The 72,089-nt window shown below is 41.0% G+C and overlaps 1 protein-coding gene across 1 annotated transcript; it reads right to left on the reverse strand.

Moving 5' to 3' along the window:
• Positions 1–37,509: 37,509 nt before the first annotated feature.
• On the reverse strand, positions 37,510–39,746 carry LOC148012213 (cytochrome P450 71AU50-like). Its single transcript, XM_087669628.1, has 2 exons — positions 38,615–39,746; positions 37,510–38,504 (listed from the first exon to the last, which is right to left on the reverse strand). The coding sequence occupies exons 1-2, from the start codon at positions 39,548–39,550 to the stop codon at positions 37,884–37,886; spliced, it is 1,557 nt and encodes a 518-aa protein (XP_087525754.1). The 5' UTR covers positions 39,551–39,746; the 3' UTR covers positions 37,510–37,883.
• Between the last annotated feature and the right edge of the window lie 32,343 nt (positions 39,747–72,089).

Raw genomic sequence — 72,089 nt, forward strand, 5'->3', positions numbered from 1 at the left:
ACAAAGAAGAACCACAAGCTGAAGATTTGATTCGACGTACCATCGACGCCACTCTTGAAGCACAAACCATTCGCAAGGAATCCAAGATAAGTAAACGAAGTTTCAAGTTTCGCACTTTCAATGGCATACGAGAAGGAAAGACTGTTTTATCATTCATTAGCCAGTTTGATGACTATTTCCATGAGGAAACTTATCCAGAAAAAGATAAAATCAAGTGTGTTACTAATCATCTGATAGACAGAGCATCACTTTGGTGGACTGTAGTCCGCAAGAGCATAGAATGTCCTGCTACTTGGGAAGATTTCAAGAAGAAGTTCATGCAGAATTTCCTTCCACCGCAATTTCATGAGAAGGCTATCAAGCAATGGGATTTACTTCAACAACGGGATCGTGAGCCTATTCCACAGTATACAGAGCATTTTTGGAATGCACTCCTACAGCTACGCATGCTTGAAGACGTACCAGAGACGACGCATAAGCGGAAGTATATGTCTAGACGTCTTGGACATTACTACGCTGAAGTGAACATGTTCAAGCCTGCTACCCTTGAAGACCCTATCTCCTTAGCTCACGACACTGAAGATAAGTTACGCGGAAGAGATAGACGACCACAGCAATTCCAAGCCAACGGTAATTATGGATCTAAACAATTCAATTCCAATTTTAGAAGGTTTAATCCAGGTCGTTTCTCTTCACCATCTTTCCGCAAGAATTGGGCTAAACCACCTGCAGTACCATCCACTGTCAATCCAAATCCAAAGCCTATTCCACAAGCAAATCCAAATGTACCCAGACTTCCAGCCATTGCAAATAATGTAACCAAAGCCAAGCCAATAGTATGCTATAAGTGTCACCAGCTAGGGCATCTCGCAGCAAATTGTCATTCAAAGAAGCCACCAGCACATATCAACTATCTTGGAGCCATGGATGAAGACGAGCATGAGGATATGCCAGATTTCACTGAAGATGAGGATGATCCTACTACTACTTCCGACACTTTACCAGGTATACCTACTCCACATTCATTGTTAACTATGAAATGTATGGTGCATGGAAAGGAAAGAACTATTTTGCATGATGACGGTAGTACTCATGACTTTATTTCAGCAAAATTGGTAAAGGAATTGAAATTACATACAGTACCTACGCATTATCTCATAAAAGCTGCATTTTTAGGCACTAGGTACAATGGCACACAAGAAGTTCAAGATTTAGAAATTCAAATTGGTCCATACATTGAAAGAAGAAATTTCTTAGTTGTTCCATTACAGTCAAGCGACATTATTTTAGGAATGCCTTGGAGACACCAGCATAATCCAAATATAGATTATTCCACACACACAATGAATATTAATTTTCAAGGAAAATCTATTACATTATATGGTATGCATGCATCTCATATTTTTCCACTGCTTTCGCATACTCAAGCAAAACGTGCACTACGCAAGAATACTAAATCATATCTCATTTGGGTGAATGAATTGCACGCAAAGGAAAATCATATGCATCCTAGGCATAAGGAATTTCTTGCATATTTTAAGGACTGCTTTGCAGAAGACCTACCACCAGGTTTACCACCTTCACGTCCAGAAGACCATAAGACTGATTTAATCCCTGGTACACAACCACCTTGCAAAGCACCATATAGGCACAATCAAATAGAGCAAAAAGAAATCCAGAGTCAAGTTGAAGAATTACTAAATAGAGGCTTAATTCGACCTAGCAGTTCCCCATTCGGTGCACCTGTACTCTTAGTCAAGAAAAAGAATAATACCTATCGTATGTGTATTGACTACCGAGCATTAAATAAGATCACTGTAAAGAATAGGTATCCTATACCTAGAGTTGATGACCTTATGGACAAACTGCAAGGATCTTCTATATTTAGTAAAATTGACCTTAAGTCTGGATATCATCAGGTGAGGCTAGATAGAACTGACATATTTAAGACCGCATTCAGAACACAGTTTGGCCATTACGAATTCTTAGTCATGCCATTCGGATTGACTAATGCACCTGCTACTTTCAGTAGAATGATGAACCGTATCTTTTTGAAATATCAGTATTGTGTGATTGTTTTCTTTGATGATATTTTGGTGTTCAGTCAAAGTGAAAAAGAGCATTATGAGCATTTATCATTAGTTTTTCAATTACTGAAAGAAAATCAATTGTTTGCAAATCCTGAAAAGAGTGAATTCTTTAAGACAGAAATAGAATATTTAGGACATATTGTATCAAAAGAAGGAATTAAAGTTGATCCTAAGAAAATTGATGCAATATTGCATTGGCCTGTTCCTAAAAATGTGCATGAATTACGCTCATTCCTTGGTCTTGCTAGTTTCTATAGGAAGTTTGTACGTAATTTTTCATTACTTGCTTTACCATTAACCAAACTTCTTAAGAAAGGAATTGTTTATCAATGGACTGAAACTCAGCAGAAATCCTTTGATTTACTGAAACGTGCATTAACCAATGCCCCTGTTCTACAATTGCCTGACTTTAATAGACCATTCTTTCTAGTTGTGACCGATGCTAGCGGATCAGGAATAGGAGCCGTACTAATGCAAGACAATCATCCAATAGCATATTCTAGTACTAAGCTGAAACCCTCTGAGCTCAAATATTCCACTTATGACAAAGAACTATTAGCAGTTGTACAAGCATTAAAACAGTGGAAGCATTATTTAATGGGTTCAGAATTCATGATAAAGACTGACCAGCAAAGCATTAGACATCTACTTAGCCAACCCCAAATTTTTGACCGTCATATCAAATGGGCTTCCTTCATTCAAAGTTTTCATCCTATCATTCAATACCAACCTGGAAAAGAAAATGTAGTTGCTGATGCATTGAGTAGAAGACCTGCAATTCATAATATTTCTATCATATCTTTTGATTTTTTGATTGCTATGAAAGACACATATCACCAGGATATTACTTTTCATTCTGATTGGCAAAAATTAGTTCAAAATAATTTCATTCCTGTTGATTCATTGTCATATAATGATGGATTTATGTTTTTTTCAAAAGAGACTGTGTGTTACTATTCCATTCCGATCTTTTGTTTTGAATGAAATTCATTGTCCCCCATATCAAGGTCATAGAGGTATCATATCTACATTACGCATGTTAACTGAAGATTTTTATTGGCCGCATATGGATGCAGATGTATCTAATTTCGTTTCTGAATGTTTGATTTGTCAAAGAATAAAGAGACATCATGGTAAACAGTATGGATTACTAATGCCTTTGTCTATTCCATCTAAACCTTGGGAACATATTTCTATGGATTTCATTACTGGTTTACCAAATACTAAATCTAACCATGACATGATTTGGACAATTGTAGATAGATTTAGTAAGCAAGCATATTTCATTGCATGTAAGAAAACTTTAACAGCATCACAAGCAGCACAGTTATTTTTGAAAACTGTTTTTACTAACCATGGATTGCCAAAAGTGATTATTTCAGATCGTGATTCTAGATTTTGTAATAATTTTTGGATTACACTGTTTGCAAATCTAGGCACAAAGATTGATTTCTCATCTGCATTTCATCCAGAAACAAATGGACAAACAGAAGCCACAAATAGCACCATTTTAGATCTTTTACGTGCATATACTATCTCTAAACCTCAGACATGGGATACTCATTTACATTTATTACAGTTTGCATATAACAATACACCGCACACATCTACAAAGAAAGAACCTTTTGAAGTCATTTATGGATATAGATTATCTACACCTGTTGCATCTTTGTCTAATAGAATTCAAAGTGCTGATGATATTGCTACTATGCATAATAGTATTTTTGATGAGGTTAAGGATATGATTGCTAAAGCCCAACAATCATATACCAAACAAGCCAACAAGAAAAGACAAGCCATGAATTTCAAAGTTGATGATTATGTTTGGCTTAGAATAGAAAACCGTAGACTGCAAAGTGTAGATAGACATCCAGTTGTCAAATTAGCTCCTAGATTCTATGGACCATTTAGAATCATTCATAAGATTAATGATAATGCATTCAAGTTAGAATTGCCATCTCATTGGAAAATTCATAATACATTTCACTTTAGTTTATTGAGACCATTTAGAGGCCAATTACCTATCCACCCTGTTTATGAAAACCCACCTTTATTAGAGGAAGAGACTGAAATACTTGAACCAGAAGCCATCATAGACACTGACTATATGACCACTAGAACTGGCCGAAGGTATTCTAGATATCTAGTAAAATTTAAGAACCATCCTGTAGAGGAAGCACAATGGATGCATGCTAGAGACTTAAATGCTTTCCCCACTCTGTTAGCTCCACATTGAGCTAATAGCAATTGAGGTCAATTGCTATCCCACCCCGGGGGTATGATGCCAGGAGACATATTCCACGGTGGATTCCGTGAGGTTTTACGGTGGATTCCGTAAACTTAGATGACCGGGGCTCATACACAAAGAGGATTCTTTGTGCGAGAAGTTGATGGGGACGCCAGTCCTTTTCGGGCGTTTCATTAATTTAGTGTGTACATGGGTGATTCCATAGTGGGTGATTCCGCAAAATGCATATTAAATTAATAAACATTTATGAGTTTAGAGTACGCACTCGTAATAAATTAAGGTTAGTATTTATTTCTAACCAGTTGATTTATTTATGTAGCTGAAGACTGCTAGGTATTCACTTTTGTCGGTTTAATTGTATTATTTTACTAACGATTGTGAATGCTTCAGTTGATGTGTAGAGATAGCAGCAGTGGCGGAGGAAAGCATTGGAGTCTAGCGAGTATTCGACCTTTGGACTATATTTTGATAGGCGCCACGCCTATATTTTGTTATGTCTATTGAGACATTGATTATTGATTATTATTTTGTATGCGTCTATGCACCCGGATATGTTATTTCTATTTGGACATTGAGATTGGGCGTGCCAGACTCTATGGGCACCGTCCATTAGCTTTATTTTCCTATTTTTGTAGAAAGCAAACTCAAAAGCTAAAAGCTTGTCATATTTTTGTAAATTGGGCTATTATTGAGCATGAAGATTGAAATATACATAAAATACATGCTTTGTGAAGCGCTCACACAAGGCATGGGGGAGATTAAACCCAATTTGTCTCTTGCCTCTTGTCGTGCATGCTTTTACATGGTTTTTTGTGCAAAAAGGTAGAGTTCATTGTTCTTGGGGACCTTTTGGGATTCACTACGTGAGCATTCTGCGTCCGATCTGCGCACCAAAAACTGACTTTTTGGAATCATTGTCTCCTTCCCAATCTGATCATAGTTCCTCACAAGAGAAGTTCCGCAACTGTATGTGATACCATAGTCAAGAGTTCTCTTCAAGTATGTGAGCACCCACATCCCAGCTTTCCAATGACTCTCATGAGGTTTGTCTGAGAACTTGCTCAAAACATCAACAACAAAGCTGATATCTAGTCTGGTGTTACACAAGTAGATTATATTGCCGACCAACCTCCTATACCTCCCAATATCTGCTAGTGTTGATGTATTCTCAATGGATAACTTTGCATTCACCTCCATAGGTGTAGCTATCTCCTTACACTCGGTCGTTCCAAATGCCTTCAAGATCTCCCATGCATACTTCTTCTAAGAGATGAAGATCTTTCCTGGCTCTTGCCAGACTTCAATCCCCAAACAATAGTGTAGCAAGCCCAAGTTTTTCATCTCAAACTTAGAACTCAAAGCCTTTCGAGTTTGGTATATCATATCTTCATAGTCACCTGTAATAAGAAGGTCTTTCACATATAGGACAATCACTACAGACTTTTCACCATCCCTATAAACATAGAAGTAAGCATTTGAGGCACATATTTTGAAGTTTAAGCTTAAAAGGAACTTATCTATCCGCTGGTACCATGCTCTAGGGGCTTGTTTTAGCCCATACAATGCCTTCTTCAGCTTACACACTTTGTTCTGATAATGGGGGGACCTCAAACCCTGGTGACTGAGCTACATACACCTCCTCCTTGAGGTCACCATTTAAGAATGCTGACTTAACATCTATTTGGTAAACATACCGCTACTTGTGGGTGGCCACTACAAGTACTATCTAAATAGTGGTCATTTTGGCACTTGGGGAAAATGACTCTTGAAAATCAAACCCTTCAACCTATGAAAATCCCTGGGCAACCAGTTTGGCTTTGTACTTTTCTAAGGTACCATGAGCCTTGTACTTTACCTTTCAGATCCACTTGGTGCTAATAACCTTCCACTTTGCTGGCTAATCCACTAGCTCCCAAGTGTCATTATTCATTATAATGTTATATTCGGCTTGCATAACTCCCTTGCATGGTGGATCTGCAAGTGCTTCTTCTAAGTCAGTTGGCTCCTTTACTTCTCTCATAATCTCAACCATCAAGGTCATATTGACTATGTGAGCAGAAGCCCTCCTTTGCTCCTCTATTCTCTAAGACCCCCATGGTTTGTCTGCCTTCTCCTCAATAGATGTAGGCATAGAGCTACTTCACTCAGCGCGGCAATGGATTTTTCCGTGGGGTGATGTCAGGATGGTGACATTTTTCCTCATCATTTGAAGATGATGCTTCCTCCTCCTTATGGATAGGGACACCTCTTAGGAGAGGTTCATAGTGGACTACTTCTTTGCTTGATGATAAAGTGGAAAAACTTGCCTTCTTCTCCTCCACTATATGCGGCTCCTCCTTGAACACCACATCACGACTTGCGATGATATTATTTGTCTCTTGGTCATATAATTTGTAAGCCTTGTGCTCATCACTATAACCCAAGAAGATACATGTTCTACTTTTTGGTTTTAACTTATTCCTCTTCTCATGTGGAACATGCGCATAACATTCATATCCAAAAATTCTGAAATGTGAGATAGATGGTTTCTTACTAGTGTAAGCCTCATGAGGTGTTTTTCCCCTTGAGAGCCTTTGTGTAGCTCCAATTTAGAATGTAGAATGTAGTATTAACATCTTCAGCCCAAAAATGGTTAGGCAATCCCTTTCCCTTTAGCATGCATCTTGCCATCTCCACAATGGTGCGATTCTTGCGTTCCACAACACTATTCTACTAAGGTGTGTGAGGCGTTGTTAATTGATGCTTGATCCATTTGCTCTTGCAAAAGTCTTCAAACTCCTTTGAGTTGAACTCACCATTGCGATCTGTTCTAAATTTCTTCACACTTTTTCTTGTTTCATTCTCAGTAACTTTTAGCCATTCTTTAAACTTACCAAAATCTTGAGCCTTATCACGAAGGAAGTACACCCACATCTTCCTACTATAGTTGTCAACAATCAACATAAAATAAGAAGATCCCCCCAAGGCCTGTGTAGGCATCTTGCCACACAAGTCAGCATGCACAAACTCTAGAGGAGCCTGTGCTGTATTCTTGCTTTCCTGTGGGAATGTCTTTCTCTGTTGCTTTCCCATCATACAAGCCTCACATGGTTCCATCAATTCAATCACTATAGGTAGGTGAGCAACCATACCTCGCTTGTGCATCTCCTTCAACATTGCAAATCCGATGTTCCAAAACCTTTCATACCAAAGCTTACTTGTGCCCAATCCAACAGTGGCTATAAGAGCACTGAGCTCATACAGGTTGTTCCTTCTTTCTCCTTTGCTAACAACTTTGCTAGCGGTGTCGAGAATTTCTGCACTTGTCTTCTTGAACCTCACTTCATGACCAAGATCAGTTATGGCAGCAGATAACAGATTTTTCCTACTTTCAGGAACATACAACACATTTGAAAGCTTTTTGACTTCACCATTTGCAACAACAAATGAAATAGTACTTGTGCATGCGACATGGAATTTTGCATCATTTCCAACCATCACAGTGATGGATTCTTGTAGAGGCTGCATAAAACTATATAGACCTTTCTTGTTGGTCATGTGACGTGAGGCCCCACTATCCTACACCCATGAGTGAATGGTAGATTCTTCTTGCACAGAGGAGCACACTTCCTCAATGGTCTCCATGAATAACTCCAACTTTTCTTTAGCCATATTGGATGTCTCTTTCCCTTTACTTTTAAGGGTACCATTATTTTCATCGGAATGTAACATCTCCATTGTTTCAAAATCCGAGAAAGAGATAGAGAGTACACAACAAATAAGAGGAGAATAGGTAAATTCTTTAGCTTCAAACAACTAATACAAAGATGGCTCTGTCCACTCTTGTGCTTCCACTATGAAGCTTAGATGGCGATCTAGATAGAAGATAGTAAAGAGCTTAAGGCTAGCCAAAATAACTCTGACTGGGTGAAAGATAGATAAGTGACTGTGAAGGGGTTTAGCTTTTATAGCCTGTGAAGGGGATCATGATGGATGACCTTCCATATGCACCTGTGTATGTTGACCTTCCATGTGCCCATGTATGTGTTGACCTTTCATGTGCCCATGTGTGTGTTGACCTTTCATGTGCCCATGTGTCTATTGACCTTCCATATGCACCTCCATTAGTGGGCTAGGAAATATTCTATGGAATATTCCCTTTACCATTGGCTACGGCCCTTGATAACGCCCTTACCCCGCAACTTGATGCAATGTGCCTCTAGTTGCTACGAGCTTAACTACTCCATCTAACCCAAAGACTAGACCCACAACGGTCACCTTTTTGCCATCCAGTCATATAGACCTCATCTGACATACAAGTTAGGACTCAACCAATATCCGGGCTCACATATGACTTCTTCTCATAATGGGGGCCATGGAAAACAATGAAGGTCTTGTTGTTCAAGATCATGAGGCGTATCTTAATCAGCATGTCCCATGTCCTTGCTCTCAATGCAAGCTGGAAATTAGACGAAAATGTCGATTGTCTATAGAACACATACGACGCTTCGGCGAGTTTTAATCTGAGATCATTGATCAGGCAATCTTGTATTTTCAGCAAACAGTAAGAAAAGTTAATATCAATCATGCATTGTACTCACAAGCTAATTGAATACCATATACAAGAAGATTGGGTGTGGCTAGAAAATTTTCTATCCAGGGAGGTGACGTCTCATCCCAAGGAGGAGTGCACCCTTTGCGGCCAATTAGAAGATTTCCTGGGCATGCAATGGATGGAGTGCCTGAGCCAATCCACCACTTGGAAGGTACTACCCAATCTATACGGTCAATACCAGAGGAGATAGGCAGCCTTCCAGACCTACCTACAATCTTCGAGCCTGAGATGGAGGCAATGATCGATGCATTGATTCCCATGGATGTCGAGACTTCTGATCCGCTTAGAGAGGAAAAATCCATACGATTATATGATGAGTGCCGAGTATCTTGCCTGAAGACACTGCTTGCACTCCTAAGTGTGCAAGCAAAATACAAGTGGAGCGATATGAGTGTGACCGAGTTGTTCAGGTATCTTGTACATACGCTTCGTTGATTTCTTTCTGGCACTATCATTAAAAAAATTTATGTATTTTCAAGGTGTTTTATGATTTTTTTCAGGTTACTGAATATCATATATTACCACCTACAAATACCATGCCTGAGTCTCGTGATGATGCACAACATGTTTTACGAAAGCTTGGCATGGATGACAACAACATCCATGAATGTATCAATGATTCCATACTGTTTTGAGGAGAATACGAGACTATGGAGACATGTCCAAATTGTGGTGCTCATAGGTATCGACATGACTTGCAAGGGCAAACCATCCCTCTAAAAGTTCTTAGACACTTTCCGCTTATCCCCCACATAAACCACATGTTTCGTACTTCCAACATGGCAAGCTTGAAAACGTGGCATGCATAGAATAGGTCCACAGATGGAGTTCAATGAATTTCAGCGGATTCATGCGCATGGAGCCACATTGACTTTACCTTCCCAGGCTTTGCCCGAGAGCCAAGGAATCTTCGGCTCGGTCTTGCAATGGATGGCATGAACCCATTTGGTCTGCGCTCAACTTATTATAGTGTGTGGCCTATAGTCCTTGTCAATTACAATATCCCTCCATGGCTTTCTACGAAGAAAGGACATCTCATCCTTAGCTTACTTGTCCCCGGCCGCTACAAAGTCAAAAATATGGATGTGTGTCTTCATCCATTAGTTGATGACCTTAAAATTTTGTGGGAGGAGGGGGTCATGGTGAAAGATATGAGCAAGCACGATGGTCAACGGTCAACGGTCCGCCAATATTTGAGCCATTCTCATGTGGATGACGGATGACTTTCCTGGATTCGAAGAGTGCTCAGGTAAATTGGCTTCAATTCTCATTGGTAATATCTATATTTTATCTCGTTCAAGTTTGTATTCACTGGATAGAGGTGTTGGAACAGGTCTGGTTACCTCAGGTTATCTTGCATGTCCACTGTGCGGGCCACAGTTAGACTCCTGAAGGTCACAAACCATGAAGAAGATGGTATATCAAGGACACGCCGCTTTCTTGCAAGAGGGTCATGAACTCAACAAAGGTTTTCTTGGACGACCTCCAACACGTATGAATGCCGCAAGCTGATACGAGCTGAAAATGGTCCACGCGGAGTCATATCCAAACGAAATGCGACGGTTCTCAGTTTTCTACGAGTTGCCATATTGAACCCACTTATAGATCAACCACTTGTTGGATCCCATGTATATTTTCAAGAATGTGGGCAGCTTGCTATGGGATCACATCACAGGAAAGAGAGACACTACAGGGGCACGAATGGATTTGAAGGAGGTAGGCAAGATGGAGGCGCTTTGGCTGTAGTCGAGTGCTGATGGTTGTGTGCAGCTACCTCGCACTCCTTGGGTTTTGTCCACTAAAGAAGAGCGCATTTTGAAGCAAATAGTCAAGTCTATCTGCACTCCGATGGGTATGAAGTATTTTCTTAGGTCTGTATTTTCTAAAGATGACCAATTAGGACTAAAATCCCATGACTAGTATAAGATAAGTCAAGTTTGTACTACGAATGGATTGTAATTGGCATGTGCATTTTGCTATTTAGAGTGTAGCCATTGTCCATAATGCTTTTTCATTTGTGGCAGTTTATACTACCGATTGCGATCGAAGGATGCCTTACTCCAGAAATATGTGGGGCCATTTATAGATTGTCGACTTTAGTACAATGGATCTCATAGAAGGAGATTAAGACATCCTCTATTGAGTCAGTGAGGCGGGGAGCAGTGGAGATGGTCTGTGTCTTTGAGAAATACCTGCCTATCAACATGCTCACGATACAAATCCACCTTCTTGTGCATCTTGTAGATGAATCAGAGATTGCTAGACCTGTCCATAACGCGATGGATGTTCTTCTTAGAGCGCTTCATGAAAACCTTGAAAGGCTTTGTGCGACAACGAGCTCATCCAGAAGGTAGCATGGTTGAAGGTTGGTTGGTGTCTGAGGTGCTAGTGCATATTTTATAATGGCTACCAACGGTGGATCCAGACAAGAAAATGCTATAGTCGCTGAAGGAAAATGACAGACTGACCGGAGATGTGGTGGTTGGAAATGGGGTAGAAAAAAGAATGGATGTTGTATAGGAGGAGAAGGTGAATCACTTTTGTATATTGCACCATGTCTCTACTATCGAGACGTGGCTCGCTACATACCAACAAGCTTTGCAAGATCGAGAGGAAGCGCGATCTGAATTTCAACATAGTATGCACCATCGACCGATTCGATATCCCGAGGGCATGGAGGAGATGTCGCGGTTCATGTCAACACGATGGTTGCATGGAGCTTTGACTGCAGCATCTAGCGAAGGGGTGGAGGTCTCAATTGATGAGTGGGAATTCTGGAGCGGATGTAGTCCAAAGGTGATGACGTGTTTAGGATTTGTCGTATCTATATTTTATATGCGACAACTAAATTGAGTGTTTTAATGTATAGTACAAAATATATAGTGCAGCTTGGTTGCACGGACGACATTTCTGCGTGGAGCGTATTGACAAAATGCATTTCACAATGGACTGTAGTATCATGGCAATGTTTGAGCAAGAGACCCGACGACGAGCAATGGATCCAAACATGGTTATAGATGAGATGGAGTATTTTGGAAACTTGCAAAGTATTGTTACGGTGGATTACCGTAGCTTCTCCATGATACTATTCGATGTGCAACGGTTCAAAGTGGTACTTGAAGAAGCTGGAGAAATAGTTCGACGAGGTGCATTTGGATTTCTCAAAATAGATTTCAAAAAAAAATGAACGGATTTGCGCGACACCTTTGTGTTGCCGGCCCATTGTGAATAGGTGCATGATTTCATTGGTTTGTTAATTTTATTACGACATGATACATGCCACAATAGTTTAATCTCTCTTATACATGTTTGTGAACATGTAATCTTCTATCCAAAACCTCGACAACCTCGATGGTGGTATGTTATACCTTCAACTCCCCGAAGTGCGAGAGTATATGATCAAAGCGATGTTCCGAGCATAGATGAGGATAATATGCAAATAAAGGGGTTGATATTGCAAGGGGTGGAGGCCACCAAAAGCTTGGAGCATGTAGAGAAGCCATCATCGGGTAACAATGATGGAAATACAGGAGTCCAAGAATTCTTTGAGAACTAGGTGGACTCATCCTTTTGTGGTGACATGCCTATCAACCTTCCAGTATATGCGGAGTTGTGTCAGGAGATTGACATGGAACCATAGGATACTTCATACTTGGAGCATCCACTTACTCAATTTGTTGACTAATTGCTTATAAGGGTTACATAAGATATGCATTTTAAGTGAGATTATTTTTTTAGGATTTATATTACCGTTCTTTGTATGATTTAAATTGATTATGCTAACATAATTTTTTGTCTGTGTAGGTGACCTTTTTAGATACTTAGATCATCAAGATGAGTCGAGGGATGAGTGATGAGGAGTTACAGGATCTCTTCACGCTCATGTCTCTAGACCAGATGGTGAGATTTAGAGACATGGCGGACCAGGAGCTGTCTCGGACATTGTCACGCAACTCTACTAGATCTACTTCAGCGTGATTAGATGCTTCAGCTTCGAGCAGATGAGGTTGATGCTCTAGACTTGGGCCAGAGGGAGGGAGTGCTTCAGGGTCAGGGGGATGCTGTAGAGATATGGAGGCAGTGAGCCCACGGGCGACACGGGATATAGGTGCTACTCCTCGCTCTTGTGGAAGTTCCAAGGAGTGTGGCTTAGGTGGTTGTTGTGGAGGCACGGACGTGGTGTTTGCGTCTTGTCATTTTGATGGAGTTGCGTCACCTCTAGGATTTGTCACACCTGTGGGGACATCTACTCCAATTACTCCTCAGCCATCTGCAGGGTGGCACCCCTATGGGTGCTACACCGATAGATACTACCTTGGTCGGTACATCAGATGTATATGGGTCTCCTGGATATGCCCAGGAGCATGGTTGCAGATAGGAGAGGACCCATCTTAGGCATATCCCAGAGGGATATGCCTATCTTGTCGATGATAGGTCAGGAGCCATCATCATGAATGATGAGGGGAGGAGGGTGATGGCTTGCATGAGACAGTTGTGCCAACAAGTTTTTCGGCACAACGTCTTAGATCATTGGAAAAACATACCAGAGGGGAGCAAGGACTACATAATAGCATCCTTGCATGAGAAGTTTTCGGTTCCAGCCACAGTAGATAGATTTTCCACGGGCTGGATGATGGACTACATGCGTGCATATATGTCACGTAGACGATCGGACGCATGCAAGGCACTCGAGAGTGGGGCTGCAAAGCCCGAGTGGCTAGATGCAGACGACTGGCGCTGAATGAGGGAGGAGGCTATAGATTCTCCAGGATGTTGGAGTCAGCAGCGCAAGGCGGCGAGGGAATGACTAGAGGCCGAAGTGGTCCATCATCTTGGGAGTGGCGGCCACAGGACATATCTGGAGGACTTTGTAAGTTTTTCTTTTGTTTTGCTTACTTAATTTTTTGCAATATCCTTTGTACTGACAATCATATTTCTAACAGTTAGTATTTTCTTTTCTTTGCAGCACTCCATTACAAATCGCGATCCGATCGAACCTTGAGACTTAATATGCAGAGAGGCAGCATGGTGTCGTGATGTTATGAGGACATAGTGTGAAAAAGTATGGAATGCATCATCATCTGACTTCTTATTAATCAAGAGAGTCAATGTGATTTGAGCCATTAGTACTAGTGTGAGTTGCATGGATTATCCAAAAATACTAGATTTTTGGATAATTTTAGTCTATTTTTTATATTATTTATTGTAAAAATTCGAAAAAGTTAGAAAAAGCTTCTAGATTAGGATGGCATGCAAAAAGCTAGTTGCTTTTTCAACCAATTAGGAGACTTTTCATAAAAAATATAGACTGACGAAATCGCGTGTGTCGCAATCATTGTAAACAGATTTAAAACTGCAAATTAAACTAAAAGAAGAAGAAGGATTGATCTGGGAGATCCATGAGCAGGTGTTCTGTGGTTTTACCCCCTTTTCGAGCCAATAGAGCCATCAGATTCGGGTTCCGGGAAACAGAGAAAGAGTTGATTTTATTGATCCATGTTTTTGGTCTACGAAGGAGCTCCAGGAGAACTAATGCCTACAAATTGCTTCTGAGTAGTGCAAAGATTCCAGGTTCTTTTAATACATATTGATTCAATTCATTGTGATTTTTTTTTGTCATGTTTACCACTTGGTATTCTCTATCTTCTCTTCTATCTCCTATCTCTACTTCCTTCTACTTATGATCCCTGGTGGATTCGACCTTTCGATAAAAACCCCTCTGACATTGGTGAACCCAACGTGAAAGGTCATCAGAAGAAGGAAAGACAAGATGGGAGAATCTTTGAATACATTCGCTAGTGATGTTTTGCAACAGTTGGTGCAAAATATGAATATTCTTATGCAGATACAACAACAACAACAGGTGATGCAAGCTTTAGCTCAAACAGAAAGTGTTGTGATGGATGCTTTGCAAGTAGTTGAGCGTGAGGTGAAGTTATTCAATGGTAGGAATGTATCTGCATATGTACATACCTATGCTCAAAAGATGGAATTCTTTGGAGTGGCTCAATCTGCATGGAGCCGGTATTTTGTACGTGTTATTGTTCATGAACTGAAAGCATGGATTACTGAATTATACTTGCAGGATGCAGACTGGGTAGCCTTCAAGAAGACACTCAAGGAAGAATTTTACATTAAGGACACCAATTTGATTACATACAAGACTTTTCAGGAGTGGGTTATACAACCCAATAAGGGTCTTTTGGCTACAGAATTGTTAAGAGAATTTGAAAGTAGATTTGAGCAGTTGGATCTTGCAAAACAGCAAGCTCTTGTAAGTAAAAAAATTGAATTGTTTCTATAGGCTGATGCTGAGCTTCAAGAGAAGCTTAATGATTTGCTGAAGGATCAGACTACAGATACAGGTTTGAAAACAGAGTGGAGACATGTCAAGGAAGCTGTTACTGTGCTTGTGAAGAAGCATAGAAGAAGAGAAAGATTTCATGTCTCTAGCTTGCCCACTGTTACGGGTAAGACAATTGAAGTATCCAGTAAGCCACCCGCTTTTGTGGCTAACCCTATGGTAGTACCTGCTATTGTTCCCTCTATTAGGGAAGATTTCTTAGATGAATTGGTCAAAAGGATGCGAGATCTTCAATTGAAGGTTGCAAAAATTGGATGAAAAAGGACAAGAGGAAAGGGGATGGGCAGCAGGCCCTAAGCTTGGAAAAATATGTATGAGGTGTGACAGTTTGCAGCACGAGAGAAAGGATTGTGCTGCCTATTAGGACGCCTTGGCACGACAGCTTATCTTTTGGAAAGATGGCAAGATCCATGCACAAGAAGCGGTATTGCCTCTTGCTTTGAATTTTGGAAACGGAGGTATGCAGAAGTTGTTGGAAGACTTGGCTGTTTGAAATGCATATGTAGCGGTACATGCTTCTACTTTTGGTCTACAGTTGGATAGAATGCATGGCCAAGTGATGGTTGGTCCAAAGGCTGAAATATGGACACGTGCTTTACATGCAACTGAAAAGAGAAAGGTCACTAATAGTGAAATTGGTGCATTTATGGCTTTGGCATCTAGGTTGCTTTCTAGGCTTTGCATGAGAGTTCCTAGGTCTGCGGGGTCGCGTTTTCTTATTGTGGGAAGGCTTGCCTTGATGTTTAGGTACCCATTGAAATGTAGGTTGCTTAACCTTAGAAGTGGGTTTGGTGGGGCTGTGTTTTGTGGGCTAAGTGGGGTGTGATACATCACGATCCCCCTCCTTAGCCTTAGGCATGGTCTTCTCTATTGGTGGAGTGGCCGTCTTGGAGGGACTCACACTGCCCTTGCTGAAAGTTGTCACAATGCGCACATTTCCTACGGCAAGGTGGATATGATGCAGGTCGTAATTGACGTGAAAATGGGTTTGTTTTTTGAAAGTGCGCCCTAACAGTGACGCGTTTCCTGCCTCCTTCGTGTTGGGCAACACATAGAAGATGATTGGAAAACTTTTGGACTCAATAGAGACAACGACTTGGTACTTCCCAAGGAGTGCATAGGATTTGCCCCCAAATGGGCTAAGTTTAGCATTAATTGGCTGCAATTGGAGTTGACCAATGAGGGTCCAATGAGCATGGGCTAGGATATTGATGTCAGCTCCCCCATCGATCAAAGCATCAAAAGAATGTGTCTTTTGGGATGTGGCTGTGATTCGTAAATAAGCTGGAGCAACAGCTTCCTCATCACCCTCTATCTCGGTGATGGTTGCAATGCAGACATTGACAGGGGCCTCTATCATAGGGGGACTTATGTAAAGGATCTCTGGGAGGGTAGTACTTCTTCATGTGACTACCATTGAAAAATCCTATGTCCTTGCCTTCCAGTGTTTCAAGTTCGACATTGCCTATCCTACTAAATGGCACACACTCTAAAAGGTCCTAACCCTCGAAACTTCATTTTCTACTTATGACCCTTCACAAAGTACAACAACACAAGGTCTCCCTTGTCAAAATCACGTTTTTTGACATGCTTTTCAAACCACATCTTTCTTCGTGCCTTTTCACAAATTAGAGTGTGGGTGGCGATGAGTCTAGTTTTCAGTGAGGCGTTCTTTCCAACTCGACAAGATGGTTAGTCCAAGACTCTTTCCTTTCCCAATGCTCCTACACCGCTATCCTCAAGCTAGGGATAAAAAATTCGAAAGGTAGAATAGCCTCGGTTTCCGTATGTTAGCCTAAAGGGCATTTGTCCCACAACCGTTTTATAGGTTGTTCGATAGGCCCATAAAGTTACCATGAGCTTGTTATCCCAGTCACTTCAAGAAGTGGAAACCACCTTTGTGAGCACGTTGATGAGGATCTTATTCGTTGATTCTGCCTGGCCATTGGCTTAGGGATAGTACGATGAAGGCTTCCTATGGATGATCAAGAAGGTTGAGAGCAGGTGGGCAATCACCTCATTAATGAAGTGGGTGCCCTAGTCGCTCACTATCTCAATAGGGAAACCAAATCTTGAGATGACCTGCTCCCATAAGAAATTTGATGTGGTCCTTGCATCGTTCTTCCTTGTGGCTCTTGCTTCAGCCCATTTCATCAAATAGTCAGTTGCTACGATGATATATCGAGCCTTGAGTACTGGGCCATAGGACTAGTGGGTCCGATGAAGTCAATGCCCCATTTCTCGAAAGGTTATCGTGCTATTACATGGGCCAATTGCATTTTGTCCTTCCGCGCGGGGACCTTGGTCCTTTGGCACTCATCATAGTGCTTGAAAAATCTAGTTGAGTCACGGAATAGAGTGGGACACCACAATTGAGACTGCACCACCTTGTAGGTTGTCGTATCTCCATTGAAATGCCCCCCAGCGATTCCGGCGTGTGCCTCTCTCAATGTGTCATGCATCTCATATTTGCACTCACACCTACGTAGCAACCCATCTTGCCCTAACCTGTAGAGTTGGCCGGCAATCACTTGATTGGGTTGGATCTTCACAATAAGCCTCCTAAGCTTGGCCTTCTCAATAGATCTCTCAGATAGACCATGTTCGAGCACATGGACAACATCGTCAGCCCAGTATGGCATTAAATCAGCCTTGAATAATTCCTTGTCACTAGAGAAGCCAAAGAGATGCGCATCTAGAAGGTCGTCCATTATGCCTTGTCGAGCGGGCTTCACCTGTGGGTATGCGGGACATGTGATCTGCCATGTAATGTTGTTTCCCTTTGCGTACAACCATAGAGAAGTAAAACTCTAGAAAAAGCAATAACTATCGTGCAATCCATCCTATAGCGCAAGGCTTTTTCAATAGATAGAGCAATGCTTGATGATCAACAAGAAAGGTGAAGGGTGTGGCCAAAAGAGAATGTCTAAATTTCTTAATGGCAAACACCATGGCCAGCCCCTCCCTTTCCGTAGTGGAATAGTTCATCTCTGTGTCAGTGAGCTACCTACTAGCAAAGCTTACTGGGTAATCAAGGTTTTGTTCGCCAGGCTGGCACACAAAACAACTCCAATGGAAAACTTAGATGCATCTATATGTACATGGAACGTTCTGGTCCCATCTGGGGCTCGTAAGATGGGTGCGGTGGTAAGAGCCTTTTTCAATTCTTCATAAGCACGTTGGCATTCTTCGGTCCACTTGAATACAATTATTAGCTTGTACAATGGTCTCGTGATTAGTGCATGATTTAATACAAAGTGTCGATAGTACCCTGTGTGACCTAAGAAGCACTGAAAGCCCTTATAACTGTTGGGTGGTGGAAAGTCGACAATAGCCTTGATCTTCGAGAAATCAGTGGCGATGCCATTCTTGGATACCACGTGCCCTAGGATGCATCTGTATTTCACCTAGAATTGGCACTTAAGGGGGCTCAAGGAGAGGTTATAAAGTCGACGTGGCTCAAAAACTGCCCGTAGTTTCTCTAAGTGTTCCACCTAGCTAGAGTGTATGCATAGATCGTCCACAAACACCTCTCTAGCTCATGTCTGAGCATGTCTTTGAAGATCATGCACATAAGGTGTTGGAAATTTTCGGGCGCGTTCATTAGCCCAAAGGGCATAAGAATGTAGACGACAACCCCCCCACTCTGTAGCGAGGCAGTCTTGTGTCTGTCGAAGGGGTGTACTTGCACTTGATTGTAGCCCGAGAAGCAGTCTAGAAAATTGTAGGCTTATTTACTTGCCACCCTCTCAAGCATGTGATTGGTGTATGGCAATGGATAGTTATCTCTCTTTGTAGCGGCATTGACTTTCTTGTAGTTGATGCACAATCGAATCTTTCCGTTTTTCTTCATAACAATCACTATTGGTGATACCCAGTTCATGCGCTTTATTTCTTGTAGATGAATCCTGCTCTCATGAGTTTATCAATCTCCTCTTTTAGTGCATGGGCATGCTTTCGATTCATGGGGTAAGGGCATTTTTTTAAAGGGACAGCGTCACGGACTATAGGGATATTGTGGGTCACAACCCTGGGGTCGACTCCCTTAATTTCATCCAGAGACCAGGCAAACACGCCCATGTACTCTCATAGGAGAAAAACAAGGCTAGCCTCATCATCCTTGGTTAGGTCGTCTACTATGAATACAAGTCAGGCCTTCTCACCTTCCCTTGTCAGGTTGACTTCCTTGACCTTGGCGGGTCCTTCAATAGGCTCACTGGTCTGGCCCTGCCTCTTTGCTCCTAGCAAGACCACCACTTTGTCACCCTTCTTGAACTTAGTGAAAGGTTTGGGTAGGTCCTGTGGTTTCTTCTGCCATTTTGTGTTTGACTCTTTTGTTCGTTTCTTTCTTTTCTCCTTTACCCGATTGCGCCTTAGGTGGAGCAGCAAGTCCCCCTTGGTGCATTTGGTTTTGGATGGCATGGATATTTCATGGTCGCTCTCCGTATTGACTTCACACTCCGAGTTGAACTCACAACCCTCACTGGAGGAACGAGTCTCCCCGGGTGGTCGTAGTTCAGTAGGTGCATCTGTCCTAAACACAAGAACCACTGGTGGGTGGGCAATTCTAGCCTGCTCATAATCCACTGCTCCTATGTGTTCCAACCAAGAGTGATCACAATCCAATCTTATAACTCCTCTCTTGATCTCATATGCATTCCTTTCTCAGGACCTGGAGTCTGCTCTTATATGCTCTATCACCCTTCCATCAATATCGTACTCCATGGTATCCATTTCCTCCTTGCTCTCCTCTCACTGATGGAGGAAAAATCCTCATATTCATTGTCAGAACCATCACTCCTTGACTGCTCCTCATCTCCTGGGTTTTCTTTTATAGCCTCTTTCTCGTCAGTGACTAGAGCCCAATTGTATATCAAGTTCAAGTTGTGAACTTTGGTCCACTTCCACTTGTACTCACCTACGAGGTCTTTGCGGGGCAAGAGATTAGCAGAAGGATTGCCCTCCAATCTTCCTGTCAAATACTCTAGGGTCTCCTGGAGTTCTAGCTGATTATTTGGGACATGGAAAGTGATAGGTTTGGGCCGACCACATGCACGCCTTGCCATCATGCAGAGTGGTACTAAGTGTTTCTCATCTGGCATGCACATGGCTTGTGTGTCTTACTTATACTCCTCCTCATCGTCTGAGAATGGGAGATTGATGGTTGCAAGGACATTCATCCAATCTCGCTCATCCTCATGGCAGGGGGGATACTTGTCAGCGGCCCATACGATGTGGTTGGTTGCATGTCACCCCTCAATGTGGCTAAGATGGCATCTAGATCAACAGGTGTTGTCTTCCAAGTATCCATCTCCACCCTTACTGCTTCCTTCTGATTCCTTAAGAAGATTAGAGCATTAGCCCAATCCTCGATGACTCGTGCATTTCTTATCCAAGGTCGGCCTAGCAGGATGTTGTAGTCCACTCCCTTCATAACAATGAAGTGTACAGAGAACTGGACACCTGCAATCTTCACTGGCCAATTCTTTAAAACTCTGAATGGCCTTACCTTCATTCCATTTGCTAGTGTGGCATTGAACCTAGTAGTCTCGACGGGAAAGTTTCCCCAGGCCTACAAGACTATGTGGCTCAAGACACTAACCCGTGCGCCTGTGTCTACAATTCTTTTTTGTGTCATGTCTCCTAGGGCCAGGATAGGTAGCACATTGTACATCTCGGTGCCCTCCCAAAAAGCATTTACATGCAGAGATTTAGGCACTGAGTGCAGCGTCAAGCTTGTATCTGTGTGACTGCATCAAAATCATACAGGTCAACAACAATCTGCATAGCTGGTTCCTCCACCCAGTGCTTTAGTTCTAGCCAAAGCGTCAAATGCTTCCTAAGCAGGTCTCCTAGGCTGAGGGTTACTAGGATGGTTACTAATGTCATGAGGAGGTTACTCGTCATTTGTCTCTCCTCCATTCTCACACCTCTAGGCCATTGGCCTTGGGTTTTTGCTGGCCTGTGGCTCCTAAGCTTCTCCTGGGTGGTGGTGCCCATGGCATAGGCGCATCTCTTGACCTTGGTCGTGAGGGTGAGACTAGGGTGTTCACACTAGAGAAGTCCTCCTTTCCGTCTTCTATGATGGCCTCAGTATCCTTTAGGCTCTCTTGGGCTTCCCTTACCCACTCGACCTTTTCAATCACTTTTAATTGGCGCTTCGGATGGGGGTACTCCCCTACCTTAGCACTCCCTTTCTCTGTTGTTTTCAGAGCGGTGGTTTCAGTCTCAGCATCAGTTACCTTCCTGCCACTCACTAGCATCGTCTCTCTGTCAATTTTGAGAGTAATCTTAGCGTCAATTTTCTTCTTTCTCGGCCTACGACTCTTCTTTCCTATTGAGGCAACATCTAGGCTGCTAGGCCTAGGCAGTGATATGCCGGCATGTCACGTTTTTGCACATGTCATGACATGCGGCAAGATGGGTGTATCCTCGCTGTCGAATGTTTCAATGCCAAACAACCCCAAAGGTACTGATGGCACATTGCTTGAGCTAGAGGATGACTTTTTTCTAGGGCATTCCTTGAAGAGATGGCCGATGCCACACTTGACACACTTGAGATTAGCTCCCTCGCTATTAGCCTACTCTTTTTCTGGGCATCGTGTCGATATGTGACCAGGGTGACCACAAATCCAACATGTCACTAGGTCTTGGGTTGGCCCTAAAAAACCTCTACCTCTTCCCCTTCCTAACACCATCACCAACACTCATCGATAGTCCATGAGGATCGGATTACCCTCTTCATCATACAAGATGTAAGGGTCCACATATGACTCCTCATCATTGGGCTCTTCCATGTAGTGGATGGGAGCATCACTCGGTGGATGTATCACGAAGGGTCTAGGCAGTCTGGGTATGCCCGTGGGATTGATGTCTAATCTAGAAATGGTTGGTTTTGCATCATTAGGTGCTGAAAGGGGCAATGGGACTCCTCTTCCGAAGAGGTTAGGCGGCCTATTCCCGTAGTATGGTGAGTTGTACTACTGTGCATAAGGAAACCTTCTTGGCAATCGGCAATGCGTTGCATCATGGCCAAACCTTCCACAATTTGCAGAAGGCCTGGACCTTGGATCCAAGCACTCGGCAGGGATGTGGTTGCCTCCATAGTGCACACACTAGACATGCGGTCTAGTGGGTCTCTTTACCAACTCCTGCAACTGTGCTAGCTCCATCCTGACTTCGGCTAGCTCTTGGTCTTGTGTCGTGCTCTTGCCCTTATCCTGCATATGTCAGGGGCTAATCTCTCGCTATAGGTTGTGGCTTTCTTTGTGGTTCTTTGGCTGGAGCCATCTCGATTCGAGCTTCTAGTGCTTCTCTCCCTAAGCTAGTCATCTACCCTTATTGCCTCATCGAAAAACCTAGCGAGCACATCTCTCTGCAAGCTCGAGTTGCTTGCCAATGCCTTGTAAAGTTCCTCGCTGCAGATTCCATTTATAAAAATGGTAGAGACCGCTCTCTTATCTGGTCATTTGTTGGTAGGGATCCTCTTAAACAGGCTACATACATGAGCGACGTAGTCTCTAATGTCCTCTTTGTCCTTTTGAGTGATGTCCGAATACCTTGTCTCTGAAAATATCTTGATGAAGAGATCCTTTAGGCGATTGAATTTCGTTCGCTCTGCTACATCTAGGCTGGTGTATAACATCCTTCCCTTATCACCCAAGCAAAGCCCAAAAGCCTGCAAGCATTGCGCAAGGTTCGTGAGACTCTTGGACTACCTCGATCGGTCTGCAATGGATCACAGTCCTTGTTGGTTGGTCGTATTGGTCGACCATATGCTCCAATTCGATTGGGAACTCGCCCAAGTCCAGTTGATCATCCTCTCGAACCGCATCTGCTCTTGACATTTTTGCAGCCTCTCGCTCCACCAGGTTGTCGATCAATCCAATCAGCTCGGGTAGCGACTTGCCCTCAATCCTATCGTCTTTGAACTCTTCGGGTCTTTAGGGTCCTATTTAACGGGGATCTGTGGCGCCGAGCTACATCTTAGGGTCTACTCCTACTGGTGGGTTCTTTGAATTATTATGATTCTATGTGAGTTCCTTATTATTGAAAGCAGCTGTCAATTTTATTCACACTTGTGCTTAGTGCTTTCCAATGCACAATGCCAAATCACGCTTTCTCCTACAACCATTGCGCAACGTTCATGAGACTCTTGGACTTCCTCGATCGGTCTGCAGTGGATCACAGTCCTTGTTAGTTGGTCGTATTGGTCGACCATATGATCCAATTCGATTGGGAACTCGCCCAAGTCCAGTTGATCATCCTCTCGAACCGCATCTGCTCTTGACATTTTTGCAGCCTCTCGCTCCACCAGGTTGTCAATCAGTCCAATAAGCTCGGGTAGCGACTTGCCCTCAATCCTATCGTCTTTGAACTCTTCGGGTCTTTAGGGTCCTATTTAACGGGGCTCTGTGGTGCCGAGCTATGTCTCAGGGTCTGCTCCTACTGGTGGGTTCTTTGAATTATTATGATTCTATGTGAGTGGTGCGCAGATCGGACGCAGGTAGCTCACGTAGTGAATTCCCAAAGGTCCCCAAGAACAAAGTACTCTACTTTTTAGCACAAAAACCAATGTAAAAGCAAGCACGACATGAGACAAGAGACAAATTGGGTTGAATCTCCCCCATGCCTTGTGTGAGCGCTTCACAAAGCATGTATTTAATGTATATTTCCAATCTTTTTGCTCAAAAATAGCCCAATTACAAAAATATGACAAGCTTTTAGCTTTTGAGTTTGCTTTCTACCAAAAATAGGAAAATAAAGCTAATGGACGGTGCCCATAGTGTCTGACACGCCCAATCTCAATGTCCAAATAAAAATAACATATCCAGGCGCATAAGCGCATACAAAATAATAATAAATAATCGATGTCTCTATAGACATAACAAAATATAGGCGTGGCGCCTATCAAAATATAGTCCAAAGGTCGAAAACCCGCTAGACTCCAATGCTTTCCTCCGCCACTGCTGCTATCTCTACACATCAACTGAAGCATTCACAATCGTTAGTAAAATAACACAATTAAACCGACAAAAGTGAATACCTAGCAGTCTTCAGCTACATAAATAAATCAACTGGTTAGAAATAAATCCTAACCTTAATTTATTACGAGTGCGCACTCTAAACTCATAAACGTTTATTAATTTAATATGCATTTTGCGGAATCACCCGCTATCGAATCACCCATGTACACACTAAATTAATGAAACGCCCGAAAAGGACAGGCGTCCCCATCAACTTCTCGCACAAAGAATCCTCTTTGCGTATGAGCCCCGGTCATCTAAGTTTACGGAATCCACCGTAAAACCTCACAGAATCCACCGTGGAATATGCCTCCTGGCCTCCTGGCATCATACCCCCGGGGTGGGATAGCAATTGACCTCAATTGCTATTAGCTCAATGTGGAGCTAACAGAGTGGGGAAAGCATTTAGGTCTCTAGCGTGCATCCATTGTGCTTCCTCTACAGGATGGTTCTTAAATTTTACTAGATATCTAGAATACCTTCGGCCAGTTCTAGTGGTTATGTAGTCAGTGTCTATAATGGCTTCTGGTTCAAGTATTTCAGTCTCTTCTTGTAGTAAAGGTGGGTTTTCATAGACAGGGTGGATAGGTAATTGTCCTCTAAATGGTCTCAATAAACTAATATGAAAGGTATTATGAATTTTCCAATGAGATGGCAGTTCTAATTTGAATGCATTGTCATTAATCTTATGAATGATTCTAAATGGTCCGTAGAATCTAGGAGCTAATTTGACAACTGGATGTCTATCTACACTTTGCAGTCTACGCTTTTCTATTCTAAGCCAAACATAATCATCAACTTTGAAATTCATGGCTTGTCTTTTCTTGTTGGCTTGTTTGGTATATGATTGTTGGGCTTTAGCAATCATATCCTTTACTTCATCAAAAATAGTGTTATGCATAACAGCAATATCATCGACACTTTGTATTCTATTAGACAAAGATGCAACAGGTGTAGATAATCTATATCCATAAATAACTTCAAAAGGTGCTTTCTTTGTAGATGTGTGCGGTGTATTATTGTAAGCAAACTGTAATAAATGTAAATGAGTATCCCATGTCTGAGGTTTAGAGATAGTGTATGCACGTAAAAGATCTAAGATAGTGCTATTTGTGGCTTCTGTTTGTCCATTTGTTTCTGGATGAAATGCAGATGAGAAATCAATCTTTGTGCCTAGATTTGCAAACAGTGTAATCCAAAAATTATTACAAAATCTAGAATCTCTATCTGAAATAATCACTTTCGGCAATCCATGGTTAGTAAAAATAGTTTTCAAAAATAACTGTGCTGCTTGTGATGCTGTTAAAGTTTTCTTACATGCAATGAAATATGCTTGCTTACTAAATCTATCTACAATTGTCCAAATCATGTCATGGTTAGATTTAGTATTTGGTAAACCAGTAATGAAATCCATAGATATATGTTCCCAAGGTTTAGATGGAATAGATAAAGGCATTAATAACCCATACTGTTTACCATGATGTCTTTTTATTCTTTGACAAATCAGACATTCAGAAACAAAATTAGACACATCTGCATCCATATGCGGCCAATAAAAATCTTCAGTTAACATGCGTAATGTAGAAATGATACCTCTATGACCTTGATATGGGGGACAATGAATTTCATTCAAAACAAAAGATCGGAATGGAATAGTAACACACAGTCTCTTTTCAAAGAACATGAATCCATCATTATATGACAATGAATCAACAGGAATGAAATTATTTTGAACTAATTTTTGCCAATCAGAATGAAAAGTAATATCCTGGTGATATGTGTCTTTCATAGTAATTAAAGAATCAAAAGATATGATAGAAATGTTATGAATTGCAGGTCTTCTACTTAATGCATCGGCAACTACATTTTCTTTTCCAGGTTGGTATTGAATAATAGGATGGAAACTTTGAATGAATGAAGCCCATTTGATATGGCGGTCAGAAATTTGGGGTTGGCTAAGTAGATATCTAATGCTTTGCTGGTCAGTCTTTATCATGAATTCTGAACCCATTAAATAATGCTTCCATTGTTTTAATGCTTGTACAACTGCTAAGAGTTCCTTGTCATAAGTGGAATATTTAAGCTCAGAGGGTTTCAGTTTAGAACTAGAATATGCTATTGGATGGTTGTCTTGCATTAACACAGCTCCTATTCCTGATCCGCTAGCATCGGTCACAACTAGAAAGAATGGTCTATTAAAGTCAGGCAATTGTAGAACAGGGGCATTGGTCAATGCACGTTTGAGTAAATCAAAGGATTTCTGCTGGTTTTCAGTCCATTGATAAACAATGCCTTTCTTAAGAAGTTTGGTCAGTGGTAAAGCAAGTAATGAGAAATTACGTACAAACTTCCTATAGAAACTAGCAAGACCAAGGAATGAGCGTAATTCATGTACATTTTTAGGAACAGGCCAATGCAATATTGCGTCAATTTTCTTAGGATCAACTTTTATTCCTTCTTTTGATACAATATGACCTAGATATTCTATTTCTGTCTTAAAGAATTCACTCTTGTCAGGATTTGCAAACAATTGATTTTCTTTCAGTAATTGAAAAACTAATGATAAATGCTCATAATGCTCTTTTTCACTTTGACTGAACACTAAAATATCATCAAAGAAAACAATCACACAATATTGATATTTTAGAAAAATACGGTTCATCATTCTACTGAAAGTGGCAGGTGCATTAGTTAATCCAAATGGCATGACTAAGAATTCGTAATGGCCAAACTGTGTCCTGAATGCAGTCTTAAATATGTCGGATCTATCTAGCCTTACCTGATGATATCCAGATTTAAGGTCAATTTTACTAAATATAGAAGATCCTTGCAGTTTGTCCATAAGGTCATCAACTCTAGGTATAGGGTACCTATTCTTTACAGTGATCTTGTTTAATGCTCGGTAGTCAATACACATCCGATAAGTATTATTCTTTTTCGTGACTAAGAGCACAGGTGCATCGAATGGAGAACTGCTAGGTCGAATTAAACCTCTATTTAGTAATTCTTCTACTTGACTCTGGATTTCTTTTTGCTCTATTTGATTGTGCCTATATGGGGCTTTGCAAGGTGGTTGTGTGCCAGGTATTAGGTCAATCTTATGGTCTTCTGGACGTGATGGAGGTAAACCTGGTGGTAGGTCTTCTGCAAAACAGTCCTTAAAATATGCAAGAAATTCCTTATGCCTAGGGTGCATATGAGTTTCTTTTGCGTGCAATTCATTCACCCAAATGAGATATGATTTAGTATTCTTGCGTAGTGCACGTTTTGCTTGAGTATGCGAAAGCAGTGGAAACATATGAGATGCATGCATACCAAATAATGTAATAGATTTTCCTTGAAAATTTATATTCATTGTGTGTGTGGAATAATCTATATTGGGATTATGTTGGTGTCTCCATGGCATTCCTAGAATAATGTCGCTAGACTGTAATGGGACAACTAAGAAATTTCTTCTTTCAATATATGGACCAATTTGAATTTCTAAATCTTGAACTTCTTGTGTGCCATTGTACCTAGTGCCTAAAAATGCAGCTTTTATGCGATAGTGCGTAGGTACAGTATGCAGTTTCAATTCCTTTACCAATTTTGCTGAAATAAAGTCATGCGTACTACCGTCATCATGCAATATAATTCTTTCTTTTCCATGCACCATACATTTCATAGTCAACAATGAATGTAAAGTAGGCATACCTGGTAAAGTGTCGGAAGTAGTAGTAGGATCATCTTCTTCTTCAGTGAAATCCGGCATATCCTCATGCTCGTCCTCGTCCATAGCTCCAAGGTAGTTGATATGTGCTAATGGCTTCTTTGAATGACAATTTGCTGCGAGATGCCCTGGCTGGTGACACTTGTAGCATACGATGGGCTTGGCTTTGGTCACATTATTTGCAATGGCTGGGAGTCTGGGTATATTTGGATTTGCTTGTTGGATAGGCTTAGGATTTGGATTGATAGTGGATGGTAATGCAGGTGGTTTAGGCCAATTCTTACGAAAAGATGGTGATGATAAACGACCTGGATTAAACCTTCTGAAATTGGAATTGAATTGTTTAGATCCATAATTACCGTTTGCTTGGAATGGCTGTGGTCGTCGATCTCTTCCGCGTAATTTATCTTCAGTGTCGTGAGCTAAGGAGATGGCATCTTCAAGGGTAGTAGGCTTGAACATATTCACCTCAGCGTAGTAATGTCCAAGAAGTCCAGACATGTACTTCCCGCTTATGGGTCGTCTCTGGTACGTCTTCAAGCATGCGTAGCTGTAGGAGTGCATTCCAAAAACGCTCTGTATACTGTGGAATAGGCTCACGATCGCGCTGTTGAAGTAAATCCCATTGCTTGATAGCCTTCTCATGAAATTGCGGTGGAAGGAAATTTTGCATGAACTTCTTCTTGAAATCTTCCCATGTAGCAGGACATTCTATGCTCTTGCGGACGACAGTCCACCAAAGTGATGCTCTATCTATCAGATGATTAGTAACACACTTGATTTTATCTCTCTCAGGATAAGTTTCCTCATGGAAATAGTCATCAAACTGGCTAATGAATGATAAAACAGTCTTTCCTTCTCTTATGCCATTGAAAGTGCGAAACTTGAAACTTCGTTTACTTATCTTGGATTCCTTGCGAATGGTTTGTGCTTCAAGAGTGGCGTCGATGGTACGGCGAATCAAATCTTCAGCTTGCGGTTCTTCTTTGTCAGTGGACGCTCCTTGTAGCTTTGTCAATTGCGCTTGCAAGGCTTGCCTAGCTCTTCGCTCTTCGTCCAATTGTAACATGATAAGATCCAGCTTTTGTTCCATGGTAGGCTCGGGTAGATCGTCTTCAGCCATAGGGTCATCCATATGTGGGGTAGTCATCCTATAAAACTCAACAAACCTTTCTCACTCAAAATCAGTTAGCGGGATGAGCGTAGCTCAAATTTGGGGTTACAAGGCTATATATTTTTGGGTATTTTCTTCTTCAATTTTCAGAAATTCTGCAATATTTCTGTCTCCGTTTGCTGAAAGTACTTCAACAAACTTGTAGATAGGTAGAACAGCTTGCTGCGAACAACTTTCCAGTTCAGAGTTTTTGCATACGAACAAGTCTTCTATGAGTTTTAAGCACTAGTCAGTTCTGATTTAGTCTGCTGACTTGCAGAGTTGCAGACTTAGCAGACTTGCAGAGTTGTGGACTTGCTGGACTTAGGCCGACTTGCAGAACTTGCAGAACTTGATTCCAATGGACTTGCTGAACTTGACTTCTGATGCGCAGGACCCGGAGTTTACAGACTTGTTTGCCCTGTGTGACTGGAGTGATTTGGCTTAACTTAAAGAAGTTAAGCTTAATAGCTTAATTGCAGGCCGTCGTCGATTTCGTGGGGGGGGGTCCGTTTTTTTCGCCGCGCGAAAAATTCGGACCTCCTCTGAGGCCACGATGAGAATTTTTAGAAGCTTTTAAGCTTCTTAAGCTTTGTCTTAAGCTTTTCCAATGAAATAATAAGAAAATTAATGAAGCTTATCTCTGTAACTCCACGACTTGATGAAGGAGATGGATGCGTGGTCCTCCGCCTACAGAGCCTGGTCCTTCGCGATCTGACAGTGGAAACAGGGGTTCTTGATCGCCAGAAGTCTGCCTGTATCGACGGTTCACGACGAGGTTGACTGTAGAGGCCGTTTGTTCCTGGAGCTCCGCCTTCGCCCGAGATTGGTAGCGATTGGAAGCTCTTGATCTCTGCTCCGCTCTGATACCACTGGTGCGCAGATCGGACGCAGGTAGCTCACGTAGTGAATTCCCAAAGGTCCCCAAGAACAAAGTACTCTACTTTTTAGCACAAAAACCAATGTAAAAGCAAGCACGACATGAGACAAGAGACAAATTGGATTGAATCTCCCCCATGCCTTGTGTGAGCGCTTCACAAAGCATGTATTTAATGTATATTTCCAATCTTTTTGCTCAAAAATAGCCCAATTACAAAAATATGACAAGCTTTTAGCTTTTGAGTTTGCTTTCTACCAAAAATAGGAAAATAAAGCTAATGGACGGTGCCCATAGTGTCTGGCACGCCCAATCTCAATGTCCAAATAAAAATAACATATCCAGGCGCATAAGCGCATACAAAATAATAATAAATAATCGATGTCTCTATAGACATAACAAAATATAGGCGTGGCGCCTATCAAAATATAGTCCAAAGGTCGAAAACCCGCTAGACTCCAATGCTTTCCTCCGCCACTGCTGCTATCTCTATACATCAACTGAAGCATTCACAATCGTTAGTAAAATAACACAATTAAACCGACAAAAGTGAATACCTAGCAGTCTTCAGCTACATAAATAAATCAACTGGTTAGAAATAAATCCTAACCTTAATTTATTACGAGTGCGCACTCTAAACTCATAAACGTTTATTAATTTAATATGCATTTTGCGGAATCACCCGCTATGGAATCACCCATGTACACACTAAATTAATGAAACGCCCGAAAAGGACAGGCGTCCCCATCAACTTCTCGCACAAAGAATCCTCTTTGCGTATGAGCCCCGGTCATCTAAGTTTACGGAATCCACCGTAAAACCTCACAGAATCCACCGTGGAATATGCCTCCTGGCCTCCTGGCATCAGTGAGTTCCTTATTATTGAAAGCAGCTGTCAATTTTATTCACACTTGTGCTTAGTGCTTTCCAATGCACAATGCCAAATCATGCTTTCTCCCTTTTAGTGCACTTTAAATGATGAAATCAATGAGGGGTGCGAATGCAAAATGAACAATGCAATTCTCGTTTTTTCCCCTTTTGTTCGTAGCCTAATATGGCTCTAAGCACATTTTCTAGCTGTCCTCTCGTATTATCTAGGGTCTATGATGCAACTCTACACTCTGTCAAGCCTAGATTGGAATCTGAGGGTCAATTTTAGCTCTAAGTCTCATCTGTTCTATGGCCTGCTACTACAAGTTGACTCTAGGCTACCCATGTGTGGTTTCTTCAATTTGTGGCTAAGAGCCTGGTCAGGTACTCAGGGATATTTGGGGATGTGTTTGGAGTAGCCTTGGTCTAAGTAGGTGGCTCACTTACCAGTTTAAAATGTTCTGCCCTGGTGGTCCGATTCCTAGAATCAGAACATCCAATTCTAGGTGGTTCGACTGGTGGAGTCGAATTGTCTGATTGGACTGGGTGGTCCGAGTCTCAAAATGGATCCTACTCAAAATGGGTCCTACTACCACGTGGCAGAGTCAGATGGTCCGATCGCATAGTTGGTTCGATCAGACCGGGTGGTCTGAGTCGCAAGTGGTGCGTCCGAGTCAGACGGTCCAATTGGTAGAGTCGGAGAGTCTGAGTGTCCAATTCTGGGACTTGGACACCTGCAGTCGGGTCCAATTGCATTTGCCGGGACGCAGTTGCAAGGGCGCCAGTGACGAATGCTATGCATGGGGGTCTTGGTACAAACTTCAACTTTCCGAATCAACCAAGCACGACTCAGAGAAAGTCAAGGAATACCTAGAATGGCTGGGCAACAACAAAACGACCGGATCGAACCCCTTTTGTACCTGCACTCACACACTCTCTCTCAAGCTCTCTCTCTCTCTCTCAATGTCTGACTACAAAATGAGGCCTCCCTTGACCTTTTGAGCCACTCCTTTCTCCTAGTTTTCAGCCTATTTTTAGTAGCAGAAAACCCTACTGTTTTCCCTATTTCCTCGGTCCTAATCCTATCCAAGCGCAACAAAAATCAAAAACAATGTGTCGAGGTTGATTTACCTACTTGCCTACTCAACAACAAACCAAAATACTTACTTGTTTCGAAGATATCAAATCTCCTATCTATCTCAAGCACCAGTTCGAGTTGATAACCCTACCTCTATGATCGATTCGAAGTGCGTTGCGCTGAAGGCTTGATTCCATCGGTCCTGACAACGGAACGAAAATGAAGGGGAGTTAAAGCTCAACCCTCGAGACCTACGGACCGCTTATTGGTCAAGCATTTCAAGCTGAGAAGCCATGGCTACCTCTCACATAGCCGATGCACCCTCCCTATCTATGGACTGTAGTGAGCTTACCTTGATGTCTGATCAAGTACCCTCCTCTCCCGTGCACGCCGGTAGCTCCATGATCCTTAAGGCAAGCTCAAGCAACCTCAATCCCTCTCCAACAAGCTCCATCCTCTATAGTCGCGTGAGACAAGAGAAGAGTAGAGAATAGAGAAGATATGGGGAGCTTCTTCTCCTCGATCCCTCACTCCCACACGCTCACTCCCTCACACTCACTCACTCCCTCTCTCAAGCACAAGCAAAAAGGCAAGAAGAAGAGAAGAAGGAGGAGCTTTTTGCCACACACAAGAATGAGCTTCTCATTCACTTTTCAACTTTATATACAAAGCCCTAAATCCCTTTTGGGCAATCATCCCCTTATCCCCTTTTTTACATGGCTGATAATTTCCTAGGCCCTTTGTCCCATTATTCTTCTACCTTCCTAGCTTCTTTCCTACTGCCCAACCGCCTTTACAAATTGCACGGGTGAGAGCTGAGTATCCTTAAAATAAATCATGGTGCACCTTGCACTTTTTTACAAAAGTATAAACTCGCGCATTTTCTAATGCACATTTTTCCTATTCTGCACTTCTTGTGTTTCTAGATTCTTCTTGGCACGCCTTCGTCTTCTATTTCACTTTTTCCTTGGCCTTGTCTTCTACTTTAGATTATGCGACTTTTCCACCTAGCTTGTTGTTTGAGGGTTAACAATTGCTATACCTATTAAGTTTTATTTGATGGTATGGTCTTTCTTAAACTAAAAAGCCCTGAAATGTTTATCTTTCTTTTGAGGAAAATACATGTGTCCATAATTGTGAAAAGGCTAGTTCATTTTGATTATAGTCGGGCTAATTGAAGTATTTATCATGTGCGGTGAACTGCAAAGGGTCACCACCAAGTGAAGGAGGCCTCTCCTAGGTAGAAGGGCCCCCACTTTGCTTGGTGTTGACCCTCATGTGCACTAAACACCGTATGGGTCACCACTAAGCGATAGAGGCACCTCCTTGGGGCGAAGGCCTCTATATTGCTTGGTCCTAATCCTCCAACTGTAGGCTATTCAAATTTGGTGCAATGATCAAGGATAGTTAGCTTTCTCATAGCCCAAACTAAACCATTACACAGTCATATGAGAGATTACTCAAATGAAGCACAATGAACCTACTTTTATGAACCTATTTATCATGTGCAAAAAGTATCCATATGCCATAAAAAGATATTGTGGGACTATCAAACTTGGCACTTGAAAGTACCAAGACTATCAATAACAATATAGTGAGACAGACAATAATGATACTAAGAAAATGCCAAAAACTACCAATTTTGATACCCTATGACAGAGATGACCACCAGTAAAGATAGTCTTGGACAAAAGTATGGAATCATTCCAAATAAAAAATAAGTGTTGAGAGCTTGGAAATGTGCTATCCAAATGTGGATTGTGATGCTTGAACTTCAACCTATTCTTATTTATATGTGTACAACTTTTATTCTATTTTTATCTTTGCACTATAAAAAATAAGTGTTGAGAGCTTGGAAATGTGCTATCCAAATGTGGATTGTGATGCTTGAACTTCAACCTATTCTTCTTTATATGTGTACAACTTTTATTCTATTTTTATCTTCGCACTCTCTGCCTCTGTCTATTTCTATCTTCGCACTCTCTGCCTCTGTCTATTTTTATCTTCGCACTATCTGCCTCTGTCTATTTCTATCTCATTGTCGATGCAGCAGTGGTATCTCTTTATAGAAGTGAGGCTAGCTTCATTTTGTGATTGATTTAGGTAGATGGATTTTTTAGATGATGATGATATGTATCCTTTTTTCATAGCCCAAGCCTTGATTTTAGGTATATCTCCTTGAATCTTGCAAGTAGGCATCTACTCTCTTGTAATTGTACAGACCTCATAAGTCGCTCTACTAGGCTGGTAAAGGCAATGCAGATGCACAACATTGTTGCTAACTCTTTGAATGTGAAGCTCTTTTAGTTTCTTATCTAGACCTGGTAGATATCGAGAGAGTAGTTTGAGATAAAGGGATGTAAACAATTCCTTTGATCATGTGAATATAAAGCAAGAGAAACAATGCAAATAGAAATGCACATTTTTATCATCAACATAGAAGTTAAACGAAGTAGGAAGTTGAATATCTTCATTGTGCAAGTAGGTCCTCAATTATCATGACCAAACATCAATATCTTGTAATGAATTTCTAGAAAACTCCCTCATGTCTTGGTCTAGTGACACTAGTTTCCCACAAACATGGTGCCATCTTCTATAAGAAATGTCATGATGAAGTTTTGAGTGGCAATCATGTACTTGGAGACAACACAATCTAGTTGCACCTTGTAGGCAAATCCATCTTGTACATTTGTATCCTAGCCTATATGCGCAAACTCTAGGATACTATTTGCATATGAGCACTTCATTAGGAACATGGTTCTTGAGGCTTGAACTTTAGTGCTAGAGAAGTCCATGAAAATGGTTGTAGCCATACAAGCGGATATTTTTCTTTGACTACTTGAAATGTTGGGCTTTTGGTATTTTTGCACCTCAGGAAATATTTTGCATTTGTAACTCTCGCTTATTCTAGAATTTGGTAAAGGCCACTCCCTAATCTTGAAATCTAAAAGGGAAAGGCTGGACAAGACTCTCCATTGCCCTCTAGAGGGAGATGATATGTAAAAATGGTTGTAAAAGAAAATAACCCTCTCAGCCAGTGCCACTTTGGTTCTCCCCTTTTAAAGCTCTTTGCCAATAGAGTTATGGATGATATCGAGAACATCTACCACACATTCTACTAGTTGCCACTCCTAGACACTTGATGGATACAAGTTTAAAATCAAATGGTCTTGTGAGTTACAGGGTGAATAAGAAATATAAATCTTCATTTTCATACCAAAAAGTAGATGCAACCAAAAATCACCAATAGTTGGGTCTATGGAGAGGGAGATTAGAGGTAGTGGACTCAAGGTAAGCTTTGTCACAGAATTCTTCTCCTCATTGGTGGAGCGTACTCTCTCTACATGCTAAAAGACCTAAAAGTGACCTCAAACTCCCACTAATAGGTTGTGTGATTCCAACATGCTACAATATATTTGCACTCATGAATCATGCTAGGAGTGGCAAGTCATCCCTACTACAAGATAGACCTTGCAGTGATTTGTTATATTTTGTATCAAATGGTAGGGGAAAGTGCTAACATTGATCCAAACCACACAATGTGAGGAGATACTTTCTACATTTCTCATATATTGATAGTGCCTAGAGTGTGGTCTAGGTGGGAAGTGAGCCAAAGGCAATAACATGGTGCAAGGAGAGTGACAGACAATGTTCATGTGCAATGTGAGAATTTCAAGAGTGAAAATGTCAAGGAGCACATATATTGGACCTTACCACGTGCTAACCACATATTCAAGCATTTTGAAATTTTCATAAAGTTTAAGAATTCCTCATGTGAATAATATTTGGACACATGGTTAAATCTTATCCCCTTACTTGAAGGTGAAATTTTTCCTAGATACTATATAAGAAAACCCCCCCAAGTCCCACTCTCAAACATGGGGTTAAGATTTAGCCACTTGGTCAAATCTTCACTCCTTATTTGAAAGTGGAACTTGGGAGATTCTCAAATTCTCTAATATAGTATTTGCTTTAAGACAATATAAAAATACAAAATTTGATTTAAATGCACGTTGTGAATTCCACATGGGTAAATCCTTGCCAAGGAATTCAAGATTTATTTCTTCCATGTGTGTAAAAATGATTGATGTCATGGAATGTGTGTGTTTTATCAAGTGTTGTATAAGAATGCTGACATTAGTAATTGAACTTTTCCATGGAGCATGGGATGGTGTGACATGTATAACGGTGTATTGACATTAATGGCATCCTTGACAAGTGGCAACCAAAAAATTTGGCATGTTCATCAACATGGCAACCTCGTAATTTGGACATGTTTTTTGACATGGAAACTTGGGATTTTGGGCATGCATGTCCACCTAGAATGAGGTACATGTGGCTTCTACTTTTCTTACTATGGGGCTTTATGATGGTTTGCACATATGGTCTTGACATATAAGTATTGTCACCTAAGTTTTTACTTTATACTCACTTTTCACCATCCTCAATTTGCACCTATTATTAAAGTCTACCATTCTCCTCTCCTATTGAATTTAACTTTTTTGGAATATATTGAATTATTCCTTCTACAAGTATTATTCTCTTACACTCTCATGTTGTACTAAACCTTCATCTTGAACCTTCTTAAACCCAAGCTTCTTCAATAAATTGCAATATCTTACTAGATGGAGGCTTGTTACTCTTAGTTGCAGGTACACCCATGAGTCTTTCTTGAATATTGCTCATATCCATCGTCCATGCTTGTTCTTTGCACTATGAACATAGATAGCCTCAATGGAACTCTTAGAAAAAAGAAGGCAAGGAGCTTACTGCAAAAAAGGAAGAAAAGGTGTCTATGGAGCATCAACCAACAATGGTTCCTTTGTAGTTGTGTCTATGGCTATGGAACAAAGGAGGTAGAGGAAAAATGCCAAAAAAGTACTTAAAGAAACACATTAAAGAAAAAAATCTCAAATTTTGGCCACCACTTTTGGATGCCCTACAAAGCAGACCTGGCATGGGGGATAATGTTGTCAAAGGTAAAAGTGGAATGAAAGTGGAGTCTCCATGACTCTTGAGATAAAATATATATGTCTTCAATCTAGATAAGCATGAACCAAAATTCAACATCCATCTTGAGTGAGAAAATGAGAGCATGTGAGGATTTAGGGCCATTTCTCTAAAAATGCCACATGAGTAGACTATAGGATTACAATCTAGGATACAACACTCCCTATCCTTATCAATCAACCACTAATGATATCACCTCTATACCTTTTATTAACCTAATGATACTCTCAAGTCTCCTTGACTCCACCACCTCACACTTGTGAATTCTTAGTAAAGAAAACTAATTCTATGGTTTCCATAGCTCTATCTACTCAAACAATAATCAAGTATCATACCCCAACTTATTGCCCATGCCTACTAGTAATAATAGTACCATATATATACACCAAAATCCATACGCTTTCTCCCTCTACAAACTTTTAAGAATCTTGAGGCACTTTTAACCCAGAGGCTTGATACATAGCCGTATTGAATACATAAATCCAAGAGATTGTTCTTATGAATCCGTGTAGTACCTTAAATTCATGCTTCAACCCACTTGAAGTAAGTTGTGCACTACATTATCTTTACACACAAAGATGTTGCACACGTTAATGAGAGCGTTAATTGGAGATAAGTATACACCAACGAGCGCTAACCTATACACTTGGAATGGCGTCATGGGCATTGGGTAGTGTGTGTTTGGCTAGTCCATGGCTTTAAATGATCTGTTGGGGAACTGCGTGATTGCTTTAGCTTCAGGGCTACAACGTTGTGACAAATGCAAAATAGCATAGAGTCTATACACCAGCCAAGGCGCATGATGTTTCCAAGACGTTATCTGCATCCATTGATAAACATGGCTAATAGTTCGTCTGTTGGGAGCTAAGGTACTCCATTGATGCGCAGTATGGGGGTTGCTAGCAGAGGCTGTTTGCGACAAACGACTAGTGATGTCTTTGCGGACATGTCAACGTGGGTCTGACCGTCGGGCAGTCGCCAATCAAAACAGTGAACGAGGTTTGCAAGAGTGAGCTCGAGAGTGGGCAAGGCAAGAGGGGCGCCAGGGCAGCTCCTTCTGCCCGAGCCGAAGGGGATCCACCAGAGCTGCTGAATAGGATCCGGATCTCCTTGTGTCAGGAGCTGGAACCTCTCAGGCCAGAATATTTCTGGGTCCTTCCAGGTGGTAGGGTCCCTTCCAATCGCCCACGCATTCACGAACAGCGTCGTCCCCTCCGGAAGACTGTACCCCATCACGTTGCAAGCCTCTGTGGACATGTGCGGAAGCATGAGACTGACAGGCGCATGCATGCGCAGGCCTTCCTTCACAGTGGCAGTCAGATAAGGGAGGTCCGCAACGTCTGAGTCTTCCACTATTCTCTCCTTTCCAACAACTCTCTCTATGTCATGCCGAAGTTTGTTCAAAACGGTCGGGTTGTTCAAGATTTCTGCCATGATCCAATCCAGTGTCGCAGATGTAGTGTCGATTCCGGCTGCAAGGAAATCCTACAAGCGGAGAAATGGGGAGCACAACTGATAATTAAGAAGAAATGCTATTAACTAAACAGTCTCTGTGTGTGTGTGTCTGCGGACTATGTGCGTAGGGATGATCGTACCAGCAGATACCCCTTGATGCGCCGTCGGCTGAGAGAGGGATCCAAGAGAAGTACGTCCAGTAGATCCTCCGGAAGATTCTTCCTCCCCTTGAGCGTATTGAACTCGTGCTGCTTCTCGCGTTCGTGTATCAAGCACTCCCACAGGGCGTCGAAGCCGGCGTTCACCTTGTCCATGCTTTTCTTGACACCGCGGTCCAGGAAGCCCAACCATGGGACAAAATCCCCCAGAACGGGCGCCTGGAACAGCTCCGTCGCCCTAACCACCAGGTACTGCAGGGAGTCGACCCCGGGCAGCGCCATGTCGGACATGCGCCGACCGAAGACGATGCGGCACAGAATGTCTTCCACCATGCTGGACATGGCGCGCGCCAGGTCCACGCTGGAGGCTACGTCAGTCTGGGCCCTCAGGCGGCGGAGGAGGCGGGCCACCTCCTCCCTCCTCAGGGCCTGCGTCTCCTGGATCCTCCTGGCGCTGAAGATCTCCAAAGCGGCGACTTTCCTGATGTGGCGCCAGGGCTGCCCGTAAACCGCCAGCGAGATGGAGTTGGCCTGCCCGAAATGAGCCCGCTCCGTGAACTCGTTGGTCGGCCGGCTGGCGAAGACCTTGTCGTGCGTCTGCAGGAACGCCCGAGCCACCTCGGCGCTCGACGCCACGACGGTCAGCTTGGATCCCAGGCGCAGGGTCATGAGAGGGCCGTACTTCTCTGCCAGGCGCGCCAGGCGCACGTGTGGAAGATCCCCAATGAAATGGAAGATGTTCCCCACCACCGGCAAGGGCAAAGGTCCCGGAGGGAGCTGCTTCTGCTGATGCCGCCTGCTGATGATTAAAGCCCATGACAATATCAGTAGTAGCACACATATAGCGCTAGCAGTGAGCAGCTGCCCGCTACCAGTGAGCCAGTCGATATTCGCCGGCCACATTTCGGCAGCTTGCATTGCTTTTGCTGCGACAGAATTTGGAACTAGCAAATCTTCCCACCACCCGGAGAACTGAACCAGGCTAATCGAGAAGAAGGGAAACTAGCTTCAAACAGAGCGTGGCCACTACCTAGCTTTGAACTGATGAAGCGAAGTCCAAATCTCTCTCTCTCTCTCTCTCTCTCTCTCTCTCTCTCTCTCTCTCCCCCCCTTGGGCAATGACCAGAGGCTATGTGGAGATCTTCATTAATATTTTCGACCTTACGTATAAGGCTACTCGAAAAGGAGTCCGCATCCCGATGCACTTTGACCTTACGTGCAAGGCTACTCGAAAAGAAATCCGAATCCGGACGCACTCTTCTTTCCCATGTTAACAAGATGTAGGGGCCCTTCAACTTTCACTTGTATATTTATTCATAGTCTATCCAAGTGTTCACTAGAAATCAAGGTTTAATGTAAAGTGAATTGCAAATTTTTAAAATAATTTTCAAAATTAAAGGAAGAAGGTTTAAAAACCCTGCAAAAATTTGAGTTAGAGGTTTTTGTATCTGCTAGGAAAAATGCTTTTCGTGAACAATGGTCAATCCTACCTCTTTTCTTCCACTTGAGAGAGACCGGCTCAGCCCAATAGAAGCTCTAAAAGTCTAATATGAGGAAAAAGTATGCTACAGTTTAGCTACATTATTAGAAACAAATGTGATGCAATAGTAGTCGAGTGGGACTCAAAATGGATCTTATAAGGAAAAAGATTACCATGGTGGCAATTTTGAGTTTAGGAATTTGGTCATAGTGACCTTGGAGAGGAGTCCTAACAAAAAAGCTGTTTGAGACCTATCTTTCCTCCTTAACAAGGCTAGTGCATCTTTGAGATGCTCCAAATAGTTTGAGTAATCAATTTGGTTACGTCTTCTCAATCCAAAAGAAAAGTAAAAAAGAAAAGCGGCACATCATCAACTCCTTCTAAAATTCTCAATGATGATTCTAGAATCCTAGAATTTTAATTTGCAATGTCATAGTTGTAAATAAATGATTTTCCAAAAAGTTGGAAAACCTTCAAGTGGGGAAGATAAGAGTTTGATCTTTATTGACATGACTCCCTTTTCCTTTTTATACATGTTTGGTTAGGAGGCAGATGGGCCCCTTTTCTTTTTCATATATGTTTGGTTAAGGTGGCCACCTCTCACTATGCTTAGGTGACTCTTAATGACTATCAATGCTTGATGGTGCAAGCCAATTGGAGTTGCAATCAAGGTTACAACTCATGATGAAACATAGAAAAAGTATTTTTACTTAATACAATTGATTAGAAAACCTATCTTTTCCATGAGATACAAGTCTTGAAAGATGATCATTATAAGGTAACTAAGACCTTTGAGGATTTCAAGACAAGTTGTGATTTTTTAAGCCTCTACCACTTTGAATGAAACAAAAGAGGAGATAGGATTGTAGTCACTCCTATGTTAAGTGATTGACATGGAGGATATGCATATTACTCTACAACTAGACTACACCCACATTGTCCACTCCTTGTACATTATTTGTGCCATCCCCTTTGAGACTTGATGCTAGTCACCATGCCTTTTAGTAGCACTAGCCATATCAGCTATATTGTCGCTCCCATTGTGCACCGTGAGTGATCAACACTCATAGCAATGGCCAAGCCATTCGGAATAGCAAACATGGCCATAGAGGAGCCACATTCAACTTATTTATGACTCATCTCACAAATAGGGCAAAAGTGGCCAACATAGGAAGCTACAAGGAGATTTGGCTTGGTCGAAGTAATACATTTGCCATTAACATGATAAGAGTTGGGCTACACAAGAGTACGTGTCTTATGACTCCTATGTGTCATAATTTTGATGCAATAGTTTGGATCTTTTGAAAATGTATACTTTTTTCTTCTTGTTTTGATGCATTGCATTCTCGGGGAAGTTACTATATATATATTCTCTACATCACGTGCGTTCAAGGCCTATTTATAAATATCCTTATCTATGATTTTTTCCTTAATAAAACATAACCCTTTTCTATTCAATATGTAAATAACCCCTTTATATTACACCCTTCTGTATGCAAAAAAAAGTATAAAAATTATATTTTTAAAATACCTTATTTTGAACCCATGCGATGCACACATATATTCATGAGTAACTTACCCAAGATTGCATTTATTCTCCATTTAAAAAGTTTTAAAAAAAGATTTCTTTTTATTCTTTGTATTTATCATCTCATTAAAGTTTCTCTTGCAGTTGATGCAATGCATGAAGATCTTGTAAACTTATGCAAAAATTTAGGTTTTTGCACTAGGTGTTGATGCAATGCATCAAATACAATAAAAATAATGCAAAAGTTATGTTTTTTTTTAAAAAAATCTCATGCATTGCATCAAGGTTGATCCGTATAATCTTTATAAATTTTAACTTACTTATTCCACTTGAGGCTTTAAATGCATTCAATTTGATGCACTTCATCCACAATCCAACCTAAACATGGTTGGCACAAATGCTTGCACACATAGTTTATTGGCATTAATACTCAATTAAAACTTGATTAGTTAAGTAAAATGATCCAAATCATTAAGGCATATAATGTGCCTTGTATATTCCAACTAGTTGAGGCAAATTACTATAGCATCCATGGATAGAACTTGTATTGTGTATTTAATATAAGTAATTGTATTGGACAAATATAGTAGGTCAACCTCCTTTTTTTTTTGAGATGCTTAAATTAGAAAATAACAAGTCTCATTATATGCCTACATTTTTCTCTCTTCAAATAGATCATTTCTATGCCTCGACAGGCCATGGGACAAGTGGGGTTACTATTGGCCCAGAAGGGCCTATTGCAAGCTACTAGTATCCTAAGGGAGCAAATATAGGAGGATATTGTGCAGTACAAGCAACTCATGGATGAGGGGTGGAGGTGACTATCCATAGACTAGAGGGCGCATTGAGGCCTATATGCCTAGGTGAGGGCTCTAATTCACGAGATCCACATGTAGAACACACAAGTTTCAATCTCACTTTATGTAAAGAATGTAATGTTTGCATAAATGTGTATAAAAGTATACCATTTCCTAAGTTGTCACCTTTAGATCTAACTAGACTTCTATTTAGGAGTTAATCAATACCACGCAACAAGATTCTGCTCTAGGTGATGTCACACAATAGGACCTTGCTCAAAAGTATTTATTATTGATTGTAGCCTTATAAACTTGAATATAGGAAAATTTATAAAAGACTATGACTAGGGTAGTAGGGTGTCCTAAATTGTAGCATAGCTTTCCTATTAGGCTTTAAATTTGATGCCCAAGGTTGGGCTTCAAGACAAAATCAATGACACCTTTATCCTTTGGCACGCGGTACTCTGGGTGTGTGAAGCACGTGACAAAGGATGAAGTGCATGAGAAAGGATAAAGGTGTCATTAATTTTGACTTGAAGCACAACCTTGGGCATCAAATTTAAAGCCAGATTGGCATCGATGCCTATGTGCGTGAAGTGCATGACAAAGGATAAACATGTCATTGATTTTGTCTTGAAGCCCAACCTTTGACATCAAATTTAAAGCCTGTTTCCTATTGCATACAAAAACACTACATTGCAGTTTTTAAGCCTTTGATATAACATCTTAATATGGAGACAATTGTGAATTTCTTGAAAAGATATTAGCTAAAATATGCTAATTTATAGAAGTGTTTCTAGTCTATATAAGAGACTAAATTACATGAATGGAGATAAGATAGAAATCTTGAAAGAATTCATAATATACACTAAATTTGTCGATCAGGTTTGAAGATGCAAATTGCACAAAAACATCTATGTTAGATGCATGCTTTTGGCTATATAAAATGCAATGTACATAGAATTTTGAAGTTGGTAAAAATGAAGGGTTTTAGACATGTAAATGTAAGTAAATACTAAGATTTTTCAAAAATCTTATTTTTAATCTATTTGAAGTATGTTGACTCCTTGGCTAGTTTCGAAAATGTAAAATACCAAGTTTTTTTAAAAATCTTATTTTTTGATCTATTTGAAGTATATTGTTGACTCTTTGGCTAGTTCCAAAAATTTAACCCATGTAGTATAATTTTTTAGGGAATCTCCTTATGAGAAACTTGCAACTTATACAAAAGGAGTACAATTAGTTAGTCTCTTATTGTGTTGTAGACGAAGTCTTTTTTCATTGAAGAAGAAAAAGATTTTGGCCTTACTTCTTTATGTTCTCAAGTGTTGATTTTGTATGTATATGCAATTGGTTGCTTCATCTCTCTCTCCTCTTATTTGTTTACATAGTATCAAAGCCATCGCACAACCATATAAATCATGATCAAAGGCTTGAAAGCAAGCAAGCAAGAATCGAGAAATTTTTTTTTCCATCTTATTTAATTTTTCTTAGAATGTGGTGGTGCAAGAAGCTCTTGAGATTAGTAGATCGCACTCTATGATTTAACTGAAAATTGCAGAGGAAAAGGAGTAGTGTAAACATTGCAGTTGACCCTTAAGAATCTTATCCATAGTGATATTTACATCTGAGATCATTTCGGCCTCTTTTTTAGACCTTCAAGTTCACAAAAAGTAGTTTCTTAGTATATTATGGTTGAGGCTATATTTGTAGTTTATAGGTAGAGAGGTTACAGATTCTAAATATGTAGATTTCAAGTATTAGCTAGATTATAGATACAGAGGGCATCTACATAGAAATGGTAGGTTGATGTCATTATTGTATAGTCAATGAAAAAGACTACGTGTTTGGGCTGTAGTACACCCAATCACAATGAACTTTTAATTATTCCCTACATAGGAAAAAAATGAGAAATCCCTAGTAAAAAAATACACATAAGTAGGGAAAGTAAATCATAGGGAAAAATGGAACATTTTTTAGTTGGAGAGACTAGGGAATCACATTGGAAATTTCCCTATCTAGCGAAAAATAAAATTTCATATATAAGGGATATATTATTCCCTCCATTCTCTACCTAGGAAATGTTCTATTTTCCCTATAATTTACTTTTTCTACTTATGTGTGTTTTTAACTAGGGAATTAATAGGAAATTCTCTTTTTTTTCCTTCCTATACAAGAAAATTTCCCTATGTGGGGATTTTCCAATGTCATAGAAAAATTTTACTATGTCTCCTTACATAGGGAAATTTTCCTACATAAGTCTCTTCCAACCAGTACTACTAAAGCTGAAAGAAAATATTTATGTCATGTGAAAAGGGAGCTAAAAACTTATGACATGATGGTTGAAAATGAAGATATTTCGGGAATTTTTTTGGACTGATTACTACTGACACATTGGCTAAAATATATGTAGTTGCTCATAAAGAAAATTAGGTTGAAAATCAATCCATAGAAGTATGTCCATTGGATTTTTATCAAACAATTCAAGAATTTGTTGAGTAGGAAGACATTGGTTTACTCAACAAGGCTGAAGTGCAAGTGGAGACAAAATACAAGACGGTGGATAAGAAAGTTAAGCCTATGGAAGTCCCACTACCTCGTGAAAGTGAAGGGCTAGCTGATAGGGCAGCAAATTAGCCAAGTCTTCGTGATTCTTTCAACATTGGTCACAAGTTCACATCTGAAAGTATAAAAGAGCTCAAAATAGGTGAAAATTATTTCCTTTGGCCGACTGAAAAATACTCTTTTATGCAAATGCTAATGGAACATGAAAAAGCTTTTGCATTTCAGCCAAGTGAAATAGGTTGTGTGGATCCAAATATTATGGCTCCTATGGTCATTTTTACGATCCCACATGTGTCTTGGAACCTCAAGCTTTTTCCTATTCCAAGGGCATATTTGCCCAAATTATTAAAACTTCTAAATGAGAACATGAAAATGAAGATTTTAAAACCTTCTTCAGCACCTTACTCAAACCGATGGTTTACCATGCCCAAGAAAAATGGATCTTTATGATTCATTCAAGATCTATAGCATGTTAATTGTGTCACAATCCGAAATGTTGGTTCGGGTCCAATTGTTGACGAGTTTGCTAATGCTTTTGCAAGTAGAGGAATTTATTCTATGGGTGACCTATATTTAGGATATAGCCAATTTCAGCTTTCATTAGAAAGCCGAGACATTACCATGATGAAGACACCTCTTGGGTTGGTCCGCATGTGCACTTTACCACAAGGTGCAACAAACTGTGTAGCCCATATGATGAATCCCATGCACAAAGTCTTGAGGAACTTTATTCCACAACTCACTCTTTCATTTCTTGATGATGGACCTATCAAGGGATGTGAAGTCAATAAAAAGAATGAGGAGCTTGACAAAGATGACTGCAAGACATTTGTAGTTAACCATATTCATGATTGTGATAAGATTTTGACAAGGCTAGAAGAGGTATATCTTATCCTTTTTAGAGCTAAGTCGATTTTTGGAGTAGAAGAAGTCCTAGTGGTTGGACATCTGTGTGGTCCCTGTGGACATAAACCTTCACCAATCAAGATAGATGCCATAAGTAGAATGCAAGAAAAATGCACAAATATCTTAGAGGTGTGAAGATTTCTTTGTGCATGTGTATTCTATCTCATATGGATACTACATTTTGCTCATGTTGCCAAAAATCTTTATCAATTATTAAGAAAAGGTCAAAGATTCTCTTGGGGGGGGGGAGGGAGAGCATACTTTCACTATACACAAACTAAAGAATTTGTTAATTTCAGCCCCCACTCTCAAAAGGGCTGATTATTCAAATGGTCAACGCATGGATACAAGTCCCATTGGGATAGGATGGGTTGTTGGCCAAGAGGATCTTGAAGGTAACAGTTATGCAATTCGTTTTGGAGCAAAAGTTCTCAACGAACATCAAAAAGGGTATGCACAAGTAAAAAGGGAATTGAGGGGAGTTGTAATAGCATTAAAGTGTGATTGTGAATACTTTATATGTGCTTCCGTAGTGGTAGAAACTAATTATCTTCCACTCTTGGGCATGATTGCCAATTGCTCTACACACGACATTGCTATGCTAAGATGGATTGCATATATTAAATCTCTCAACCCCGAATTAAAGCATATTGTAGGAAAGACAAATCCAGTTGCTGACATGCTATCATGTGCAAGAGATGACAATGAAGAAGAGCTTATGGAAGAAGATGAAGCTGAAGAATCTATACTTGCTAAATTTCATTATATGGCTACTGAAAGTACGTTTTCAGTTGCTGCATATACAAACCCAAAGCTGAATCTTGTAGGTGAAGCTGATCTTTTTAATGGTATAGCATTAAGTACAGTAAGAACAAGAAAAGGTACTACTGTAAATCAACATATATCAACAAAGATCAAAGATTTATCTATGGAAGAAGGGTGGTCAACTAGAAGCCAGAATGCTCATTGCATTGCTGAAGTTTTAGTTTATTTTCTTGAAGAAGATTATGAAGAAGATTGGCTGAAGATTGGCCAATATTTGAGCACAATGAAGAAGGAGGAGTCTTGGACTGATGAAGAGTTCAAGGATATTAAGAGGAAATCTTATGGATTTTTTTCTTAAAGAAGGGATTCTATGGAAGCACGCAAAGAAGAAGAAAGGAGTGCTTGTCTGGGTTTTAGGTAACAAAAGATTGCAACAATAGGTAATGAAGGAATTTCATGAAAGCTTGTGGGCTGGCCATAGAGGCATATGGGCTTGGGGGGTTCACTAAATATATATTCTCTATATAACGTGCGTTCATGGCCTATTTATAAATATCCTAATCTGTGAATTTTTCTTGAATAAAACACAACCCTTTTCTATTCAATCTATAAGTAACCCCTTTATATGACACCCTTTTGTATGTAAAAAAATGTATAAAAATGGTGTTTTAAAAACCCCTTATTTTGAACTTATGTTATATTTGTTAGAAGTCTAAAATAGAGACAGAGAGGGGTTCGACTCAACAGTGTAGAGCAATGAGCTCTCACACATTTTTTCTATTCTTCCATTCCACACATCACTAAAGAGAATAGTTACAACTTAAGGTCTAGGACCATTCACACCAAACAGCTAAGTCCTAATCACTAACTTATTTAATGTCCACATCATGTAGTACAGCTGGACAACTCAAGTGTCGGGTATGGTCATACCAAAGATAATAGATCGAACTTGAAGTCTTAACACTCTCCCTCAAGCTCAAGACAGCATCTGCACACCAAGCAGCTATCTAAAAACACAGAACTTATCTTTACCCAAGGACTTGGTAAAGATATCCACAACCTGCTCATCAATCTTTACATGCATGAGATCAACTCGTCCTGTAAGAACCATCTCTCTGATGAAGTGGTAGTGTACCTCTATGTGTTTCATTCTGGCATGATATACTGGATTCATGGCCAAGAATACACTACTCAGATTATCACATAGTAACTTCGCTGGAGCATCTATATGTATGTCCAAATCAGCCATAACTTGAGTAGCCATGAAATCTCGCATGCTGCCAATGCAGCACCCCTATACTCTGCCTTAGTACTCGACAAAGCAACGTAGGTTGCTTCTTGCTGCTCCAGCTAATCACACCGCTACCAAATCCAAAAGCATATCCACTCGTAGATCTACGGTCATATGAGCATCCTGCCCAATCTGCATCTGTGTATCCAATGAGTTTTAAGGGCTTATCTCTGACATAAAATAACCCATACTCTACAGTGGACTTAACATATCTCATAATGCGTCTAACTGCATCCAAGTGCGGCTTTTTGGGCTTCTGCATAAACTCGCTTATGAGCCCTACAACATAGCTCAAGTCAGGCCTAGTGATGGTCAAATTAATCAGACTGCCAACCATCTGCTTGTACATAGTCACATCCTCTACTTCAGCTCCAGTGCTCATGTCTAGCTTGACATTCTGATCAAGAGGTGTATCCAATGGTTTGCATTCAGCCATGCCATACTTCTTCAGCATTTCCATGGCATAGTGCTTTTGCATCAGCCATAAACCATTTTCCATTGGAACTACCTCAATGCCCAAGAAATACTTCAGTTTTCCTAGGTCCTTCATGTCAAATCCAGATTTCAGCATCTTCATTACATGCTGTATGCCCAAGTCATCATCACCAGTGATTATCAAATCATCAACATATATGACCAGCACTACCAAGCCACTATCAGTCTTCTTTGTAAATAGGCTTTGATCAGCCCTACCAACAGCAAATCCCAATCTTTGCAAGTAGTTACTGAACTTAGTATGCCAAGCTCTCGGAGCGTGCTTCAGCCCGTACAATGCCTTTTTTAGCCTGCATACATAATGCTGAGAATCAGGGTGAACATACCCTTCCGGCTGAACCATATAGACATCCTCTGCTAAGTCACCATTAAGAAAGGCATTCTTCACATCCATCTGCTGCAATTTCCAGCCTCTAGCTGCAGCCAAAGCAATCACGGTGCGTATGGTTGCCATGTTGGAAACAGGGCTGAATGTTTCCTCATAATCAAGTCCATACTGTTGGGCATACCCCTTTGCGACCAGCCTGGCTTTGTATCTCTCCACACTGCCATCTGACTTGCATTTGATTTTGTAGACCCATTTGCAGCCAATGGTCCTTTTTCCTTTAGGTAGTGGCACAAGATCCCATGTCTTATTTTCAGCCAAGGCATTCATTTCTTCGTCCATAGCTGCACACTAGTTCTCATCTTTCACTGCTTTAGTATATGTACCTGGTTCTTTGATTTCCATCACTTTTGTCATGTAAGCATAATGCTTTGTAGAGTAGCCACTGTACATCAACCTGTCAACAAGGTATTTGACCCTCTGTGAGCGTCTAAGCTATGGTGCATTGCTCGATTCCCCTCTCCCATGAGGCAGAATGTACCTGCTCTACCTTGTGCCAGGCATAAAGACAGTCAGAATACCAAGTTCACTGTCTAAAGTGTTAGCAGACTCATATCCAGAAGTCATTCTACGAGGTTTCATCATACCAGATACATCCTTTGTAGCTTTCTCTTTTCCTTTGCTGTCCAAGACATCATATCTCCCCCTCACTGACATACTGGTGTCAATGGACGGTGAGCTCCTCACTCTGCCTGTCCATGGGGATACTGTCTGACTAGTAGGTCCTGTCATAGCAGTGCTCTGCTGCAAATCAACTGTAGATACATGAGTGGAAGGCATATCTGATGGCACTGTAGCCGGTGATACATACCAAGAACCCATCTCATAAAAAATAACATCCCTACTCACCAAAGTCTCCCTGGTAGAGGGATCATAGCATTTGTATGCCTTCTTCTCATGCAAATATCCAATGAAAGCACACTTATGCGCTTTTGGATCCAGCTTCTTCCTTTTCTCATTTGGAATGTGCACATAAGCAAGACAGCCAAAGACTTTCATGTGACTTACATCCAGCTTATAGCCATACAGCCTCTCAAATGGTGTCATCTCATGAATACCTGTAGTGGGAGTTTGATTCAAGATATACATGGCTGTCATAATAGCCTCAGCCCAATAATAGAGTGGCATCTTCTTCTCATTCATCATTGCACGAGCAGCTTCCATCAAGACCCTGTTCTTTCTTTCAGCTATCCCATTTTGCTGAGCAGTGTAGTTGCAGGTAAGCTGCCTCTGTATGCCATTTTTAGTCAGAAAATTGTCAAACTCATTTGACATATACTCCCCACCACTATTTGATCTCAAGCAAGAGATATTGCAGTCAAATTCCTTTTCAACCTACTTTTCAAACTGCTGAAAAATAGCAAACACCTCATCCTTTGTCTTCAGAATGTAAACCCAAGTATAGCGCCTGTAATTATCAATGAATGTCACATAATACTTCGAGCCTCCCATAGATGCATTATGGGCTGGCCCCCAAACATCAGAGTGCACTAACTACAATGGATGTGTAGTTTGCCTTACATGCCTGACAAATGGCAACCTGGATTGCTTACCAAACTGGCAAGCATCGCATACATGACCAATATCTGAATATTAGAACTTGGGTAAACCTATAATAAGCTGTTTTTTTTGCATAATTTGCAGCCTTTGCAAATTCACATGTCCCACTCTCTTGTACCAAATTTCCAAATCTCTGATAGTGCCAGAACCATGGGCAAACATAGCTGAATTCATCTCTAGCAATGTAGCATCAAGAGTAAACATTGTGCCATTCCTGTGACCATGAGCTATCAACTTGCATCCATTGCCAAACTCTTCAATAAAGCAACCATGCTTATTGAATCTAACCTGCAAGTTCTGCTCCGTCGTCTGACCGACAGACAGTAAGTTCTTTGTAATCGAAGGAACATGCAATACATCATGCAAATTTTTCTTTTTGCCATCATGAACCACAAGATGCACTTTGCCTTTATGTTCAATGCTATGTTGCATGTCATCACTTGTACACACATAGCCATGTTTTTCAGCCACCATATCAGTGAACCAATCACCGTGAGGGGTCATGTGGTTCGATGCCCCTGAATCAATATACCAAACTGCATCATCAGTGGATTTTTCAGCAGCCCTATCTTTTACATACTGCATGGCAAACAATCTATCTCCTGAAGTATCATATGCCTGACTAGACGTAGCAAAATGTTCATGTTGTTTGCTCTTCTGATTGCACTGCTTCTTCCAGCAGTCCTCCTTGGCAATGTGACCATACTTCCTGCAGTAATGACAATCCTTATCCTTATTTCGGATTGTCAGATGGACCCTGTTGTTGCCAAGAGCCTCTGCCTCTAGGGCTAGATCTCCCCCTGCCTCTAAAGTTTCCACCACCTCTTGCATTCGATACCTGCAGGTTGTTATTGCCATAGGATGCATTCTGCTAGCCTCCTCTGCCAGATCCATAGCCTCTACCTCGGCTATCACGGCCACATTGATTCGAATAAAAAACTGCATCCTTATTTTTAGAACTACTTGACCCTGTGGCCAAGCCAAGTGTAACCTCCTCATGTATAAGCAATGCAACCAACTCATTAAAATCAGGCATTTCATCCCTCACAGACACAGAAGTGTCAAAATACTTATACTCAGGCCCCAAGCCATTCAAAGTCATAGCAACCATGTCTTCATCTTCAACCTGTGAACCAACAGATGCCAGCTGATCCGCAATGGTCTTAACCTCCGTGACATAATCTTGTATAGATCTGCTCTTTCTCTCCATGTTGTTGAACTTCTTCTTCAACTGTATCTTCCTGGCACTTGTGGTTGCGCCATATTACTTGACCAAAATGTCCCATGCATTCTTAGGAGAGATGCAGTTCATTATCTGCATTACCATGGCATCTGAGATACATAAAGAGAGCCAGTGCAAGACTCTACGAGCTCTTTCTGTCCAAGCTTGGTGTAATCATCTCTGATCAGCCATAGGTCGATCTGGGAGCTCAGGTTCAGCTTGCACTGTCGTGCTCCTGCGCATCCGAGCCGCAAACACCTCCATTTTTGTTGTGCATTTGTGTTATCTTTTCGCGTGTGATTTATTGTGTGTGATTGATGCATTAAGATAATCCGTCCTTTCAGTATCCGCACCCAATGTACATACTCCACTTGTGTGTTTGTGTTTGTGTGTGTTTCAGTTTGTATGCATGTTGTATGTGTGATAGAAAAATATGAAAAACTGATGCCAAAGGACATTATCAAGCTGATAATTTCAATGATGATCTCCAAGAAAAGTGCAGGAAATCGTGGAATCAAATGAGGCGAATCGAGGAGATGAACCAGAGAGCTTTGTGATATTGAAGAAATCCTTTACTACATCTGATTTCAAAGGTTGGTTATAAATTGGTGCATTTGATACCATGGTTTCATGGGAGAAACCATTGAGGTAGTAAAAGAGAAGCCTTTCTATTGTGAAAGTTGGAGGGAAAGATAAAAAACTTGGTACTTTCAAAATAGCCTTACGAATGCTATGTTGAGATTGGAGAGGGAAAAAGCTAGAAAAAAGGGGATATTTTTGAAAGGCTATGAATGGCAGGCTGGCAGAAAAGTCTGGGGGGAAGAAGGGGCACCAGATTTCCAGAGCCATCCTGCACACTCTAGCCACTGGGTGCGTGGAGCAAACCTATGGCGATCTCTTCAAATACCCTCTCTCTGTCGTGTCGGATGTCAAAAAGGAGTTGGTTGAGTACATAACCAATCCCCAGAGTTATGGTGCTTTCACGCCTGATGCTGAAGCATTGGGCCCCGCGGTGATGGCTCGGGACTTTCTGGATCAGTTTGCACTGTCGAAGAAAAATTTCCTAAGTAGAGTCTCAAGCAAGCTAGCCGTGATGCTGCTGCCTTTCAATATCGATGGAGCGAGATACAGAGAATACTAAGTTAAAAAAAAACTCAGAATGATCTTGATCATATCATGCAATAATCCTCTGTATCCGTGTACAGCTCGACAGTGAAGATGGTTTACTGCTGTGGAGGCTCTCGAGAATTGTCGGTATGAATGGATGCAGAAATACCACATGCCACGAGGATCGATGATGTGCGCACCAGGGGAGTTCTTATCTTTTTTCCATCGCCCAGCTGAATGATGAGTAAAGTGCTGCAATACGTTTATTGATTCTTGAGGAAGAACTTAGTCCGTCTTATATGTTTCAAAGGCCGCGCTTAAGCAGATCCTAGACGAGTAAACATAATCGATATAAAAATGCAACATATCCCATCTTGCATGCAAATCTAGCGACTTTTGTGAATGAGGATTGTTGCTTCTGGATCGTCGCCCGAGTGTTCGAACTCAGGTTGAAGTTTGGCTTCAAACGTTTGCTCCAGGATCTGGAACTCCGATTCATAGGCACTCCTGCGAAGAAGTTTTTCTAGTGTTGAAAGGGAAAGGATCTATTTTTCTAGAAACTGAAACTAAAACAAAATTTCCAGGGCAACCAAAAGAACACATCATCTCCTCGAACACCACATTTACTATCCCTGTCAATTATGTCCATTAGTTAAGGAACACAGATGCACAAGAAGACTTGCAGGTGGTTGTGAAAATATCACGGCCTCCAATCAAAGTGTTTGTTTACAAGACTTGGGACTCTCCACATGCAGCAGTTGTGCTGAAGTTCCCCTATCCATGGGATGCAGCATGTTTCCAGGAGATAAATGAACAATCTGAACTTGATTATACTTCGGATGAGTTGTGATTTTTCCTAAAACAAGGGAGACCTAAACAATGCCTAAAGAAAGTTGATTGTAGATGGTGTATCCAAAAAGAAAAGTGATCTGCTCTATGTGAATCCTCAAACCTATGGGTTGAAAAGCTACAAGCTGTTTACTGAATCAAATATTTGCCAGTAGCAGAAGCAGATTTATACTTTCTGAGGCAGGAAACAGTATTCTCCATAGCTGATACATTAGTCAAATATATGGAAGGTGTGAAAGCTTTCGTGTCTAAAAAATTCCAGCAGAACTCTTCAAGTCTCTTCAAGCCCATGTGCCAAAGGCATAACTGTCTTCAAACACCTGAATGCAAAAAAATTTATGAGATACTACAAATTTTTCTAAACTTGGACCTCATGTAATTTACTTAACAAACAATATAGAGTACTTTGGCATCAAAAATTTGAGTTCTTCTTGTTAGCCTCTTTCCTTGCTATTTCTTGAACCCCGTGTTCTGCAGCTCTTGCATAAACTCTACGACATTTCTGGTGAACCCGACGTGAAAGTGCTGCGTCAATTTTCAGCAAGATGGGAGACTCGCAAGAAGAGATGATAGATGACAATGTCATGAAGAACCTGTTTCAGTCATTTACAACCTATATGCAGCAGCAAGCTCATGCAAAACGTGATAGTGATGCCATGGATGCCTTGAAAGCTGTCCAACAGGAGATGAAGCAGTTCAATGGCCAACAAGTGTCAACTTACCTGCATTTATATGAAGTAAAGATGAAGTTTTTTGGGGTTTCTCAAGATGTTTGGAGCCGGTACTTCTTGCAGATCGTGGTACGTGCTCTTGAAGTCCGAATTTCAGAAATTCAAGGAACACATGCTGGTTGGGCAGAGTGTAAGAAGGCATTAAAAGATGAATATTGGAGGATATAGGTCTTATGAACCGCAGGAATTTCTTAGCATGGGTTTCTATGCCTAATAAGGGACTTTCAGTTACTGCCCTTCTGCGAGAGTTTGAGAGCCTCTATGATCAGTTGGATGGAATTGAGCAGCAAGCTTTGAAGATGTAGAAAGTGGAATTATTTTTACAAGCCACTGATGCTGATTTACAGGAAAAGTTGGATGATCTTTTGGAAGATCAAGCTACCGATTCAGGTTTAAAGACCGAGTCGAGACATGTCATTGATGCTGTGAATGCTCTTGTTAAGAAGCAGCGCAGGAGAGTACGATTACATCGTAATACAGGATCTGCTTCTGAAAAATCCTTGGAGACCTCTTCTTCTACCCCAGCTGCAAGTTCTATGCCTAAGCGTATTCCTCCTGTTGTAAATCCACCAGTTCCTGCTGCTCCAGTGCCCTTATCTGTAGATGATGTTATTAAAGGCTTGGCAGATTTGACGATTGAAGCAGTCAAAGCTGAAGTTGGAAAGTTAAAGGAGCAACTTATGTCAGTACCTGCTGTAGCACTTGCTCCAGCGATTGCTTTTCCAGCTGGCCAAAGAAAAGGGAGACGATGTATTTGGTGCGATAGTACAGAGCACCAACACTGCAGAGATCATGATGCTTTTCAGGAAGCGCGTAAGAAGAATGTACTATTCTGGGGACAAGATGGGAAGATATGGCTGACAGAGACTGGTGCACCTCTTGACACAAACTTTGGTAAGGGAGGCATGAAGAAGCTCGTTGATGATATGGCTGCACGATCAGCTTATGTGAGTGTTACAGGAGATGCTTCAGCTTATGGAGTCCAACTTGAGCAGAAATCAGATGGAGACTCTGCTTTATGGTCCTCTGCCTTGGAGATAGCGAGAAGAGGGAAAGTTCAGGCATCCACTATGACTTGTGTGGGCTCCAGCATCTGAGGAGAAACGGGATGGGACTCTCCTGTTGACAGGTATTCTATTTTTGCTTATATGGTGAAAACACAGGGTTTAGATGCCATGGTTGAGGAAAAGAGAAGAAGAGATGAGGAGGGTCTCAGCACCTCCAAAAAGACTAGAGGGGGTGACTTTGTTTCGCCACCTGTTACAGCTCCACCTATGACAAGTTCTCCAGCTCAATCAGGTCCTGAACAACCTATGGGAGACAAGCAGATGAAAGAGAAGAGGCAACCAAGAAAGGAGCCAGGATTCAAGCTCTTGTCAGACCTTGATATGCAGACGGATATGAGTAAGATTTTTCATGAAACAATTTTGAATAGTGAAGTCACTTTTACTGTTGGAGAAGCTCTTGGGATTGCTAGAAGAGAAATACAGGATCAGATGCAGAATCTTTTGCGGAGGAAATGACATGCGATGGAAGGACCTACTTTACAGGGATTATGGCATGGAGCTCATGGGGAAGAGCATGATGATGCAGTGATGGTTGAGAATGCTTCTGTCAATCCGCAATTGGAGAAAATAGTTCAGCCTATGCAGTATGAAGATGATGATACCCCTATCCTCATTCCTCACAGCCATTTTTCACGTAGTCATTGGGCTAGAGCAACCACTGAGACGGTGGTAAGGATTGGAGAGAAACAGATTCCTTTGGTCGCTTTAGTCGATCATGGTTCCGAGATTAATCTTATTGCTCGAGGTGTTTATGAGAGTGGCAAGTGGCCTATGGATGCAGAGCATGGCTGGCGCATGAGAGCCGCCAATAATACTTCTGGTGATATGTATGCTGCTTGTCCGAGCATCAGAATTTCTATTGGTAATGTTGAAGAGGATTATCATTGCTTTGTTCAGGATTCTTACTCTTATCCGATTATTCTTGGACAGCCTTTCATTATAGAAGCAAGAATGGAGACGAAAGTGATGGATGACAGCTCAGCCTATGCACGGATACGCAGTAAGGATGGTATGCGAGCTGTTCAGTTTATGAATGTTGGGGTAAATCATCCGAGAAACAGGGACTCCTTGTGTGAGGCACCACTACCTGCGGAGGAGTTGGATTTTCATTAGGTACCGCTGTCTTGCGAGACGCCAGTGGTACGGAGCGGAGAAAAGAGGAGATCTCGCCTCCTGGCAGCCAGTCTTTCTCCACTAATTTTGTTGGTTTTTCTTCAGATAGTTCAGTGAGTTATCAGAAAATTTCAGATTTGTCTAGAGCTACCAGGCAGTACATTGGTCGTAAGGAGAAAGAGTTGAAGATTGCAGGTAATTTGCAAGCAGAAGAGCATGTAGATGGGCTGTATGAAGGGATGTCTTATGCGGATACATTGTTTGAGATGAGAACTATGCTGAAAAACTGATGTATGTAAGGGTTCAAAGATCATACCTGTGCAAACCTTGGATATGTTTAAGTAAATTTCTGATTTTATGCTAAAAACAGAGTTAGAGGCTGAGAAAACTCAGCAAACTGAATCTATGGCTGATCTTGATCAGCTTACAGAGTTGCAGAGGGCTGAAACCTTTTAGCCAGCAGAGTTAAATGCTGGAAAAATTCAGCATATGGAGTATGAGGCTGCATCCATGCAGTCCATAGAGCCGAGGGCTGAATCCATTCAGCCAATAGAGTTTAATGCTGAAAAATTTCAGCATACAGAGTTTCAGGCTGCACCCATGCAGTCCATAGAGCAAAGGGCTGAAATCTTTCAGCCAAATAGAGTTGAGAGTTGCTGAAAATTTGCAGAAATTGCAGCAAAGAAAAGAGTGTCTGACTGATGCCAAGGTTGACACGAAGTATAAAACAATTGATAAGAAGGTTAAGCCGGTTGCAAGGCCGCTTCCTCCTGATAGTGATGAGCAGATAGAAAAAGCTATGAAACAGCCTATGTTGAGAGATCCTGCAAATATTGGTCATAAATTTGCAGCTGAAACTCTTGCAGAATTGAAGATTGGAAATGATGATTCCTTGCTTCCAGTGGAAAAAGAATGTTTTAGAGAGATGCTTGGACGACATGGTAAGGCATTTGCTTTCTTTCCTCATGAAATTGGCTGCATTAGTCCCGAATTGGTTGCGCCTATGGTCATCTTCACTGTCCCTCATGTGCCATGGAATATACGTCCTATACCTGTGCCTAGAGCACACTTGCCAAAGTTGATAGAGTTGCTGAATGAGAAGATTAAGATGGGGATTTTGGAACCCTCTTCTGCACCCTATTCTAATAGGTGGTTTACTGTACCAAAGAAGAATGGTACCTTGAGATTTATTCAGGATATGCAGCCCGTGAACAAAGTGACAATCAGGAATGTGGGAATAGGTCCAGTTGTGGATGAATTTGCTGAGGCTTTTGCAGGACGAGCCATCTATTCTCTAGGTGACTTGTATTCAGGTTATGATCAGTTTCAGCTTGCCTTGGAAAGCAGGGATATTACTACTATGCGGACACCTATTGGTCTTGTGAGGATGTGTACCTTGCCTCAAGGTGCTACCAACTCAGTTGCTCATATGATGAATGCTATGCATAGAGTTCTACGAGACTATATTCCGTAGTATACCATGCCTTTCCTAGATGATGTGCCTATTAAGGGTTGTGCAGAAGAAGAAAAGAATGAGAGTCTTGATTTGCGAGGATGTAGACGATTTGTGGCTGAACACTTGGTTGCTTGTGAGCAAATATTGACACGATTAGAGGAGGTGAACTTGACTCTTTCAGAGCTGAAATTTGTCTTTGGTGTTAATGAAGTCATCATAGTTGGGCATATGGTTGGTTATTATGGCAGGTCGCCTTCACCTGCAAAGGTGGATGCCATAAGCAAGATTGCAGAGTATTGCTCCACTACTTTAGAGGTGCGGAGATTTGTGGGAGCTTGTGTATTTTACATGATTTGGATTCCTCATTTTGCTCACATAGCAGATGTTCTCTATCAGCTGCTTCGAAAGGGGCAGAAATTTCATTGGGATGAGAAGCATTCGAAAGCCATGCGTAAACTCAAGAAGCTGTTGCAGTTAGCTCCTACTCTTCGCAAGGTGGATTATCAGTGTGGACGGCCAATCATGTTGACAGTCCTATTGGCATAGGTTGGGTAGTGGGACAGGATGATGCTGATGGAAATAGATATGCAATCCGCTTTGGAGCTAAAGTTCTTAATGAGCGATAGTGGAGATATCCGCAGATTAAAAGAGAGTTGTGGGGAGTAGTCATTGCACTGAAGTGTGATAAAGGGTATTTTATTGGAGCTTCAATTGTTGTGGAAACAGATTTTTTGCCTTTGCTTGGCATGATTACTAGCTGTTCGACTCCAAATATAGCGATGCTTCGGTGGATTGCCTACATCAAATCATTGAATCCAGAATTTCAACACATAGCAGGGAAAGATAATCCAGTTGCTGACATGCTATCTAGAGCGAGATATGAGGATGAGGGGTCAATGCTTGTAGAAGATGATGAGACAGAGTTTGCAGCTTCTGTCCTTGTTCATGATTGTCATGTATCTACTGTTGAAGCCTTTATTGAAGAACTCTATGTTGATGAGTGGCTGCAAATTGGACAGTATCTAAGTTCATTGACTCGAAGAGTTGATTGGACAGATGATGAATTCAAGAAAATCAGAAGAAAGGCTTATGGGTATTTCTTGAAAGATGGTTTTCTTTGGAAGCATCCAAAGAAGAGAGGCGGCTTACCCTTGAGAGTAGTTTGTGAGGTAGCGATGCAGATACAGATTATGCGAGAGTTTCATGAGAGTTCATGGGCTGGTCATAGAGGTGTGTGGGCTACCTATGAGAAAATCAAAGAAAGATACTGGTGGAAAGGGATGTATAAAGATGTTTCCCACTTTGTGGAGACTTGCAAGGACTGTCAGCTTTACTCTTTAGTGCGGCATCATGATGAGTTGCATCCGACCTATCCAATATGTATGCATTATAAGTGGGTGGTAGACTTGGTTACTTTGCGAGTGGGACTTTGGCAGATGAGATATCTTGTCTTGGCTAGGGAGGATCTTACAAACTATGTTGAAGGCAGATCTTTGCGGACGAAGACCACCACTACAGTATGTAAATTCTTGTTGGAAGAAATATTTTGCAGGTATGGATGTATAGGCAAGATTACAGCTGATCATGGAGAGCTAGATGCAGACGAAGCTAGAGAATTTTTCTCACGGCTTGGGATTAAGTTGGCTCTTACTACTGCCTATAATCCAGAGGGAAATGGCAAGAGCGAAAGAGGACATCCGCCGATAGTTAAAGCATTGGCAAAAGCTTGTAGAGGTCGGATTGGAGATTGGCCGAGATTACTACCTTTTGCATTGTGGACAGATCGCTCTACACATAGCGTGACTACTGGATATATGCTTGTAGAGTTGATGTATGGGCAAAAACCTGTCATGCCTACAGAAATCTGTGCTATCACGTGGAGTGCTCTTCCATGGCATGATAATTTATCAAGGGAGGAGCTTCTAGCTCTTCGGATTCGTCAACTAGAGAGAAGGTCAGAAGATGTGCAGCTAGCAATTGATCGTTTGAAGGCAGCCCGACTCAGAAACAAGGACAAGTTTGATTTGAGGCATCGCTTGAGGCCTAGAGCCATAAAAGAAGGAGATTGGGTTCTAGTCTACGACAGTAGTCTAGAGAATCAGCATAGTAGCATGAGAAAAATGGTTCAAAGATGGTTTGGACCGTATGAGGTGAAACAGGTTTTTGACAATGCTACCTATGAGTTGGCTGAATTAGATGGAACAGTATGGAGGGTGCCCATTGCTGGAAAACGAGTCAAGATTTTCAAGAGAAGAGAAGATGAAGAGTATTCACTTGAAGCATTGGTAGAAGAAGAGCAAGTAGAAGAAAGTCTAGCAGAAGAAGCAGAGAATATGGATGATGAAGCTGATGGAGAAACAGGTCTACTAGAAATTGATGAAGGTCTGGACCTGTTTGTGGACTTGGATGATCCTAGATAGTTGGCTCATCCGCAGGATGCGCAGGTTTAGAGGGGGTGGATGACGTGCTCTTGCGCATCCGATCTGCAAACACCTCCATTTTTGTTGTGCATTTGTGTTATCTTTTCGCGTGTGATTTATTGTGTGTGATTGATGCATTAAGATAATCCGTCCTTTCAGTATCCGCACCCATTGTACATACTCCACTTGTGTGTTTGTGTTTGTGTGTGTTTCAGTTTGTATGCATGTTGTATGTGTGATAGAAAAATATGAAAAACTGATGCCAAAGGACATTATCAAGCTGATAATTTCAATGATGATCTCCAAGAAAAGTGCAGGAAATCGTGGAATCAAATGAGGCGAATGGAGGAGATGAACCAGAGAGCTTTGTGATATTGAAGAAATCCTTTGCTACATCTGATTTCAAAGGTCGGTTATAAGTTGGTGCATTTGATACCATGGTTTCATGGGAGAAACCATTGAGGTAGTAAAAGAGAAGCCTTTCTATTTTGAAAGTTGGAGGGAAAGATAAAAAACTTGGTACTTTCAGAATAGCCTTACGAATGCTATGTTGAGATTGGAGAGGGAAAAAGCTAGAAAAAAGGGGATATTTTTGAAAGGCTATGAATGGCAGGCTGGCAGAAAAGTCTGGGGGGAAGAAGGGGCACCAGATTTCCAGAGCCATCCTACACACTCTAGCCACTGCGTGCGTGGAGAAAACCTATGGCGATCTCTTCAAATACCCTCTCTCTGTCGTGTCGGATGTCAAAAAGGAGTTGGTTGAGTACATAACCAATCCCCAGAGTTATGGTGCTTTCACACCTGACGCTGAAGCATCGGGCCCCGTGGTGATGGCTCGGGACTTTCTGGATCAGTTTGCACTGTCGAAGACAAATTTCCTAAGTAGAGTCTCAAGCAAGCTAGCCGTGATGCTGCTGCCTTTCAATATCGATGGAGCGAGACACAGAGAATACTAAGTTTAAAAAAAACTCAGAATGATCCTGATCATATCATGCAATAATCCTCTGTATCCGTGTACAGCTCGACAGTGAAGATGGTTTACTGCTGTGGAGGCTCTCGAGAATTGTCGGTATGAATGGATGCAGAAATACCACATGCCACGAGGATCGATGATGTGCGCACCAGGGGAGTTCTTATTTTTTTCCATCGCCCAGCTGAATGATGAGTAAAGTGCTGCAAGACGTTTATTGATTCCTGAGGAAGAACTTAGTCCGTCTTATATGTTTCAAAGGCCGCGCTTAAGCAGATCCTAGACGAGTAAACATAATCGATATAAAAATGCAACATATCCCATCTTGCATGCAAATCTAGCGACTTTTGTGAATGAGGATTGTTGCTTCTGGATCGTCGCCCGAGTGTCCAAACTTAGGTTGAAGTTTGGCTTCAAACGTTTGCTCCAGGATTTGGAACTCCGATTCATAGGCACTCCTGCGAAGAAGTTTTTCTAGTGTAGAAAGGGAAAGGATCTATTTTTCTAGAAACTGAAACTAAAACAAAATTTCCAGGGCAACCAAAAGAACACATCATCTCCTCGAACACCACATTTACTATCCCTGTCAATTATGTCCATCAGTTAAGGAACACAGATGCACAAGAAGACTTGCAGGTTGTTGTGAAAATATCACGGCCTCCAATCAAAGTGTTTGTTTACAAGACTTGGGACTCTCCACATGCAGCAGCTGTGCTGAAGTTCCCCTATCCATGGGATGCAGCATGTTTCCAGGAGATAAATGAACAATCTGAACTTGATTATACTTTGGATGAGTTGTGATTTTTCCTAAAACAAGGGAGACCTAAACAATGCCTAAATAAAGTTGATTGTAGATGGTGTATCCAAAACGGAAAGTGATCTGCTCTATGTGAATCCTCAAACCTATGGGTTGAAAAGCTACAAGCTGTTTACTGAATCAAATATTTGCCGGTAGCAGAAGCAGATTTATACTTTCTGAGGCAGGAAACAGTATTCTCCATAGCTGATACATTAGTCAAATATATGGAAGGTGTGAAAGTTTTCGTGTCTAAAAAATTCCAGCAGAACTCTTCAAGTCTCTTCAAGCCCATGTGCCAAAGACATAACTGTCTTCAAACACCTGAATGCAAAACAGTTTATGAGATACTACAGATTTTTCTGAACTTGGACCTCATGTAATTTACTTGACAAACAATATAGAGTACTTTGGCATCAAAAATTTGAGTTCTTCTTGTTAGCCTCTTTCCTTGCTATTTCTTGAACCCCGTGTTTCATCAGCTCTTGCATAAACTCTACGACAATGCTCCAGTCACCAACTCCCAGTAGCCTTTCCCTATTAAGAAGTTCTCCATGCGGAACTTCCATATGACATAATTGTTTTTGTCAAGCTTTTCCCCCACTATTTAGGTTATGTTGCCAGTCCTCTCTGCATTAGCCATATTGTACCAGACAATATTTAGTCACTGCCTGACTTCTTGCAAGCCAACAAGTATGACTGACCAAGTTCAATCCTCAACTATTTATGAAATTTTTTTGCAATTAATTGTAGTAAAAAACTAGGGTATTTCAGCCCAATGACAGCTCAAAACAGTCCACAAACAAGTGGTCTAACCGTAGGTATAACAGTCAGTACATAGACTTTGCAAGTACTGTAACTCTGTGTCATACAAGCTTACTGCAGTGAAGAGAATACCAGTCTAAAACTTGCAATTTTTAAGTAACCAACAGTGATTTTACTGTCAAAAAACCACTTTAAATCATGTCATACATGCTCCAAACTTTCCCACACATTTGCTAGTATATGTAGGAAACTAGACATAGTCATACGGGCACAAAACATTGCATATCTAGCAAGTACAAGTGACATAAATCTGCTCACAGATTGTATACAGCCAATAAACTGTCAAACCAAGATGCATTTCAGCCCAAGAGATCCTCAAGACACTTCATACATATGCCACTGTGTGTAGGGATCAATACATAACCATACGGGCATTCATAGACTCTCTGTCTTCAAGAAGTAATGTCAAAAAGTACATGGACTATTTATGACCAGCCAATACACTCTCAAAGAATTTTTTCTCTAATTCAGATTTTAGTTTTTAACAGCCTTCAATGCTCATCTCAATGCTCATAGCATTCAACAATCATATCCCGTACCATACAACTCCCTGTAGGTAACAAAAGGCATGTATTTCTTCAAGTCAATGAGTATATGTTGTGGACAGTGAATGACACTTTTTAGCCAAGTAAATACTCCCAAATCTAACTATTTTTGTAAACAACCTTCAATTTTCAAGCATAATATCCAATACATATGTTTACATAGCATGTATGTGCTCCAATAGGTCCTTTTGAGCATGCCAAGGAGCTCAAAGCTCTTGCCAATGTGTTGCATATGCTATGTATACTCTGTATACAGTAGTTCAGGCTTCTGTTCTAGGTTTGTAGTTAGTTTGTAGAACTCCTAGATGAGCTCATGCTCATGTACCAGCATGCCAAGGTGATAAAGTGCCTAGAGTGCAACCAAGTTGTAGATGACTTTAAGTTCTGATCATTGCCTTCATAAGAAGCCATGGGGATTCATTATGTCAGTTGGCGCAATCACGTAGACTGCCCAGGAGTATATAGCAACAACATTTGATCTTCATACTGATTAATGCCCTCTCTAATGTGATCAAATGGCACCTCCAAATGCTCTAGACAAGAGCCAGACAATCCTCAACCAATACTTGAGCCACATGGAGACCTGATAAACCAATGCATACCTTCAGAAAGAAAATGGCAGATAGCCCTTATTCTCTTTTCAACCTTGGCAGGTCAGTCTTCAGATCTTCTTCCCGCATGCACTCCATAGAACCCAGTCATGGATGCTCTCATACCATGTTAGAAGTCTGAAACAGAGACAGCGAGGGGTTCGACTCAACAATGTAGAGCAATGAGCTCTCACACGTTTTTTCTATTCTTCCATTCCACGCATCACTAAAGAGAATAGTTACAACTTAAGTTCTAGGGCCATTCACACCAAACAGCGAAGTTCTAACCACCAACTTATTTAATGTCCGCATCATGTAGTATAGATGGACAACTCAAGTGTCGGGTATGGTCGTACCAAAGATAGTAGATCAAGGTTGAAGTCTTAACAATATTTACATATATTCATGAGTGCCCCCCCCCCCCCCCCCAACCCCCACCCTCGAGCATATGGGGAACCTTTAGTAAAGTCAAAGAAAAATATTGGTGGCAAAATATGTATCGGGACATAGCACATTTTGTTGAAATCCGTTATGTGTGTCAAATGTATTTTATGGTCAAGCATTGAGATGGGTTACAACCGACTTATCCCTTGTCTATACATTATAGATGGGTTATTGATCTTGTAAACATGCCTACACAAATATGAAATATGCAATATTTAGTGCTTGCAAGAGAGGATCTAACCAATATTCAAAGTTGAAGGCAAAGCCTTAACAACCAAAACCACTCAAGATGTTTGTCATTTTTTGCTTGAAGATGTGTTTTGTAGATATAGTTGTGTGGGTAAAGTAACTATAGATAGAGGAGAATTGGATGCTGATGAGACACACAACTTCTTTGCTCAATTGGGTATCAAATTGGATTTGACATTAGCCTACAATCCTAAAGGAAATGGAAAGAGTTGGAGAGATCATCAACCTATTCTTAAAGCTCTAGCAAAGTCTTGTAAAGATCAAAGAATGGCCCAAAATGCTATCTTTTGCATTATGGACTGACCAGACTACTCACAGTATAGTGACTACCTACATGCCAGCTGAACTTATGCATGGACAACAACCAATTATGCCAATTGAAGAATCTATTCTGACATGGAGTCTTCTACCTTGGGAGGAAGGCATCAGTAGAGAAGAGTTGCTGACTTTGCACATACAGCAGCTAGAAAGAAGACATAAAGATATTCAAGCAGCTATTGAGAAGCTAAAGATAACAAGACTAAAGAACAAAAGAAGATTTGATAAGTGACATCAACCTCAACCAAGAGCAAATCAAGAAAATGATTGGGTGCTTGTTTATGAGAGCAACCTAGGCAATCAATACAGTCCTAAGAAGATGGTAAAGCATTGGTTTGGCCCGTATGTGGTAAAGGTCATTCATGACAATGCCACATATTCATTGGGGCTGAATTGGATGGGACCATCATAAAGATACCCGTAGTTGGAAAAAGAATCAATTTCTTCAAACAAAAAGAAAGTTCAACAAATGAGTTAGAAGGCTTGAATATAATTCAAGAGCATGAAGACATAGAGGAAGAAGAAGAGGCAGAAGATGAAGACATTGACATTGGCAGAACATACTTCTTCTGACACTGCAAATCCGTAAGACTTTGGCACATGCCACAGGATGTGCAGGTTAGGAGAGGGTGGATGTCATGCCACTACGCGCACATCGTGTAAAAAAAATCTAGAGTGTGGCTTCCTTTTAGATTTAGAGAGCCAATGCCACTTTAGGCATTAGTGTTAGTGTCCATGGTTCAAAATAGTAGATTTTTTTGGACAAGTTTTTAGCCAATTTTTGATATTCTAGATATTATCTCTTGTAAAAATCCATAAAACTATAGACAACTTCTAGATTAGGACAATATGTAAAAGAAAGCATGTAGTTTTTAGCTAATCTGAGAGGATTTTATGTAAAAAGAGAGATTGACGAAATCGTGTGATGCGTGATCATGGTTTTCAAGCAGTGAATAGCACTCCGAAGGGAGAGATGAAGAAGGAGTGATCTAGCAGAGTTGTGGCCAAGTGCGCTGGTATTTTACCCCCCTTTCAGAGCTAATGGAATCATTAGATTGGTGATCTGAGTAGCATAGAGGAAGGTATTATTTTATACACATTTTTGTCTATTAGAGGTATATCTTCTCATAATGCTCAAAGAAACTGACAAGCTTCATCTCTGTTAGTCTTCTTCTTCATTTTCTATTTCTTTTTGGGAGTATTCTTCTACATCTTCAATTTCTTTGAACCCCTTCTCTTCCATCTACTCCTCTCCCTTAATCTACCTTCACCCTGCTGTCTCTTATCTTTAAGAACTTGGCTTGAAACCTTCAACCCTTCTCTTATCTCTACCATCTCCGGAGTCTAGGCCTTCTTCTCTTGCCAAACCCCTGTGGTGACCTTCAACCCTATGCGCTAGGACACTGTCTCCATTCCTCCCCGCCTTGCGGATTCGATAGAGGATGTCTTGATCTCCTTTTGTGAGATCCATTGCACTTAATTTGACAACCTATAAATCGCTCTACGTATTTTTGGAGTAAGGCATCTTCGTTCCCGATTGGTAGTACAAACTGCCACAAATAAAGAAGCATTACGAACAATGACTTCACTCCAAATAGCAAAATACGTAGGTCACTTGCAATCCATTTGTAGTACCAACATGACATATCTTATGCCAATCATGGGATTTTATCCCTGATATTGGTCTTCTTTAGAAAATGCAGACCTGAGAAAATGCATCATACCTGTTAGAGTGTGGATAGACTTGACAATTTTCTTCACAAGGCGCTCTTCTTTAGTGGATAAAACCCAAGGAGCGCGAGGTAGCTGTGCAAGCGACCATCAGCACTCGATTGCGACCAAAGCGCCTCCATCTTGCCTAACTCCTTCAAATCCATTCGTGCCCTTGCAGTGTCTCTCTTTCATGTGATGTGATCCCATAGTATGTTTCCCACATTCTTGAAAATATATATGGGATCTAACAAGTGGTTGATTTGTAAGTGGGTCCAATACGGAAACTTGTAGAAAACAGAGAACCCTCGCATTCCGTTTAGATGTGACTCCGTGTGGACCATTTTTTGCTTGTACTAGCTTTGGGCATTCATTCGTGCTGGAGGTCATCAAAGAAAACCTTCCCTCAATTCATGACTCTCCGGCAAGAAAGCAACATGTCCTTGACATACCATCTTCTTCATGGTTCATGACCTTTGGGAGTCTAACTGTGGCCCACACAATGGACATGCATGATAAACTGAGGTAACCAGATCTCTCACAACACCTCTATCCAATGACTACAAACTTGAAGGAGCTATGATAGATATTACCAATGAGAACGGAAGCCTACTTACCTGAGCACTCCCCAAATCCCAGAAAGTCATGCATGGTCCATATGAGAATGGCTCGAATAGTGGTGGATCATTGACCATCGTGCTTACTCATATCTTCCATAGTGACCCCCTCCTTCCACAAAATCTTAAGCTCATCAACAAATGGATGAAGATACATGTCCATATTCTTGACTTTGTAGCGGTAGGGAACAAGCAAGCTAAAGATGAGGTGTCATTTCTTCGTAGAAAGCTAAGGACTACATGCCACACATTGTAAGAAGTTGAGCACAGACCGAATGGGTTCATGCCATCCATAGCAAAATTGAGCCAAAGATTCCTTGGCTCTTGGACAAAGCCTGGAAAGGTAGAGTCAATGTGGCTCCATGTGCGTGAAGCTGCTGATATTCATTGGACTCCATTTGTGGATCTATTTTGCCCATGCCACGTTATCAAGATCGCCATGCCGGATGTAGGAAACATGTGATATATACAAGGGATAAGCAGAAAATGTCTAAGAAATTTTTGAGGGATGGTTTGCCCTTGCAAGTCCTATCGATACCTTTGAGCACCACACTTTGGACATGTCTCCATATCTCGTATTCTTCTCGAAACAATACGTAATCATTGATACATATATGGATGATGTTGTAGTCCATGCCAAGCTTTCGTAAAACATATTGCACATCATCACGAGACTCAGGCATGGTATTTGCAAGTGGTAATATATGATACTTTAGTAACCTGAAAAAAATTATAAAAAACTTGAAAAATCACAATTATTTTTTATGATGGTACTAGAAAGAAATCAACAAAGTGTACATAGAAGGTACCTGAACAACTCGGTCACACTCTCATCGCCCCACTCGTATTTTGCTTGCACACTTAGGAGTGCAAGCAGTGTCTTCAGGCGAGATACTCAACACCCATCATATAATGGTATTGGATGCTTCCTCTTTAAGTGGATCATATGTCTCGACATCCATGGGCATCAATGCATTGATCATTGCCTCCATCTCAAGCTCCAAGATTTTAGAAAAGTCTCGAAGGCTTTCTGTCTCCTCTGGTATTGACGGTATAGATTGGATAGTACCTTCCAAGTGGTGGATTGTCTCAGGCACTTCATCCATCGTATGCCCACAAACTCTTCTAACTAGCCGTAAAGGGTGCACTCGTCCCTGGGATGAGAGGTCACCTGTAGTAAATTTTATGGCCACATCCAATGCTTTTGTATATGATATTCAATTAGTTTGCGAATACATTGCATGATTGATATACAGTTTTCTTACCGTTTGCTCAAAATTTGAGATCGCCTGAGCAATGATCTCTGATTGAAACTTTTTGAAAATTTGTACGTGTTTCACACTACAAGAGAAAGTCCCTATAAACGCGCATTATACATGCAAAAAAGTGGGCACGTTTATAAGCGCCTCTATTCACACTAGTATACAGAACGCGTCTATATATCCGCGTTTATAAACGCGCCTATAGATTTGAAAATAAACACACATATTTTTCATTTCTCATAAAGTCCCTGAATATGACCAAACCTCTTAACAGCTAGTATTTGTTTGAATACATTACCAACTTTACTTCTTTTTTAGTATTACAAATATACATCTAATCATTCAAAGCTAATTATATATATGTGATTTCATGCCCTATATACATCCAATCATGCCCTATAAAAATGTGATTGGATAGGGCATGATGATTGGATGTATATACGACATAATTATCAGAGAAGTGATTGATATATGCACATGTTGCATCTATTGTGCACTTAACCTATCCATGGCTAAAACTTATAGATCAAAGGTTGACTTGTGCATTTGCAATATATATATATATATATATATATATATATATATATATATATATATATATATATATATATATATATATAGAGAGAGAGAGAGAGAGAGAGAGAGAGAACTGATCAATACACTCACATGTCTCATTTGTTGTGCACTTAACCTAGCAATGCATAAACTTATAGATCAAAGCTTAATCGGTGATTCAAGGGAGTACCCTCACTTTTTAGGGTAGTCCCTTGATTCTCATTATTCTTGAGGAATATACATCACAATCAATACAATCAAAGCAAAAGCAAGACATGCATGTTAATTCATAGCATGAGTAGATTGATGTAAATCAGTTGGCTTGTGCATGTGCAAGCTATTCCAATCATGTCAAGGTGCACTTATAGCTCACATATAATTTTAGATAAGTTGGACCACATGTAGCCAATGTGCACATGTCCTCTTTTCATCATCTTTAGCCAGTGTCTCCATTTGTTGGTGACTAAAATAGATCACTGTAAGGATACTTTGCAATACCAACAAGCCAACTACAAATCTCTTATCTATGAAATGTATAAGTAAATTAACTTGGTTAATTTGATGAGGTAAAGTTTTCCTTCCATAGACAGTGTGGTTGGCTATCTACTTCAAGGTTATGAGAACTTGCACAAGTCAATGGAGCATCCTAAAAATGACGATACTCTACTTACTATATCAAGTCACTTCATGCACATATCTTTGATTGATTGATGGATAATATGCCTTTCTCTATCTCTTTCATATACACCTTCATTGCATTATCTCTCTAGCTAAAAACCATTCATGCTTTATCCACCTATTGATACTTGCATGCAATTGCAAGTGGGATGGCCTAATAAGTCACCACATATGTGCCAATTGACGTGCCAATGTGTTATCTCTTATCCTCAAGCTTTGTTATATATGTCACCACATAGGTCAATCAATTTGCTAGTGTACCATCTCTTATCTCAAGATTTTCTATATATTTCACCAGTATTCTAAATCAAAAACATCATATCAAGCATATCTTGCATTAATCAAGCAGATTGGCCAACCAACATAAATGAAATTGTATGACTAGCAATGTAGATCAAGATCTTAACTTAGATCAATGACACCTTTTTGCACAATATAAACTGTTAGAGTTTAACTACAATATATAATGCCTGCAAATAAGAAAGAGGCTTGATTTGTTGGACCACTATGCACATACAATCTATATATGTCATATTCCCTAAATGCATGCATTGATACTTACAACATGGAGGCAAATATTTTGATATTGAAAGACTAGGAAAGTCATGTCATGTTGATCTAAAAACAACTAAAAGCTAGCATCTAATCAGTTTAATTGTTACTGTGTGTTTGTTAGTGCGTATAATAGGCATTATCCATGCATATACACACGCAATTACACGTGCTTACAGATGCGCTATGCAAATATTAAAAAAATTAAAAAAAAGTTGCGACTTTCTTTTCAAACCTGTGCTTTCCTGTGTTTTTTGCGCATTTTCTGCAGTTCGAGCTCGACATCACTACTCATGTCTATCTATTACTTCATGAAGACAATGAGGCAAGGAAATGAGAGTAAAAAGAGGACAGGAGGAAAGAAGAGCCAAAGAGTAAAGAACAAGAGCCAAACAACAAGGTAGAGAAGAAGATTCTAGCAACTTACCAAGGGAAGGGAGAAGGAGGATAAGGAGCTTGCAACCTAGCCGCCACCCGTCGGAACAAGCAAAGAAGGTGAGTTCTTCTTCTCTCTCTCAATCTTGTTTGCTTTCTCTGTCTGTTTTTCTCTCTCTCTCTCTCTCTTTACATGCTATAGTCTGTCATCTATGGAGGTTTTTTTGCACGTTTTTAAACCAAGTTTGAAAAGAAATGGCCCGACTGTGCGTGTCTGTCAGCGCGTCCAGATGACAGTGTAGACGCAGGTATAGACGTGAAAATAGATGCACTGACAGATGCATACAGAGACACAGATATAGACGCGGCATGTAATATGTTTTATCTGCATAGGGTAATATGATTTTTCTTGTGTAGATGTGGAATCCTGGATCCTCCAGCACTGATCCTGAGTTGGAACGCATGAACAACACCTTAACGGAGTTTTCTAGAGGTGTTAGTAGCTTTTTTGGAGGTTTTCCAAACAAGGAGCAATTCATGGGGGAGATGACCAATTATCTTAGTCGCCCTCCCACTGCAGAGGAGGTTTTCAATGTGATGTCTGGGACACCTATCACATCTTTGCTGAGCACTGCCACACAAACACCAAACCTTGGCACACCTCTACTAACAGGTACTCCACGCACTATGCATACACATATATTAGTTGATGCATAGGGATCAGTTGAGGTACATGGATCAGCCAAAGCACGTGCATCTATAGAAGCACGTGCATCGAGTGAGATAGAGGGTAGTGCCCCATCGAGGGAGGAGGGAGAGTCATGCGGGAGGACGAGGAGGTCGAGGGCTTTGTGGGGGTTGCCTAGGAGGTGGCTCTCGATCACCCTCACCGGGAAATAAGAGAGGTGAGCCTCCACAAATGTACTACTCTGTTACTGATGTTGGTGGTATCTTGCATGACTTTGAGGGGAGGGAAGTGATAGCCTACTTGAGGAGTGTCGTGCATGCCACATACAAAGATTACATGATTCTCTTCAAGCACAAAAAAAAAGGTTTGTGGCAAGAGGTGCTGCGGGCAGTACATAGAAGGTACCCTAATCTTGAGAATTCATGATTCTCAGATGATTGGGGACGGGCAAAGGTGAGAGATGCGCTTCATAACAAGAGGTCTCATCTTATGACGCGCGCCAAGGAGTCACTGCGGAGACAAGAGCAAGGGCGCCCTGGATATGGC

This window comes from Lygodium microphyllum, chromosome 27 (genome assembly GCF_053477565.2).
Source record: "Lygodium microphyllum isolate KBCC chromosome 27, Lygodium_microphyllum_v1.1.10, whole genome shotgun sequence".
NCBI classification, from domain to species: Eukaryota; Viridiplantae; Streptophyta; class Polypodiopsida; order Schizaeales; family Lygodiaceae; genus Lygodium; species Lygodium microphyllum.

Excerpts from the sequence above, each read along its gene's own strand:
- LOC148012213 (XM_087669628.1), bottom strand. The coding sequence starts at position 39,550 with ATGCAAGCTGCCGAAATGTGGCCGGCGAATATCGACTGGCTCACTGGT. Across the intron at positions 38,505-38,614 it reads GCATCAAGGGGTATCTGCTG|GATTTCCTTGCAGCCGGAAT; the intron begins GTACGATCATCC and ends CTCCGCTTGTAG.